Source organism: Salvia miltiorrhiza, chromosome 6, assembly GCF_028751815.1.
Source record: "Salvia miltiorrhiza cultivar Shanhuang (shh) chromosome 6, IMPLAD_Smil_shh, whole genome shotgun sequence".
Classification (NCBI taxonomy): Eukaryota; Viridiplantae; Streptophyta; class Magnoliopsida; order Lamiales; family Lamiaceae; genus Salvia; species Salvia miltiorrhiza.
Genome location: NC_080392.1, coordinates 33882698 through 33954786, shown reverse-complemented (window position 1 = coordinate 33954786; position 72089 = coordinate 33882698). Strand labels below are relative to the sequence as shown.

The window sequence follows — 72089 nt, the reverse complement described above, 5'->3', positions numbered from 1 at the left end:
CACTTCATCCGTGATCATGTCGAAAAGAAGAATATCTCTGTGGAATGGATTCCCACTACTGTTCAGAGAGCGAATCTACTGACCAAGGCTCTTCCAGAAGAGAGGTTCAACGATCTGTGTGGAAAGATCGGTCTCATCAACCCTGAAGAGTGATGCTGTGTTTGAAGACTTTCTCAAACAGTCATGCTGACTGGTGGTCAACCAACTGCTGATTCTACGATCGCCAACGTGGAAAGCAATGAAGTCAGAACGCTCATCTGAAGAAGAAGTCATCCTGATGTTTCAACCAGGATCAAGTGGTATCGACTGACTACAATGTTCAGTCGATCAGTAAGTATTTAAAAAGCTTACTTTTAAAATCAGTTATTTCAGTTCAGAGTTTTGAGTTTTTGTTCAAAATCTTTCTCTAACTGATCAGTTTCTTCCAAAAACTTTAACTGATTGTTGGAAAATGGAATATCCGAGAAGGACATGAGTTTTAAAAGGGAAAATCTGTTTTGATTGAACTTGTCCTGATCTTTTGCCAAAAATCTTTCCAACCCTTTGCCTCTGTGATAAAATTTCTTGAGAAGCTTATTGACATGACAGAATGCAATGATAACTCTCAACTTTTTGAAGTCTCAGTCCCCTGCAGTGACGGCGGACGTGAATTTTTTCTTCAAAAACATTTTAGGCACAGTTTTCGAAAAACTTTTCATCTTCTTACGTGTTACACATCTTGTCTATTTATACCATGTTGTCTTCACTATTTTTCTGCATCAACTAACAACTCTCCACAGCCTTCACTGTGAGAAAAACTTTCAATCTTTCCAAAAGTTGCAGAGAAAAATTGTTCCGACTAAAGGAGAAATCTATGACTGCAAAGTCATGGAGTGGAAGAATGACACTCACATACTTGGTCTTAACCGGACCCTTCCACTGGATCTCAACGTCTCTCCGACGTCAAAGTTTGCTCTACCCTTACTTGTATCCAGCGAAGCGAGTGTCTTCCATTCTCATGCCTGGCGCCAAGAAGCTTCACAGCTTCTGGAGGAGATCTTCCTTATCGCATATATTGCACTCCTCCCTGGCTCGCAACAAACAACGAGACCTCTCTCGTTGTTGGCCAGCATCTTCAGCCGCACCAGGTCTATTCTTCAAAGACCCAGTGCCGGCGAATCGACGGTGTTAGTCTTCTCAGCTGCCACCGGTTCGATTCTTCCTTCTCACGCCCATCTTTCCTTCTCTCTTTCTTTCCAATTCACCAACTCTTCCTTCTCCTCATAAGGCAGCCCTCTCCTTTTTCCAAGGCAGCCTTCTTCTATCTTTCGTCTTCTACATTTTCTTATCCTCCTTCGCCTTCTCCGTCTCCCTCCTCTCCTCACCTCATCACTGGCATCCTCCTCTTCTGCATATCTGGACTCACCCTGTTCTCGAATCTTCTCACGAGCTTCTGAGACTAGGAGTTGGGTACCGTCTGATCATTGCCTCCATCGTCAGCTCTGTTTTTTATGTTGCCAAAAAGGGGGAAGGTCAGAAGTCAGAGAGAAACCTTCCTTAAGGTTGCTCCTGTCCTCTAACTCTTGACTGTAGATGGGACAGCAAAGGATCACCAGAAGTTGTAAGGATGACGTTCCAGTAAAGACCTCAAATCAACGGAAAACAAGTGAGAGTGGAACAAGCTTAGGAACATGAAGACACGAAGACAGAAGATGAAGATCAAGAAGTTCAAGGCGCAGCCAAGCAGACTGCTGGAGTCCATGGGTTTCCCATGTTGTTTTTGTTTTTCTTTTTTACTCCAATGTAAGTCTTGCTCTGTACCTCCACTGATGGCTTATCAATCTTTTATTAATGAAAAGAACATCTTTTTTATCTCAACCTGAAGACAATGACTCTTTGTCCAGGCTCAGATTATGTTTTTCTGTCTTCTCCTTGTTCTGTTTTTAGAACTGGTTCGTTCTTAACTCTAAGTACAAGTTTTTAGGTTCTACTGTTAAGGGGGAACTGTTTTCACCCCAGGTTTAGAACTTGTACTGTGAGTTCAGTCTTTTTGTTGTCTAGAACTGCTGTGTGGTTTTGGCATCATCAAAAAGGGGGAAATTGTTGGGAACCTTGTAGAATATCCTAACCCTTGTTTTGATGATACCAAAATTCATTGGACTTAATTGTAATAGACTAGAATTGCTTTGAACTCAAGTGTTAGAGTTCGGTTCTAGTTTAGCTTGCGGTGTCGAAGACTTAAGACTGAAGACTGAAGAACGAAGGACTCAAGACTGAAGACTGCAGATACCAACTGAAGTATCAGTTGAAGACTGATTACTTAATGCGCGCAATGGACTGATACTAAAGTCAAGTATCAGTTGAACATTCCTCCTAGGACTGATCTTCTAACGTTCAGAGGAAGCCACGTACTCACAAAGTACAGCCGCATTAAATGCAGAGATCTCAGGATATCCTTATCTCTGCAGAGGTCATTCCTATCTGGTGGTTACTTTTCAGAGACGTCACATCTCTTGTCCATCAAGAGAGCCGTTTCCACCCAGACAAGGAACCTCGAAGATTGAAGCCTCAGCCCAAATTCGAATTGCTCTCCAACGGATCTATTCAAGAGTTTTCCTACAAATAGCGCTTGAGGATCGCTTCAACCTTCACCGATTCAACGACATAAGCTAAAGCTCTGCCGAAATTGATACTCAGCCTAAAGCTTAATCTCCCCAAAGCTTGAATCGAAGAAGGGAATTCCAAAGCCAAAATCAGTCACTGCTGATTACACATATTCTCTTAGACCTTAGGCAAACCTCTGTTTACCCAGAAGCCAAAGGTCAAACTTGTTTCAAAGAACTTGTTCTTTGTAGTGAAGTTGGCACTCGTTCAAACCTCCCCCCAAAAGAATGTTTGAGTGATTCGGAGTTCAGGAAGGTACTCTGACTCTGAGTGAGAAGTCTTAGCACGGGTTGTGCTAAGCAGAGAAATCCGACGCGAGTGAAGCGTGGGTCCTGAAGAAGGGTTTTCTTCAGTGGTACAGTTGTGTGCACCCGACAAGCACACGGTTTGGTTTGCAGTGCACCTGTTAAGCACTTGCGGAGTGGATTGTTGGTCTGATCAACCAACCGTGGATGTAGGAAAGGGTTTTTCCGAACCACGTAAAAGTCTCTGTGTTGTTTACAGTTTTCAGTTTTACAATCTTACTTGTGTTATTTCAATTGATAAACTGAACACTGATTAACTGCAAAGAGTAACCTAACAACCAACAACGTGCTCCACCAAGGCAATTGCGAAACTAAGTTTAATTTCCGCTGCGTATGATATCAGTCTGACTGATCTATCTTTTGATAGTCAGGAAGAGTGTTATCATCTCTGTCTTAGCAAACACGACTGAAGCCCTTACGTGCATCAGTTAAGTTCCAATAACTTAACTGATAACTCTTTACTGAAGAGCTTTCAGTATCAGTCGTCAATCCTGTTTGGTTAAAACTGTTTTCAGTAAAACAGGAGTCTATGTTTGCATGCAAAGTTTCGTTTTGATCTCGGACTGAGATCCCTCTGATTGAGGATTTGAAAAATAGCCCATAGGCTATGTTGCACAGGTGCGGGGGGGAGGGTGCGGGAGCGATATGATTCGGGTGCGGGGATACGGATTTTCAAAAATTATAGGGTGCGATTCGTGAAGGATACGTCTATTATATTTATATATTTTATTACATATAAGTATAACCAATCAAATATATATATATATATATATATATATATATATATAAAGACAATAAAATTTATAGGGTGCGATTCGAGAATTTAGAAGAGTTAGATTAGAGAGTATAATGTATTAGTTTAAATATTTAATACTACATTTAAGTAAAAATATATAAATTGAGCCCAACAAAATAAAAGAAATCGGCCCATGACCCATGAAATTAAAAGAAATTGGCCCATGACATTTAATTGAAAGAAATCGGTCCATTTTCTCACAAATCTATCTCTTCTTCCTCACAACCCACCGCCCTCTCTCTCTATAATCACGCGGCGCCGCCCTTCATTTTCTCTCTCTCGAGCAGCAGCACCTCCACTACCACCAATGGCCTCTGCCACTCTCTTTCCTCCATTCCCATCACAAGATCCGGCTCCACTGACGCTGCCGCCCCCGCCCGGCCCACTGCCTCCTATCTGTCGTCCCTCTCTCTCTCCCATGCGTTTTTGACAGCAGATGGCCAAGAAGGGCCGCCATTGCTACTGCTCCTTTCTCGGCTGCATCAGCGGCGCCTGGCCTTCGGCCCCGCCGCCCTGCTCAACCGTCTCGGATCATGCCGCCTCGCCTCCTGCCAGCCAACAACTCCTGATTCGCGAATCCGATTTTTTTTTTTTATTATTTTTGGGGGGATTCGAATCCCACGCGAATCGCGCCCGCACCTGCCCCCGCGCGAATCGGATACTGCACGGGGTTGATTTCCGGCGAATCCGTGCATTATAGCCCATAGGTGTATCCCCCCCCATACACCTATTCGAGACCCTCTGGACCTAACATTTCCTTTTCCTGTTTTCTTCATTTTTTGCATTTTTTATATATTTACTTTTTTTTTAGTATTTTCTGTTTTTTTTCTTGTTTTTTTTTACTGTTTTTCTTTTGCATTTTTTTTTTATATTTTGGTTTTTTTTATCCTTTATGGTATTTTCTTTGTTTTTCGTTTGTTTTTTATTTATTATTTTTCTTTTGCATTTTTTTATATATTTTTGTGAAAGATGTAATACTTTTAAAATATTACATTTCTTCATAACAACAATTACTTTTTATGACGACAATAATTACGTGAGCAAATAACTGTTACTTTTATTCATGAGAATTTGTACTTTTAGTTATTTGATCAAATAATTATTCGTGTAAGAAAAAATAATAATTGATATGAATAAAAGTAATAATTTTCTCAAATTAAATTTAAAAGTTCTTTTAGTATTTTTCACTTTTTAATTAATAGTATGAAAAGTAATACTTATTTCCAATGAAAGTAATTTTTATTACAATGGAATATAATGTTTCTAAATTATTACATTTGTTCATTGTAATTGTTAATTTTATTTATGAGAATTTGTACTTTTAGTTATTTAATCAAATAATTATATATTTTGTCAAGTAATCATTATCGTACGAAAAAGTAATTGTTGATGTGATGAAAAGTAATGTTTGAAAACTCTTACATTTGTCCATGAGAATTCTTACTTTTATTGATGAGAATTTGTACTTTTAGTTATTTGCTCAAATAATTATTCTTATAAAAAAAAATATTTTGTATGTTTATTTATTTGATGAAGTAAATATTATCATAATAAAAAGTAATTATTGATATGCACAAATGTAATTTTTAAAAATTATTACATTTGTAATTATTATTGTGATTAAAAGTAATTATTGTTGTGATAAATAGTAATTATTATTATGAAGAAATGTAATGTTTTGAAACATTACATTTGTGGGAACAAATGTATACAATTGTGGGACATATGTCTACCTTATAATAATTAAAAGTAAATATTCCTATTAGGATTCATGATTTAGTATTCAGGGTCTAGTGTTCAGGATTTTAGGGTTTAGTGTTCAGGGTTTAGTGTTTAGTTTTCAGGGTTTAGAGTTTAGAACATATGATACTTTATATTGAATGAAAGGCAAATATTATATTAACATAAATATACATTTGTGCTAACAAACGTATATTTTATACTTATTAAAAGTAAATATTCCTATTAAAGTTTAGGATTTAGTGTTTAGAGTTTAGTGTTCAGGGTTTAGGGTTTAGTTTTCAAGGTTTAGGATTTAGTTTATATAATACTTTATATTGAACGAAGGTGAATAGTTATATTAACATATGTATACATTTGTGCTAACAAATATACATTTTATACTTATTAAAAGTAACTATAATCTTAATAAAAAATACTAATTATTCATATGAAGAAATGTAATATCTCAAAATTGTTACTTTTTTCACGAAAATTTATATTTTAATTATTTGATTAAATAATTATAGTTGTAAGAAAAAATAACCATTTATATGAATAAAGGTAATATTAAAAAAGAATGAAAAAAATAGAAAAAGTTAAAAAAAAGTGTTAAAAATAAAAAATTAAATAAAAAAAATACATAAAAAATAATCAAGTAATCATTGTTGTAAGAAAAAATAACTATTAAAATGATGAAAAGTAATATTTCACAAACATTACCTTTTTATGTCAATATTTATTATTTGTCATAATAATAATTACTTTGCACTTTTTAATTAATAATATGTAAAGTATTTTCAATGAAAGTAAACATTACGTCTGAAAAATGTAATACCTATAATATATGAAAATAGTCATTTATATGATATTCTAAACTCAATCAATCAAGTGTTTAGGGTTTAGAGTTTAATGTTTAGGGTTTAGAATTTAGTGTTTAGGGTTTAGAAGATATAATACTTTATATTAAATGAAATTAAATCTCCTGATATAATACTTGTGTTTAGGGTTTAGAATTTTGTGCATGCAAATGTATATGTTAGGCTTTATAAAAGTAAATATTACCATTAGGGTTCAGTATTCAGTGTTTAGGGTTTAGTATTTATTATTTAGGGTTTAGTATTCGATGTTTCGGGTTTACAAAATATTGAATGATAGGAAATACTTATATTGACATAAGTATATATTTGTATGTTAGGCTTTATAAATGTAAATATTACTATTAGGGTTTAGTATTCAAGGTTTAGGGTTTAGTATTCAGTGTTTAGGGTTCAGTCTTCAGGATTTAGGTTGTAGAAAATATTGAATGATAAGAAATACTTATTGTTAGGTCTGGGGGGTCTCGAATAGGTGTATGGGGGGGGGAAATACACCTATAGGCTATTTTTCTTAAAATCAGAGGGATCTCAAGATAGACATCAAAACGAAACTTTACACGCAAACTTAGACGCCTGTTAACTGAAAGAAGTTTTGACCAAACAAGGTTGACGACTGATACTGAAATACTCTTCAGTAAAGAGTTATCAGTTAAGTCACTAGAACTTAACTGATGCACGTTAAGGCTTCAGTCGAGTTTGCTAAAACAGAGATGTTACAAATCTTCCTGACTATCAGAGGATAGATCAGTTAGACTGATAACATACGCAACAGAAATAACTTTGTTTCGTAATAGCCTTTGTTGAGCACGTTGTTAGTCTTAGGTTTCTCTTTGCATTTAATCGGTATTCAGTTTATCAATTGAAAGAGCACAAGTAAGAATGTAAAATTGAAAGCTGTAAACAACACAAATATTTTTACGTGGTTCAGAAAATACTTCCTACATCCACGGTCGGTTGATCAGACCAATAACTTTACTCCGCAAGTGTTTAACTGGTGCACTGCAAGCCTATCTGCATGCTTAGCCGGGTGCACACAACCGAATCAACTAAAGATCCAATCTTCAGTACCAACACTTCACTCGCGTTGGATTTCTCACTCCTAGCACGAACCTGCACTAGGATCTCACGGAGTCAGAGTACCTTCCTGAACTCCTTTTCAACTCAAACACTCGATTCTATCTCTCGAAGGGAGGTTTGAAATCTTGCCAACTAAACTTCAAAGAACAAGTTCTTTGGAGTTAGTTTTGACCTAGGCTTTGGGTAAACAAGGGTTTGCCTAAGGTCTAAGAGAATATATGTAATTAGCAGTGACTGATTTTTGGCTTTGGTATTCTCTTCTTCGATTTAAGCGTTGGAGAGGTTAAGCTTTGGCTGAGAAATAATTTTGGTAGAGTTTCAGCTTATGTCGTTGAATCGGTGAAGATTGAAGTGATCCTCGAGCGCTATTTAGGAGAGGTCTTGAATAGATCCGTTGGCGGAGAACGTCTTCAAGATTTCTTCCGTTGGAGACCTTTTCAAATTTGGGCTGAGGCTTCAATCTTCGAGGTTCCTTGTTTGGTGAGAACGGCTATGTTGAAGAGCAGGAGATGTGACATCTCTGATAAAGTAGCCACCAAATAGGAATGAACTCTGCAGAGAGGGATGGTCCTGAGATCTCTGCATTTAATGCGGCTGTACTTTTGGAGTACGTGGCTTCCTTTGAACGTTGGAGGTTCAGTCCGATGAAGAATGTTTAACTGATACTTGACTTTAGTATCAGTCCGCTGAATCCACGTGGCACGCATGCATTAAGTAATCAGTTCTGAACTGATTCTTCAACTGATACTTCAGTTGGTAACTTCAGTCTTCAGTCCTTCGTCCTTCAGTCTTCATTCTTCAGAACAGCAAACTAAACTAGAAAAGAACTCTAACACATGAGTTCGAACTGTTCTAGTCTATTACAATTAAGGCCTATGAATTTTGGTATCATCAAAACAAGGATTATGATATTTCAATAAGTTCCCAACAAGTTCCCCCTTTTTGATGATGCCAAAACCACACAACAGTTCTAGACAAACAAAAGACTGAACTCAGAGCACAAGTTCTAAAACGGGGTGAATATTATTCCCCCTTAACAATAGAACCTAAAAACTTGTACTAAGAGAAAGAACGCAACAGTTCAAACACAGAACGAGGAGAAGACATAAAAACATTAATCAGAGCCTGGACGAAGAGTCATTATCTTCAGGTTGAGATCAAAAGACGTTCTTTTCATTAAAAGGTGAAACTAATGAGACATCAGTTTGAGTTACATAGCATGTGAATCAGAATCAGAAAACTATGGTTTCTGTCCATACAGGCTGAAGACTGCATTCTTGATATTGTCGAGAGCCTCTGATTGAACATAAGTAGGTACCTTCCAAATTTTGCAGATGCTTTCGACTTCTCTTCTGATGGAATCTCTGTTTACGCCATTTCTGGTTCTTGGAGGATAGACAGTCTTCTTCAGAGTATTTGAAGTCGGAATCCTAGCGTTTCTCTGAGCAGCCTGCATCTTCTCAACCATTGCTCTTTTAGGCCAATTGACCAGGAAGTATTTCCAAGCTTCAATTTGGAATTCTCTGCTCCTGTCGAGATTTGCGAAGACAACCCATTTGGTGTAGCTTTCTTTCAGCTTTTCCCACCATTCATTCATGTCGGAAGGCATCCAACGATTTTGTCGTTCACATCTATCCAGGTGGGATGCCAAGAGTCCTTCACTGATATATTGAAGTATTCTTTGTTGATCTTGAAGCCTCTGTTGAAAGGGTTGTTTGGTTTCTTCGCCCATGGAGAGAGCTTTCTTGGCCTTCGGGTCTAAAGATGAGCTTTCTTCTCTTGGTCTCTTCCTGCTGAAGTCTCTTGAGACGGAAAGAGCTTGCGCCGAGGTGTTGGTAGTGCCGGAGAAGATGGCTTGTGCCCTGGCAAAGTCTTGTGCTAATTCTTTGGGTAAGGAAGGTTCCAAATACTCTTCACCCTTTTTGGCATCATCACGAGGGAGAGAGCTAACCTTCTTCTGAAGATCCTTTATGTCACTCAACATTGATTGCATAAGCGAAGAGTTGGATGACTCTCGAACAGAGTTCAGCTCACTTTCAACTTTGGCAAAGCGAACGAGGATCAGTCGGAGTTCTTGCGCGATCATCAGTTGAGCATCTGTAGAAGTCATAAAGTCTTTCATGAACTCGATGCGCATGTTTCTGAGCTTATCTTGAATATCAACAAGTTGCTGCTTGGATTTGATTTCAGCTTCCAAGACGAATTGATGAAGCTCCTTGAGCTCTGTCTTAATTTTTGGTAAGTCGTCTTGAAGTAGGTCTCTTTGGAAGGTGAGATGACTGATTTCAGCTCGATTAATTCTTCTTTGGAGATCAATGAGGCGAGCATCGTGATGGATCATGTCATATTTGGCTTGAGCTTCAACAGCTCTGAGATGCCTAAGGAACTTTGCGCCATAGATGTCATATCGTTCCCTTTCATGCTTGAGTGTCTCGATTGCAAATTGCTGATCGGAGATGACATTGAGCAAGGCATCAATCGGATTTTCAGTTTCTTCAGGAATCTTGAACTGAGTCCTGACTGGTTCTCTCTTTTTCCACTCAGTTAGAAATCCATTAGTGTCAACATCCGAGTCATATCGGATGACACCGGGTCGCCTAGAGATTTCGATGATTTCCTCTGGTTGCTCAGGCGGAGCATCGATGATATGTTCTGGTTGCTTAAGGGGGGCATGAGGTGCCTGTGCTGGTCCTTGGGAGGTAGAAGCCTCATCAGTGGTTGAGGGAGCATTGGCTGTGGCGTCAGCATCAGTGGGAGGAGCAGAACGGAGAACTTCTTCTTCAGTGGGCGAGGGAGCAAACATACGCCCTTGACTGATGTTGAGGCCTTCTGATGGAGTTGGCTCATCAGTGGTGAAGATGGGTGGTGACGATGATCGAGGAGTTTCTGTGATATCCTCAATTTGTCCTTCTGGAGACAAGGGATCAGTGTTGTCAGCTGTTTTCATTTCTACTGCATGCGGTGAGCAAGGAGGTGCAGTCTTATCAATGTCACTGGGTTGAATATCCTCAAGGGAGGATGGTAGAACAATTGAAGTTTCAATCAGTAACTGACTGATTGGATCCGTTATCAGTTGCTCGGGAGAAGTGATATCAGCTGCAGAGTCTGCTTGAGGAGCAGTCTTAGATGCAGGTGCTTCTCGGAGAGAGATCTCAGATATTGGATCCTGACGAAGTGGCGATGGAATTGGTAAAGCATCTACAGACTCAGGGACTGTAGGCTCTTCAAAGATTGTGGATGTGCCAGCATCATGGTTGAAAGAAATTGTGCGTCCGGGGTAGCCTAGGAATTCAAGATAATCCATGGCAAATTTGTCAAAGCCGTAGATTACATCGCAGATTCTCGTAATTTGGAAGAGGCTGATCAAGGAGGCTTCTTCCATCTCAAATGAGTCTTCAGTTTCTGTGTTTTGAAGACTGTTGACCTGAGGGCAGGGAGCCGTCTTCAGGAATGTGTAGGTGAGAAGTCTATGAAGATTCTGATAGACTTTTAGAGATGTATTAAAATCACCAAGAAGATGTCGTAGGTGATTCGTTGCATCTTGTTGAGCTTCGGACTGCAGTGCTGTGACTGCTTGGCTTTTATCAGATGAACCAGTGGGAGTTAGTTCAGAGGTAGTTTCCAAAACAACCTTGCCTTTGGATTTAGGAGAGATAGGCTTCTTTGAGGCAGTTTTAGGTTTTGATTTGGAGATTTTCTTGGATGTCATTTTTGGAAGGGTGGAACGAGATCGATGGGGCACATTTGTGGGGATGGTAAGATTTGAAGTGGAGAGTTCAGGGATTTTTGATTCAGTTGACTCAGGGGAGGAGAGTATGATTACCTTCGTTTTAGGAGAAGGTTTAGGTTCACCTTTTGCAAGTTTGAGAAGTCGGTAGCTGTCTGAAAATGGCAGTGTCTCCGGCCAATAAACAATAGGGAAATCTTTCGTCCCTTGAATGATAATTTGGGAAACCCTGTTTCTCTGTCGAAGTAGATTTGCCGGCCTTGTGTTCTGACCCTCGCTGAAGAGGTGCTTGAGATACGCCTCTTCCCAGTTGAAGGGTCCGTCCTTCAGGAGAGCAGCCAAAATGTTCTTCTGAGGCTGCGAAGCCTTGTCTGGATTTCCAGTTGCGCCTATCCAGCATTTTTGTACGATTTTGCCTAAAAGAGTGTATTCAGACTCGAGAAGGGATAGAACAAGCGTCCCTTCAGCTGTCTTGTCTGGATTCTTCAATGCCTTTTTGAGGGTGACATTTGCTTCTTCATCTGAAATAGATGAGGGTGAGGGACCACTGTTCGGAAGTTTGAACAGATTTCTGACAATTTCTGTAACATTGAGCGTTTCTTCTTGTTTGATTGAGAAGTCTGGGGTTGTGAACACAGATATTTTGGAGAAGAGTTCACCAGAATCATTGAATCTCATATTCTGATAGAATTGTCAAACAACGTCGACGAGAAAATAGTCAGCTTCCTTTGTTACGAAGGTCTTCCACTGATGTTGAATCAAGATCTCATCTACTTTAGGATATTCTGATTTCTTTTCGAGTGAAGGATAATCCACTGACTGGTCGTATCTGACTCCTTTAGTGAGGCAATCGTCCTTCTGGGCATCAGACTTCTCTCCGTCGGATTTAGACATTCTGTGAATCTGCAAAAAGTGAGTTTTTGGAAAGGAGAGAGTTCTCACAGTTGATGGCTGTGGAAGATGGTTAGCAGTAATGCGAAAGAGAAGATGAAAATGTAATGATTAGGGGAGAGTGAGAGACGTGAGTAGTGGAGACAATGTGCTGGACGTGGTGATGAAGTGTGATCGTGGAAGATGGAGTGTTACTAGGGCAATTGAAAAGACATTGGCGGTTTGAAATCCGGGTGCCAAGTCGTATTTAATGATTTTTGAGGTCTGTAATTAATGCCCGTCAGAAAAATACCTTAAAATAAGAGATTCACGATGATGAGGAATATTAAACGCAATCTCTTACTAATTGAAAATAGGCGGTGAACAATTTATGCAATGATTTGAAATGAAAAGTTCAAAAGAGGTTTTCTGAATTAACCAAGTCCAAAAGTAAAACACAGTCACCAGTTAAGAGTAAGACAAAAATTCATCTTCTTCTCTTATCAGTCAAAGTAAGTGCTAATTCAAACAAGTTCCCAACAGTCAGTTAGGAGACAAAACAATAACTGAAATAAACTAAACAGCGTTTCCCCTAGATTTGATAGTCAGTGATCATCATAACAAATGACAAAAGTGATTGGAAGGAAGAGAACCGAGGAAAAGTAAAAATGAGATAGATTCATTTCATCAACAGTTGAGAAAAGCAAGGTAAAATTGAACAAATGGAAGTAGACAAATCAATTCAAGAATATCAGTTACAGATATGAAATTTTAAAACAGTTGACATTCTTGACCTTCCTTTGTCCTTAGTTGATGCGAAGTTTCTTGCTTTGTCTTCTTTAAGGACTTTCAGTCGACTCTTCATCTTTCTTCCCTTTTCCCTTTTTGTCTTCTTCTTGCTTGTCGTTGAGGCGAGATTCGGGCACAGTGTTGGATTTGGTCTAAATTCCCAATTGCTGTTGAAGATGCATGACAGTAGATTTGAGAAAGGCTAGTTTGACTTTGAGCTCATAAGTCGCCTCTTCTTGAATGATCAGCCTTTCATCCATCATCTGAATTTCTTCATCGGTGAGAGGCCTTGCTGACTTTTGATCTTCATCAGCTGAGTCTTCATTCCTTGTGTCAGAGGGAACAGTCTGACGAGGTGGAGACTCAGGGTGAGCTTCAGCATCATTGATGTCATCTTCCTTGAGAAGGCCTTTGGAGATTAGGTACAGCTTCAAGTTGGGAGACCAGTCATGGATAGCATCCCAGAGATTTGTGACTTTGAATTTTTCAAAGACGCTGCTCTCTAGAGCATCCATTTCAGCATCAGTGAGAACTTCGTCAATTCCCTGAAATTGAGATTTTGGCAAGGTCTTGACGAAGATGAAGAAGAAGTAGCTGACGAGGTCTTAAAACTCTTCAGCATGTTCGGTTGCCATGAGTAAGGGAAAGGTGGTTGTGACACAGTGTTGAGCCAGAAGTGTCACATAATTCTTGAGAAGAGCGAGCGGAGTCACTGAAGATGAGGATGCAGCATTGAGATCAGCAGGCTCTGCAAACTTGACCTTCATGTTGAAGCTGTCAAGGCAGTAGTGGAAGAATCCTTTGAGAGGAGGAACGATTTCTTCTGTACGATCTCCATCTTTGTCAGCTGCATGTGACTCTTTTGACTGTCGTTCTTCTTGTCGTTGTGAAGGAACAGTGGATGATGGTGGTTGTTGCTGAGCGGTCTCGACGTTTGGAATTTGCATTTCCTCTGTATTCTTTTGTACAGCTTCTTCAGAATTCTCATTGAGTGGTTGTTGAGGAAAGTCAAGTAAGATCTTGACTGGGGATGAGGAACTGTCAAGGTTCCTTTTGACTGAACCTCGAGTTCTGTAGAATGCCTCTGCTGTTGAACCAGGAGTTTTACTAACCAGGTTGGAGATTCCTTTGGTTGAGCTCTTCTGTCCTTCAACGAGATAGATTGTTGAGGACACTTGAGTGGTGTTCTTCCAGAAACATTGAATTTCTTTCGTGCTGTGAAGTATCAATGATGAAACTCTTGTTCCTTGACGAAGATGTCGAAAGGAATGAGTCTCCTTCTTTTCTTCAGCCAGAATCTGAAGATAGGCCCTTTCCCAGTTAAATGGGCCTTTTTGAAGTAAAGCAATCAGTACCAATTTGTGTGGTCTTGAGAGATGACCAGGCGATCCAAGAATGCCAAACCAACATTTCTTGATCATTTTGGCAACTGGTCTGAGATAAGGATGCAGTCTTGACATGCTTAAGACGTCTGTGATGTTGAGATCGGAAGATGCATCATTCATCAGTGTATCTCTCATGAGATCGGTGGCTTCATCATCCGTGAAGAATGGAGCTGGTCCTTCTGCTGAAAAATTGAACGGTTCTTTTGCTGCTCGAGAGACATTGACGGTGAACTTCGTTGATTCTGAAAAATCTTTGTTGGTGAAGATATTGATATCCGCTGTGAAGTTACCAGTTGACTCATCAGTCTGGATGTTGTCATAGAATTCTCTGATGATCTGTTCATCGAGAAGGAATTCTGGCGAGCTTTGAAGAAACTTTGTTCATCCATGGCGTTCCAAGATCTCATTAATCTTGACATGTTCAGTGAGACTCTGAAGAGCCTCGGATGTAACGATGGGCTCGTAACATACTGCTTGTTGAGAGATGAATTTTGTGAATTTTGCCATGTGTAGATTTTGAAATGGGAGGTTTCTGCAAAAGTCTAGAAAATGTTCTCACAGAGATTGAACTGTGGAATTCACTATTAGTCTTAGAGAGAAAGCACACTCGATAGTTTTGGCATAAATGATTTCTCAGAGATTGAGTAAATCTTTTTCAGAAGATGAAACAATTTTGAAGAGAATATGGAAGTTCGTGCACAAGGCGATTTCAATAAACTTTTGAAATCCGTGCAAATGGAGACGTGGCACGTGGATCAATCCGCTTGTTAGTAAAAAGGGTGGGATCGTGCAAACGTGTGACATCCATAATTATGCGAAATTTTACGTGTCATTTATGAGAAAATGAAGATGTAAATTTTATGACACATCAGCCTAAAGACAGTTTTTAGTCGAAATAAGTAAAGGAACACAATCAAAGAAACATATGAACTTGTTGAGAGAAACTTACACATTGACCATTACTTGATTAGTCGTTGACTACAGTGGAAGTTCCCCCTTAAATAGATGACTGGTTCTCCTTCAACTACATCGTTGACGACTGTTGTTGCACTTTATTCTCTTGTTTCATCTTTCTTCTGAATTGAAGTGTTTCTTCATGAATCATTTCTTCAAATACTTCTTACGTCCTTTTGAAGTCAATCTATGTTTCTTCAAGACGTGACAGAAGTTCTTGTTTCTGAGACTGAAGGAGTTTCAGTCCGTTGATCAGTCTGCGCTCTTGAATATTTCTTCGATCAGCTTCGTCTTCGTATGAGACATAGCGCATTAGTGTCCTTCGAGCATCTTGCACATAGAGAATCTCTCTGAGGATCTGTCTGTGCTCCCTAAGGAGATTTTCAAATCTCATTCTTAGGTCTTGATACTCTTGTCGAATTTGATCATATCTGCAAGTTCCTTCTGACTGTGAGTTGGTTGGATTCTGGTTTTCTTCTGGAAAGATGAATCTGTCGTCGTGGTCAGAATCCAATGACCCAATATCAAGTCCGTTGACTCCTTGAAAGTATGTATGAACATAATCGCAGGAGAAGTCTTTCTTGATCCTGTTCATGATGAAAAGAAAAGAAGACACACTGGGTACAAGAAAGAACCACAGAACATGCAAACTCAAGAAAAATCTCGAGACGAATTTGATCAAAGAAAACTACCCTCGGAAGGATCTAGTTCAGTTAGAACCTAATCAGAAATAGAATATTCTTGCGAACAACCTGCTCTGATACCAATTGTTAGGTCCGGAGGGTCTCGAATAGGTGTATGTGGAATACACCTACAGGCAATTTTTCTTAAAATCAGAGGGATCTCAAAATAGATATCAAAATGAAACTTTACACGCAAACTTAGATGCCTGTTAACTGAAATGAGTTTTGACCAAACAGGGTTGACGACTGATACTGAAATACTCTTCAGTAAAGAGTTACCAGTTAAGTTACTGGAACTTAACTGATGCACGTTAAGGCTTCAGTCGAGTTTGCTAAAACAGAGATGTTACAAATCTTCCTGACTATCAGAGGATAGATCAGTCAGACTGATAACATACGCAGTGAAAATAACTTTGTTTCGTAATAGCCTTTGTTGATCACGTTGTTAGTCTTAGGTTTCTCTTTGCATTTAATCAGTATTCAGTTTATCAATTGAAAGAGCACAAGTAAGAATGTAAAACTGAAAGCTGTAAACAACACAGAGATTTTTACGTGGTTCGGAAAATACTTCCTACATCCACGGTCGGTTGATCAGACCAACAACTTTACTCCGCAAGTGCTTAACTGGTGCAATGCAAACCTATCCGTGTGCTTAGCCGGGTGCACACAACCGAATACTGAAGATCCAATCTTTAGTACCAACACTTCACTCGCGTTGGATTTCTCACTCCTAGCACGAACCTGCACTAGGATCTCACGGAGTCAGAGTACCTTCCTGAACTCCTTTTCAGCTCAAACACTCGATTCTATCTCTCGAAGGGAGGTTTGAAATTTTGCCAACTAAACTTCAAAGAACAAGTTCTTTGGAGTTAGTTTTGACCTAGGCTTTGGGTAAACAAGGGTTTGCCTAAGGTCTAAGAGAATATATATGTAATCAGCAGTGATTGATTTTTGGCTTTGGTATTCTCTTCTTCGATTCAAGCTTTGGAGATGTTAAGCTTTGGCTGAGAAATAATTTTGGCAGAGTTTCAGCTTATGTCGTTGAATCGGTGAAGATTGAAATGATCCTCGAGTGCAATTTATAGGAGAGGTCTTGAATAGATCCGTTGGCGGAGAACGTCTTCAAGATTTCTTCCGTTAGAGAGCTTTTCGAATTTGGGCTGAGGCTTCAATCTTCGAGGTTCCTTGTTTGGTGAGAACGGCTATGTTGAAGAGCAGGAGATGTGACGCCTCTGATAAAGTAGCCACCAAATAGGAATGAACTCTACAGAGAGGGATGATCCTGAGATCTCTGCATTTAAAGCGGTTGTACTTTTGGAGTATGTGGCTTCCTTTGAACATTGGAGGTTCAGTCCGAGGAAGAATGTTTAACTGATACTTGACTTTAGTATCAGTCCGCTGAATCCACGTGGCACGCATTAAGTAATCAGTTCTGAACTGATTCTTCAACTGATACTTCAGTTGGTAACTTCAGTCTTCAATCTTCAGTCTTCAGAACAGCAAACTAAACTAGAAAAGAACTCTAACACATGAGTTCGAACAGTTAAGGCCTATGGATTTTGGTATCATCAAAACAAGGATTATGATATTTCAATAAGTTCCCAAAACTTATATTGACATAAGTATACATTTGTACATACAAATGTATATGTTAGGCTTTATAAAAGTAAATATTACCGTTAGGGTTTAGTATTCATTATTTAGGGGTTTAGTATTCATTATTTTGGATTTAATTAGTATTCAGTATTTAGGGTTTAGTATTCAGTGTTTAGGGTTTAGTATTCATAGGAAATACTTATATTGACATAAGTATATATTTGTTCTAACAAATGTATATGTTAGGCTTTATAAATGTAAATATTACTATTAGGGTTTAGTATTCAAGGTTTAGGGTTTAGTATTCAAGGTTTAAGGTTTAGTATTCAGTGTTTAGGGGTTCAGTCTTCAGGATTTGGGTTGTAGAAAAATATTGAATGATAAGAATTACTTATATTGACATTTTTTTTTTACTTAGGGGAGCTGGGGAGAAGGGGGACCAGTAGAATTTGAACCCGAGACCAAATACTTATATTGACATAAGTATACATTTGTACATACAAATGTATATGTTAGACTTTATAAAAGTAAATATTACCATTAGGGTTTAGTATTCATTATTTAGGGGTTTAGTATTCATTATTTAGGATTTAATTAGTATTCAGTGTTTAGGGTTTCGTATTCGATGTTTCGTGTTTACAAAATATTGAATGATAGGAAATACTTATATTGACATAAGTATATATTTGTTCTAACAAATATATTTGTTAGGCTTTATAAATGTAAATATTACTATTAGGGTTTAGTATTCAAGGTTTAATGTTTAGTATTCAGTCTTCAGGATTTAGGTTGTAGAAAATATTGAATGATAAGAAATACTTATATTGACATAAGTATACATTTGTACATACAAATGTATATGTTAGGCTTTATAAAAGTAAATATTACCATTAGGGTTTACTATTCAAGGTTTAGGGTTTAATATTCAAGGTTTAAGGTTTAGTATTCAGTGTTTAGAATTTGGTATTGATTATTTAGGGTTTATTTTTACTCATTAGATCCAAATAGTTAAGAATAAAAGTATTAACGAGTGAAAATGACATTACTTTTTTTCACATCAATTACTTTCACTTACAAAAATATTTACTTGCTAACGTTACATTACATCATATCAATAGTTACTTTTCATTACGACAAAATATTGAATGATAGGAAATACTTATATTGACATAAGTATATATTTGTTCTAACAAATGTATATGTTAGGCTTTATAAATGTAAATATTACTATTAGGCTTTAGTATTCAAGGTTTAAGGTTTAGTATTCAGTGTTTAGGGTTCAGTCTTCAGGATTTAGGTTGTAGAAAAATATTGAATGATAAGAAATATTTATATTGACATAAGTATACATTTGTACATACAAATGTATATGTTAGGATTTATAAAAGTATATATTACCATTAGGGTTTTGTATTCAAGGTTTAAGGTTTAGTATTCAGTGTTTAGGATTTAATTAGTATCCAGTGTTTAGGGTTTAGTATTCATTATTTAGGGTTTAGTATTCAGTGTTTAGGGCTTAGTATTCATTATTTAAGGTTTAGTATTCGATGTTTCGGGTTTACAAAATATTGAATGACAGGAAATACTTATATTGACATAAGTATATTTTTGTTCTAACAAATGTATATGTTAGGCTTTATAAATGTAAATATTACTATTAGGGTTTAGTATTCAAGGTTAAGGGTTTAGTATTCAAGGTTTAAGGTTTAGTATTCAGTGTTTAGGGTTCAGTCTTCAGGATTTAGGGTTGTAGAAAATATTAAATGATAAGAAATACTTATATTGACATAAGTATACATTTGTAAATACAAATGTATATGTTAGGCTTTATAAAAGTAAATATTACCATTAGGGTTTACTATTCAAGGTTTAGGGTTTAGTATTCAAGGTTTAAGGTTTAGTATTAAAAGTAACTATTGTCTTAGTAAATAGTAATTATTCATATGAAGAAATGTAATATTTCAAAATTGTTACATTTTTCACGAAAATTGTTATTTTTACTCACGAAAACTTGTAATTTTAATTATTTGGTCAAGTAAATTTTAGCGTAAGAAAAAATAACCATTGATATAAATAAATGTAATATGTAAAAAAAAGCATAAATAAATGGAAAAATAGAAAAAAAAAGTTACTTTTTGTTGGGAACTTAATGAAATATCTTAATCCTTGTTTTGATGATATACCAAAATCAATAGGTTTTTTTTTGTAATAGACTAGAACTGCTCGAACTCAAGTGTTAGAGTTCTTTTTCTAGTTTAGTTGTTGTTCTGAAGACTGAAGACTGAAGAACGAAGGACGGAAGACTGAAGACTGAAGTTGCCGACTGAAACATCAGTCGAAGAATCAATTTTGACTGATTACTTAATGTGTGCCACGTGAAATCGGCGGACTGATACTAAAGTCAAATATCAGTTAAACATTCTTCCTCAGACTGAATCTCCAACATTCAAAGGAAGCCACGCACTCCAGAAGTACAGCCGCATTAAATACAGAGATCTCAGGATCGTTCTTTCTCTACAGAGGTCACTCCTATTTGGTGATTACCTTTTCAGAGATGTCGCATCTCCTGCTCTTCAAGATAGCCGTTCTCACCAAACAAGGAACCTCGAAGATTGAAGCCTCAGCCCAAGTTCAAATATACTCTCTAACGGAAGAAACCTTGAAGACCTTCTCCGCCAATGGACCTATTCAAGACTTCTCCTATAAATAGCGCTCGAGGATCACTTCAATCTTCACCGATTCAACGACATAAGCTGAAACTCTGCCAAAATTGTTTCTCAGCTAAAGCCCAGACTCTCCAAAATTTGAATCGGAGAAGAGAATCCCAAAGCCAAAAAATCAGTCACTGCTAATTACATAAATTCTCTTAGACCTTAGGCAAACCTCGTGTATCCAAAGCCTAGGTCAAAACTAACTGCAAAGAACTTAGTCTTTGAAGTTTAGTTGGCAAGTTTTCAAACCTCCCTTCAATCGACTGAATCGAGTCTTTGTGTTGTAAAGGAGTTCAGAAAGGCGTTCTGTCTCCGTGAGATCCTAGTACCCAGTGCGTGCTAGGAGTGAGAAATCCAACAAGGTGTATTGGTACTGAAGATTGGATCTTTGGTTGTTTCGGTTGTGTGCACCTGTAAGCACATGTTCAGGTTTGCAGTGCACCAGTAAGCACTAGCAGAGTGAAGTTGTTGGTCTGATCAACCGACCGTGGATGTAGGAAGTGTTTTCCGAACCACGTAAAAATCTCTGTGTTATTTACAGCTTTCAGTATTTACGTTCTTACTTGTGCTCTTCCTTTCGTAAACTGAAAACTGATTAATTGCAAAGAGAAACTTAAGACTAACAACGTGCTTAACTCACAGGCTATTGCGAAATAAAAGTTTTCCGCTGCGTGTGTTATCAGTCTGACTGATCTATCCTCTGATAGTCAGTAACATTTATAACATCTCTGTTTATCAAACTCGACTGAAGCCTTACGTGCATCAGTTAAGTTCTTTTGACTTAACTGATAACTCCTTACTGAAGAGTATTCAGTATCAGTCGTCAACCCTGTTTTGGTCAAAACTCTTTTCAGTAAACAGGTGTCAGAGTTTGTGTTTGAAGTTTCGTTTTGATCTCTTGCAAATATCAAAAATAGCCTATAGGTGTATTCCCCCCCCCCATACACCTATTCGAGATCCTCCAGACCTAACACTTTTATCTTAATAAAAAGTAATTATTCATATGAAGAAATGTAATATTTCTGAATTATTAGTTTGTTTTACGATAATTGTTACTTTTACTCGGGAAATTTGTAATTTTAGTTATTTGGTCAAATAATAATTGTCGTAAGAAAAAATAAATAAAAATTGATATGAATAAATATAATATTTTTAAAAATATTACATTTTTTCTATATTAATAATTACTTTTTTGTCATAATAACAATTACTTTGAAATAAATAAAATATAAAAAAATAAAATAAAAAAATATTGTAAATGAAAAAGAAGAAGAAAAATAAAAAAAAATTAAAATGGAAACAATAAAAAACGCAAAGAAAGAGAAAAAACAAAAGAAAAAACTGAAATAGAAAAAAATGCCAAAAACAAAAAGAAAAAAAAAAGACAACCTTAAAAAAGGGGATAAAAAACAAAAAAAAATAAAATGGAAACAATAAAAAGGCAAAGAAAGAAAAAACTGAAATAGAAAAAAAAATAAAAAAAAAAAACAGCAAAAAAATGCCAAAAAGAGAAAAGAAAATAACCAAAAACAACCGAAAAAAGGGGTTATTTGGGAGGTGGTTAAGGGGTTTCAAACCCATGATCTCTCGGATTTTATAGCACTTAAAGTCAATGTAACAACCATTACGCCAACTCTTCCTTCTTATTCTGAATTGTTATAACTGCAATATAATAGTATGGTTCAAAGTGAATTCAACCGCATCCTATGCGGTTGACCGCACCCAAGACCAACTCAAATAAAAATGACGTCGTTGAAGTTACCGGACGACATAGCCACGCTGGCTTTCAGGTTGCCAATTAGGATTTAATTTGGGGTTGTTTCATAAACGTTGGAAAATCCTGAATGATTTTTCAATTCATGGATTGTCACAAAAAATTTATAGGTCATGGGAAAAAATCAAAATTTGTGAAAGTATATGGATTTTACGACAATTAACCCTTAAAGCATTACATGTCGATTACTGAAGTTTGACCAAATTTTGATTTTGCAGAACTTAAAAATTCAACTGATTTTACTAAAAAGTTGATTTCAGCTTAATTTAATGCTGACATGGCCTCTTATAAATTGACGAATAAAACATCGTATTACTTACTGAAACGTCATTTTCTATTGAAATTGCGCGCAATTAACCGAAATCGATTTTCTTGGGAAAATTCCATGTTTTGATGATATACCGAATCCCCTATAATGATTCAACGTTGTAATTAGTTTTGAGTTTATCTATTAGGAATCCAAAGGTGAACTGGATTCTTCTGTTAAATCAGGATCGTGGATAGAGGATTAGTTTACTCTGAACCACGTTAAACATTTTGTGTGCTTTTCTTTTCAGTATCTATATCTCTTATATCAAGTGTCATACAATCGACACACTTACACTACATCATACTTAAAGTTATCAAAGTTAATTGGACTAAAGTGCATGAGATGACAAGTTTTTTATTAAGGTTTTCTGAACAAAATGAGTAACTAAAGCCACCACATTCGTTCCCGATTATTAATCTGGCCAACTGATAAGCTCTTCAACTGTCAGTAGGTTTACTAACCGATCAACATCTGAAATTTGTTTAACGTTTTTCTAATATAATACTATCTGGACTAAGTTAGATCACGACTAGTGTAGAGATCTCGTGTCACCTGACTTTGCAGTTGTTCTACTGAACTTGTTTTGTCTTTCTCAAGTAGAAAAAAAAGTTTTAATTGGTGTATCCCCCTCCCCCAGACACTGGTATACACTCCATCAAGTGGTATCAGAGTAGTGGATCTAACAGACCATTGTTTCTATTTCACGATATATTTGAACACTTCTTTCGAAAACCTTACATTTCAAGAGCATCTTATTGTATACTGTCATGGATTCTAACTCTCACAGGTCACTTGCAATGTACTCAGTGGAGAACCGTGAGCTTTGGAAAATCAGAATCCAGGTAAACTTTCAGTGGATCATAGTTTGATGTGGAAAGTCATTCAAACTAGGCCCATCATTATCAAAGAAAAGATTACGCGTGTTGTTCCATTGAATGAGGAGAACCTTTTTACGAATATGCCGAGAAGAAAGTAGAAGAGTTCACTCCTGATGAAAAGAAAATCCACAACCTCTAAAACCATGCCAAAAAAGCATCATCATGAACACTCTGAATGATGCTCATGCTCTGAAAGTCTCAAAATCCACAACTGCACGAGAAATGTGGAACATGATTGAATGCATGAGTACAAAATCTGAAGAGATCCATGAAAACAAGTTGACGATAGCAGCTCACTTCGACCTTGAGATTTGGCAAATAAATGTCGAGATTGCGTTCTTTAAACGACTACCTTGACGACGATAGGGTTAACTATATGCAGAAACCCAAGGGTTATGTGAAGAAATATGAAGATCATCTTGTATAGAAGCCTTAGAAGTGAATTTATGGCCTTAAGCAAGCTTGACGGTCCTGGAACATACGTTTCAACGAGGCGGTAAAATTCTATGAATTTAGCCAGTGTCTTAACGATACTTTTGTGTACCAATACAATATTGATTGACTTAGATGATTTTCTGCTTATTGGTGACAATGAGAAGGTATTATTAGATGTAAAGAAATAGTAATCCGAGCAGTTTTAGATGAATGATTTGGGAGACGCCCCTTACATTCTTGGGATCAAAATTACAAGGGATCGCAAGAAGAGAACTATAACCCACTCCCAAGCAACCTACATTGTTACTATCATTGCTCATTTTAGCATGCAGACCGCCAAGGAAGACTTGCTATCTTGTAGACATGGCGATCCTCTGTTTAAGGACATGTCTCCTATGACATAGCGTTTCCACCGTAGGTAGTCCTATGTGCGTGATGCTATGCACGTGATCTGATATCAACTATGCAGTAGGTATGGTAGCAAGATATTAGTCTAACATCAGATATGTGCATTAGACAGCAGTAAAACACATAATCAAGTACTTAAAGCGTACTAGGGATTATATGTTGATTTACCAAGCTGACAGTTTGCACCATGTAGGTTACTTGGACTCATATTTCCAACCTGACTGGGATAAGAGCAAATCCACATCATGTGAAGGAACACTAACTAATGATAAAGGACCCAAACATTGATTGGGTACCAAAAGTAACTCTTCCTTGCAGGGCAAAACCAGGAAACATAAGAAGAAGGAAGAAGTTAAAGCTTCAAACAAAACATGGTATATAGACAGTGGCTGTTCGAAGCACATGATAGGCTACAAAGAATATCTAACGCAATATGTTGAGAAGGATCAAAAGTTGCATTCGGAGACAACTCACTAGGAGAAACTAAAGGTTGTGGTGTACTCAACATGGGTAACGCCAGTATCAGTAATGTTAGCTATGTTTCTGGACTAAAACATAACCTGTTGTCTGTGAGTCAATTTTATGACAGCGGATTCGCAGTGAAGATCAAGAAGGATGAGTTCACTGTGAGAAACAACAAGAAGAAGGTGGTGTTGAGAGGAATCAGGCAAGAAAATATCTACGTCGTATCATGGGAAGATAGCTCACCTGAAACATGCCTCATCAGCAAAAGCAACTCAGAGCTCAACTAGCTATGGCACAGAAGGCTCAACCACCTCAATTTCAAAATAATCAACAACTTGCTAAACATCAACTGGTAGAAGGATTGTCTTCTATTGTGTTTCAGAAGAAGCAAGAATGTGAAGCATGTCAAAGAGGAAAGCAAATCAGAACTTCATTCAAGTCAAAAACAGGACACTCCTCTGAAAGGATTCTTTAACTGCTTCACATGGATCTTTTCGGTCCAGTGTCTCCCAAAAGTTATAACGGTAGAAAATACACCCTAGTAGTAGTAGATGATTATTCACGATATACCTGGGTTATTTTTCTATACAGGAAAAGTGAGACACTAAAGGAACTACCAAAACTGATGAAAAGACTTAGTGTTGAAAATGAGATTAACATCACCAGTATCAGATCAGACAGAGGGACTGAATTCCTCAATTCAGTTATTCGAAAATACTGCGAGGAAAGAGGAATCAGTCACCAAACCTCCGCAGCAAGAACTCCACAGCAAAATGGAGTAGCTGATGAAGGAACCATATTTTGACATACGATTCACGTGCCTGTGATCCATTTCGGATATCAAACGAATACATATAAAAACCATGTGTCTATAGCAAGAGAATAGAATCTTACTTGCAAATCCGGCAATGATTGACTCTAGTGTTGATCTTTCAACTTGTTCCCACGGTAAGACTTGACGTTGGATGGCAACGATCTTCAAGTCCTCTTATTTTCCTAGGGAAACGCGCTGCCTCACTTTCTGTGCTCTCACATATTTTTCTCTTTTTGGTTTTACGTAATGTCACAAGTAATTAGAATTAGGGTTGTACCTATTATTTATACTGGGTATTAAAATCCTATTTAATAAGCACATCATCTAATTAAACTAAGACAAAGCCCAAAGACTTAAGTGAGAAATAAAGTGGCGAACGCCCTATAAGAAGCTAAGTCTTTATTGGGCCAAGCGGGGATCTACTAGCTTGAATAAAGTTCGGCCTCCCAGTGCTCGATTTTCTTATTCAGTCCAGAATAAAATCGAGACACAAGTATTAATTTATTCCACTAGAAAATTAATACTGAATTACCTCATTATTCTTTAGGTGAGTCAGGGCTAGTATTAGACTTAATTAATCCCCGTGTTTAAGATATCCAATATCCATTAATTAATTAATTCCTCTGAAGATCAATTAATTAATTAATCAGTCGTTTAATTATAAACGACATCTCGAGTGCTACCACTTAAACTTATTATCGTATCGGAACTAATTCCACCTGCAGGGTTTAATACGATAAACTTATTAAGTTTCTCGAGAGGATATTATCATCCTGTTATTAGTAGGACACGGATCCTTATTGCAATATAATCGTATGTCAAATAATAATTGCTAGCACCCAAAGTATCGAGTATATTGAGCTTCAAGAGAACTCTCACCCATGATAAATCAAAGCAATAGTCAATATATTATTCACACCGATTAATCCAACTAAGGTTAAGACTATTTAAGTTGCCGAGATCTTGTTTCTTAATTAGTCAGAATATAATAATTCATCTTACTGTGATCCTGTTCAATACACGAAGGTACTAGCATAAATAAATAGCCAAGGCAAACTATTTATCCATTTATGCTACAATCCAAACCAGCAACTCGTCTATAGTTTCCTCGATTGTAAATTCAATTTATATCTCAACTTTTTCCATTATATGATCTTGTGTGATCAACAACACACCATATAATCTATAGTATGAGATAAATTGGACTATAATAGGATTATGCAATAACAATATTTCAGATAGAAGAATCATAGTGAACTAAGGAATCAATGTATACAAGCATAAAGTCTTGCTTTCAGTATACAACCCTTCAGCTGAAAGAAGATATAGGTCTTTGAATGAAGCAGCAAGGACGATGCTAGCTGAATCAAAACTACCATTGAAGTTTTGGGCTGAAGCCGTCAACAATGCTTGCTATACCCAGAATCGCTCCTTCCTTACTCAAAGACATGGGAAAAATTCATACGAGCTATGGAAGAACATGAAGCCAACAATTTCATACTTTAATGCTTTCGGTTCTAGGTGTTTCATTCATAATAATGACAAAAGAAAGTTAAACATGTTTGATAGCAAGGCTGATACGGGAATTTTCCTTGGTTATTCTGGAACTGAAGAATCCAGCAAAGCCTATCGAGTATTTAACTCTCAAATTCTAGTTGTGGAAGAAACTCCTCATGTTATTTTTGATGAGTCTTTTGATGATTTCAGAAAACAGGAAACTGAAGAAAATGCTAGGAACATTGGGGTTTCCAATATTGAAATAAAAATCACCGAACCTACTTAAGTGTTGGTGTGGGGACTAGGAAGAGATGAAGATACTGAAAAGCTCCAGTATTAGAAGATCAATCAAAGAACTGAAGGTCCAACTGAAGATGCTACTGCAGGTATCAGTCAAGGGGGAACTCCAACATCTGGAGAAACCGAAAAGGCTGCAACTGAAGAGCGTGAAGGACCTACTTCACCACCAGTTCAACACTCCCCTGCTCGAAAAGCAACTGAAGGCATCACGGAACAACAGTCATTTGAAGGACCGCGATCTATCCTGACTGAAGAACCTCCACCTTCACCAGAAGAAATTAAGAAGTATAGAAGATGGTTTGAGCTACATTCTAAGGACAACATTATTGGAGAACCATCAGACGGTGTGAAGACTCGAAGATCAATGTGCAACCTCGTCTACAACATCAACCAAAACTGCATCAATGAAAATGAAAATTTCAGCTGTTTCTTGTCAGAAGTAGAACCCAAAGATGTTGAAGAAGCACTGAAGTCCACTCAATGGGTTATCGCAATGCAAGAAGAACTAAATGAATTCAACAGGAATTCAGTTTGGGAACTTGTGGATCGCCCAGATTATGCAAAAGTTATAGGACTGAAATGGATTTTCAAGAATAAAAAGGATGAGAAAGGAAACGTGGTTAGAAACAAAGCAAGGCTAGTGGCCAAAGGATACAGTCAAGAAAAAGGAATCGACTACGATGAAACCTTTGCCCCTATTGCTAGACTGGAAGCAGTCAGACTTTTCTTAGCCTATACCGCTCATAAGAGATTCAAAGTACACCAGATGGATGTGAATTGTGCATTTCTCAATGGAGTGCTCACTGATGAAGTTTACGTAGAACAACCTCCAAGATTTAAGGTTGTTGGACCAGATAAGGTGTACAAGCTGAAGAAAGCGCTCTATGGTTTGAAGCAAGCACCAAGAGCATGGTATGATACTCTCTCTGAGTATCTAATTGAACAAGGATTCAAGAAGGGCTCAGTGGACAGAGCTTTGTTCACACTAAAAGAATGAGAGAATCTCCTACTTGTTCAGATTTATGTTGATGACATCATCTTCGGATCCAAATCCGAACGGATGTGCAAGAAGTTTGCTGAAATTATGACGAATAAATTCCAGATGTCAATGATGGGAGAAATGAATTTCTTTCTGGGATTACAAGTATTAGGTCCGGAGGGTCTCGAATAGGTGTATGGGGGGGAATACACCTATAGGCTATTTTTCGAAAATGGAACTTTAAATACAAACTAACTCAACCTTTTTAATGAAAAAAGTTTTGTCAAAACTAGGTTGCCGACTGATACTGATACTCTTCAGTAAAGAGTTATCAGTTAAGTCAAAGACCTCAACTGATACACGTAAGGCTTCAGTCGAGTTTGTTAAACAGAGAGATGTTATGAATCTTACTGACTATCAGAAGATAGACCAGTTAGACTGATAACACACGCAGCGAAAAACTATTGTTTCAAAATAGCCTGTGATATTAATCAAGTTGTCAGTAGTTAATTTCTCTTTGTAATTAATTAGTTTTCAGTTTAGGAAAGTAAGAGCACAAGTAAGAAGGTAAATATTGAAAGCTGTAAATAACACAGAGATTTTTACGTGGTTCAGAAAATACTTCCTACATCCACGGTCGGTTGATTAGACCAACAACTTCACTGAGCATGTGCTTACGGGTGCACAGCAAACCGATGCATGTGCTTACGGGTGCACAGCAAACCTGAACGTGTGCTTGCGGGTGCACAACAAACAGAAACAACTGAAGAGCCTATCTTCAGTACCAACACACTGGGTTGGATTTCTCACTCCTAGCGCACACTGGGCACTACGATCTCACGGAGACAGAACACTAGTCTGAACTCCTTTTTGACACAAACTCTCAATTCGGTCCGTTGAAAAGAGGTTTGAAAACTTGTCAACTAAACCACAAAGAACAAGTTCTTTGCAGTCAGTTTTACTTAGGCTTGGGATATTCAATATATACCTAAGTTCTAAGAGAATATATGTAATCAATAGTGACTGCTTTTTGGCTTTGTGATTCTCTTCTTCGATTCAAACTTTGGGAAGGCTTGGTTTTGCTGAGTAACGAATTCGGCTGGGTTTCAGCTTATGTTGTTGAATCGGTGAAGATTGAAGTGATCCTTAAGCGCTATTTATAGGAGACGTCTTGAATAGATCCGTTGGCGGAGATGGTCTTCAAGATTTCTTCCGTTATAGAGTAATTTGAACTTGTGTTGAGGCTTCAATCTTCGAGGTTCCTTATTTGATGAGAACGGCTACTTTGAAGAGCAGGAGATGGGACATCTCTGAAAAGGTAATCACCAAAATGAATGGCCTCTGTAGAGAAATGACGATCCTGAGATCTCTGCATTTAATGCGGCTGTACTTCTAGAGTGTGTGGCTTCCTTTGAACTCTAAAGGTTCAGTCCGAGGAAGAATGTTTAACTGATACTTGACTTTAGTATCAGTCCGCTGAACTCACGTAGCGCACATTAAGTAATCAATCGAAACTGATCCTTCGACTGATAAGTCAAATATCAGTATTTGACTTTGCCTTAATCGTTACATCAGTCGGCATCTTCAGTCTTTAGTCTTCAGTCCTTCGTTCTTCAGTCTTCAGTCTTCAGAACAGCAACTAAACTAGGAAAAAGAACTCTAACACTTGAGTTCAAACAGTTCTAGTCTATTACAAGAGAAACCTATTGATTTTGGTATCATCAAAACTAGGATTAGGATATTTAATTATGTTCCCAACAATTTTCCCCTTTTTGATGATGCCAAAACCACACAACAGTTCTAAGCAAGAAAAAGACTGAACTCAAAGCACAAGCTATTAAACAGGGTGAATACTATTCCCCCTTAACAATAGAACCTAAAACTTGCACTTTGAAAGAAGAACACAACAGTTCAAAGAAACTGAACGAATACAAAACTGAAAGACAGTAATTAGAGACTGGACAAAAAGTTATTGTCTTCAGGTTGAGATAAAAAACGAAGTTCTTTTCATTAAAGTAACTGATGAGAAATCAATTGGGGTACAGAGCAAAACATACAAATGAGTAAAAACAACAAAGAAAAAATACATGGAAATCCATGAACTCCAGCAGTCTGCTTGTCTGCGCCTTGAACTTCTTTGATCTTCATCTTCATCTTCATATTCCTAAGCTTGTTCTTTTCACACTTATTTTTCATTGACTTGAGGTCTTACTGGAACGTCATCCTAAAACTTCTGGTGATCATTTTGCTTTACCATCTTCAGTCTTTCGAGAAGATGCAGAGAACCATCTTTGAGAAGGTTTTTCTCTGACTTCTACTTTCCCCCTTTTTGGGAACATCAAAAAGAGAGCTGATGATGGAATCTATGATCAGATGGTACCCAACTCCTAGTCTCAGACACTTGTGAGAGGATTTGAGAAGAGGGTGAGTCCAGAGATGCAGAAGAGGAAGACGCCAGTGGGGAGGGAGATGAGGAGGGAGACGGAGAAGAGAAGGAGGCTGGGAGGTGGAGAATATGAGGGTTGAAGGAAAGGAGAGTATGCATAGCGTTTTGAAGATATTCATGTAACGCGGCTATGCATACGGACCTACGAGGGGTAAGAAGAGGTGAGGAAGATGAGTGTTTGAGGTGAGGAGGGAGATGATAGAAATGCATGGCGAGCCTTTGGTGAAAGAAGTAGTGCAAAAGAGCGGCTCGTCATGCAAACGGAGAAGAGATGTGAAAAGGAAAAATCGACTCAGCGATAGTCGTGAAGACTAACACTGTCGATGACCCAGCACTAGGTCTATCGTGAGACGACCATGTGCGGTGGGTTGCGCCGGCTGACAACGAGCTACTGCTCATTGTTGTTGCACACCATGTGTTAGGTCCGGAGGGTCTCGAATAGGTGTATGGGGGGGAGTACACCTATAGGTTATTTTTGTTCGAATGAATCAAAACGAAACTTCAAACACAAACTGACTCAACCTGTTTACTGAAAAGAGTTTTGACCAAAACAGGGTTGACGACTGATACTGAATACTCTTCAGTAAAGAGTTATCAGTTAAGTCAAAGACCTTAACTGATACACGTAAAGCTTCAGTCGAGTTTGATAAACAGAGATATGTTATGAATCTTACTGACTATCAGAGGATAGATCAGTTAGACTGATAACACACGCAGCGGAAAACTTTTGTTTCTTAATAGCCTGTGTAATTAAGCACGTTGTCAGTCTTTAGGTTTCTCTTTGCAATTAATCAGTTTTCAGTTTAAGAATGTAAGAACACAAGTAAGAATGTAAGTACTGAAAGCTGTAAATAACACAGAGATTTTTACGTGGTTCGGAAAACACTTCCTACATTCACGGTCGGTTGATCAGACCAACAACTTCACTGGAAAAGTGTTTACGGGTGCACTGCAAACCGATGCTCGTGCTTACGGGTGCACAGCAAACCTGAATGTGTGCTTGCGAGTGCACACAACCGAGACGATTGAAGATCCAATCTTCAGTATCAACACACCTTGTTGGATTTCTCACTCCTAGCACACACTGGGCACTAAGACCTCACGGAGACAGAACACCTTTCTGAACTCCTTTTCGACACAAACACTCAATTCAGTTGGTTGAATAGAGGTTTGAAAACTTGCCAACTAAACCACAAAGAACAAGTTCTTTGCAGTCAGTTTAACCTAGGCTTTAGATATACAATGTTTGCCTAAGGTCTAAGAGAATGTATGTAATCAGCAGTGACTGATTTTTGGCTTTGTGATTCTCTTATTCGATTCAAACTTTGGAGAGGCTTGGTTTAGCTGAGTAACAAATTTGGCAGTGTTTCAGCTTATGTTGTTGAATCGGTGAATATTGAAGTGATTCTCGAGCGCTATTTATTGGAGACGTATTGAATAGATCCGTTGGCGGAGCTGGTCTTCAAGATTTCTTCCGTTAGAGAGTAATTTGAACTTGGGCTGAGGCTTCAATTTTCGAGGTTCCTTGTTTGGTAAGAACGGCTTCTTTGAAGAGCAGGAGATGCGTCATCTCTGAAAAGGTAATCACCAAAAGGAATGACCTCTGCAAATAAAGGACGATCCTGAGATCTCTGCATTTAATGTGGCTGTACTTCTGGAGTGCATGGCTTCCTTTGAACGTTGGAGGTTCAGTCCGAGGAAGAATGTTTAACTGATACTTGACTTTAGTATCAGTCCGTTGAATCCACGTGGCTCGCATTAAGTAATCAGTTGAAACTGATCCTTCGACTGATGCTTCAATCGGCAACTTCAGTCTTCAGTCCTTCATTCTTCAGTCTTCAGTCTTCAGAACAGCAACTAAACTAGAAAAAGAACTCTTACACTTAAGTTCAAGCAGTTCTAGTCTATTACAATTGAGACCTATTGATTTTGGTATCATCAAAACTAGGATTATGATATTTCATTAAGTTCCCAACAAATATCTTTATTTATCTTCCCTACTTTTTATTTTATAACAAATATGCTCTAAAAATGTTATTTTCTCGCTTATTTTATTATAAAGTTTTCATTTTTAATATCCATACTCAAGCCTTATGGTCATATTGAATTTTAATGAATGAAGTATAATTATAAATAACATTATTACATTTATATATAGAGAGTGCTTTTGAAATAGCCATTTATATATGAATAAAGTTTTCATATATATATATATATATATATATATAGAAGGGATCAATAGAGAAGCTAAATATTTGAGAGAAGAGAGAAGAGATCATAGGCGTTGATTTGAAGCAATCTAACGGTTCTGCAATTTTTGGAATTATACACCTTAATAAATTCGAAAAGGCTAAGGTTGTCATTATACTCTAAATTGTAACCGAAAATATCTATAATTTTTATGGTAAGATATGGTGCATCCCATAATTTTAGTTTATTATTTCACACGGTTGATAGCATATTTGGTAAGATTTGATAAGATTTAAAATCATCATATCTTTCCTATTTTTCTTTTCGTTGCCTTTTCTCAGTACATTTTGTATATTAAATTTTCACAATCCTTCATATACTCGAATTCATGCCAATTTATATAATGTTCGTCCAAATTTTTTATTTGTGCAAATAATTTTAATGTGTATTCACAACTTATTATTATCTGAATAAATAATAGAATCTTCACCTAATTTATATTTTTATTAATCCAGTAATTAATTATGTAGAATTTAAGTCTTAATCGCTTAAATAAAATTAGTAATCCATGTAGCATTTTATTTTTTTCAATTACTACGTTTGTGTATCAAGAGCTATTTCAAAACCTGTACACATTAATCTTCGTTCTTTGTGCTATAAACACTAATTATAATGTATTTGAATATTGTTCAAAATGTACGTAAATAAGATTTATATTTGTTCGAATAAGGATATTAATTTGTTGAATAACTTTCTTTGTACGATAAACATAATTATATTGTATTTTAATATTGTTAAAAATGTACCCAAATAAGAATTATATTTGTTCGAATAAGGATATTAATTTGTTGAATAACTTTCTTTGTACGATAAACATAATTATATTGTATTTTAATATTGTTAAAAACGTACCCAAATAAGAATTATATTTTTGTGAATAAGGATTATAATTTGTTGAATAACATAACTGTTACTCATAGATTGTAAATAAGGAAAATATTTTGTTGAATAAAGTAGCATTGTTCATGAATATATCGTATTCGAATATTGTTCAAGATGTACCGAATAAAAATCACATTTATGCGAATAAGGAAAATAGTTTGCTGAATAAAGTAGGATTATTCATGATTATATCGTAATCGAATATTGTTGAAGACGTACCAAATACAAATCATATTTATGTGAATAACGAAAATATTATATTTTTTGTTTAGTATAATAAATTTTTAATATGTTTTGTACGAACAAATAGTTATATCCTTTGAACTTTCATTAACAACTCTCATTTTCTAAATGAACATAACTCAATTTTTGCAATAAATAATTTATTAATTATGATGAACTTATCATACTTTGTTTATTTTTTTGAACATAATGACAAATATGAGTAATTATTGGATGTTCATTACAGTATTATTTAAATTCAACAAAACATGAGTTATGTTCGACGAAACAAATATGAGTAATTATTGGGTGTTCATTATAATATTATAAGTTCAACAGATTATAGTATAAGTTCGACGTATTGTTTTGAATCATTTAAACCCCTATCTATGTATTATAAGTTCAGAATCTGAAACAAATATGATTAATTATTGGGTGTTCATTACAGTATTATTTAAAGTCATCAAAACATGAGTTATGTTCGACGAAACAAATATCAGTAATTATTGGGTGTTCATTATAGTATTATAAGTTCAGCAGATTATATTATAAGTTCGACAGTATTATTTAAATTTAAAAAAACATGAGTTATGTTCGACGAAACATATAACCATAGATGCAAAATTAAATAAAAAAAATTTAAAACAAATATATAATTTGTGCCTCAAACAAATCATAGTTTCTGACCTAGATTGCAACATACGATATTTAATTTTTAGGTGCAACATAAAAAATGAAAAAAATGCAGAAGTTCAACAAAACATTCATAACGATGGTATCCAAAACTTCCAATTGTATAATCAAAATTAATGATTAATCGTTGATCTAATATCATTGTATTGTAAAAGAAGAGGGCGATGTTCGGCGGAACGCAGAGATGATCGGAGAGAAGCTCTGGTGCAAAACATCGATCTACACCGGAGAGAGCACGACATCGCCAGATTTCGGAGGAGGAGCTGCTGTTTCAACAAATAGAATCCCATATATTCAACAAATTTAACATCAACATTCACAAATATATAATGCAAAATATATTTGCAAATATTAAGAGAATTCTTACCAAAAAAAATTGGAGAAAGCGAGAGGAAGACGATGACTTTCTGAGGTGAAAATACATTTACAAATATATTCCACAATATTCAATGAATTTGCAGAAGGAAAGTCGAAAAGGATGGGATTAGTTTAGATTCGCATTGAATTAACATTTTTTCAGTTGACCGTAATACCCTTTTTAATTCATTAAAAATTGTTCAGCTAATTTTCGATGTAGTATATAATATATCTACCATTTAATTTTGACCGTTGGATTGAAGCAATTGAACGGTACTGATTACTTCTCTATTCTTTATCTTAAGGGATTTTTCTATAGATACTAACCCTATATATATATATATATATATATATATATATATATATATATATATAGGGAGAGGATCATGTGCGAACTGATGAACAACGATGTTCATGTGCGAACCAATGAACAAATACATAATATACATGAACAAAAACGCATGAACAACGATATTCATATGAAGAACCATGAACAAATACATAAAATACATGAACATAAGCACATGAACAACGATGTTCATGACAGTAAGTCATGAACACCATTGTTCATGTGACGCATGAACATCGATGTTCATGACTGATTTATGCTTAATTTACTCTATTTTTAAGGGTTTGTATGTGCATGTTTTAAGATAATCTTCTGGAAATTGGTGCGTTTATGGTGTATTTTATGCTTTGCAGGAGATTTAGGCTTTCGAGATAGAAGAATGCAGTTTTGGAGAATTTTGGATGAATTTGGCGTATTCTAGGTGTTCTGGTCTCCAGAGCAGAGGAACCGAAGTCTCCAGAGCAGAGAAATCATCATTCCTCTGGAGTCAGAGAAATCAAAGACCTCAAGTCTCCAGTGCAGCGGAATCAATCGCCAAAGAAATCACCATTTCTCTAGAGTCAGCGAAATCAAGAAGCCAGTGTAGCGAAGTCATCACTAGAGGAGTTAATAATCAGAGCAGAGGGGAGAGAAGCCATTACAGCGGAATCGCAATGTCCATTACAGCGGAATCGCAATGTCCGTTCCTCTGGAGATTGCAGAGAAATCACCCATTCCGCTGGCGATCCATTCATCTGGCGCGATAGCCGTTCCTCTGGCGAGACCAGAGAAATCACAATTCCTCTGGCGAGAGCTGCAAATTGGGCGAGAGTAGGAGTATTTTCCGAAGCGCGCATCCAGCTGGAGAGTTGCCTTATTTCACACGATTCTATTACATTTAGAATTCTACTTTGCATGGCAACTTCCATGGTGATCCGAAGGAAATCTGAAATCTATAAATAGGTCTTCTTTTGACCTATTGAGGGAACCCCCCCGAACCTTAGCATTCATATTTCAGTTTTCTAGCTTTAGAATTTTATTGTTTTCTAGTTTTCAAGGCTTGGATCAAGATTGAAGATTCAAGCCGCTACAACCTTTCTTATTCAGTTTTTATATAATTCGTTTTTACAATTGCGTTCTTTTTAATTATGTTTATGTTTTATTTTACTATGTCTAGCTAGTTTCCTTTAGCTGATTCTAGGGTTTGTAAATAGTTGATGGAATTTATGTAATTTATTTGTTAATACCTTTGTGCCTTCCAGTTTATGATTCATAATTCCTGGTGCTTGATTTCTTGTGAATTATCTGATCAATAGTTTGCATGTTTAGCTATTCGGTTTGAGACCTAGCGGAGATAACTGTTTAGCGGATTCACGAATGTATGATATGATTTTAACCTTGAGACCTAGCGGAGATAAGTGGATCATAGGGAGCTATTCTTAGGAGCTATTGGGAGTTAGTATATTTTCTTGAGACCTAACGGAGATAGAGAATTTACTAATCTACGATCGTTGCTGCTCTAGCGAGAGTAATTGATTAATTAAGTGATCTCTCATCATAACTGAATTAAATTGGTACATAAGATTAATAGATTAATTACGTAGATTTAGTTAATGAATTTACTACCCTAGGATCAGTTGTCTTTTATATTTGATATTTCTTACGTGATTTTTATTATTGTTATTTGTGTTTTAATTTAAGCCAACCAATCTCTACGTTCTGTTGCCTGTCTACTACTTAAGTTTGTTTAGGAGATAGCTAAAGTAGTTTCGTTGTGTCAGTCCCTGTGGATACGATACTCTGCTTGCTGTTTATGTACTACAATTATACTGTTTAGTTGCAGTTTTTGTCGCTAATAAAATAGTGATCAATGACTTAATGTTGAACAATCGTTGTTCATGTCCAAATAAAGGGCTGTGATTGGTTTCCCATTCTCACAAAAAGATTAATTCTCACTTGATCTCATCCCTATATATATATATATATATATATATATATATATATATTATAGAGAGTGCTTTTGAAATAGCCATTTTTAAGAAGAAAACATAATATTTGGCCACTAATGAAAAAACACAAAATCTGGCAATTTATTACGTGTAAAGACTGTTTTACCCTTAATTAGGCGGACCAAATTCGAATCAAATTCGGGTTTGCGCGCGGATTAGGCACATATGACACTATTAGTGCCAACCGAAAAAGGAAAAAAAATCTAAGTATATGACACTAATAGCACTAATATGGCCATAAGTATCATTCGTGCAACATTACATAAGAGAGCATATGGCACTAATATGGCCATAAGTATCATTCGTGTAGTACACTAAATGGAGAATCTAAACTCTAAATGGATAATCTAAACCCTACGGGGAACTGTTCAAAATGATCATATAACTGTATTCATTTAAATAATATCAGCATGCAGGTATATGGCACTAATATGACCATAAGTACCATTCGTATAGCACTAATAAGGCCATAAGTACCATTCGTATGGCACTAATGACACTAATATAGCCATAAGTACCATTCGTATGGCACTAACGACACTAATATGGTCATAAGTACCACTCGTGCAGCACTGAGTATATGGCACTAATGACACTAACAGTTCCATATATGTCTAACTCGCGCACAAACCCGAATTCGACCCGAATTTGATCCGCCCTAATTAAGGGCAAAACCAAGGGCGAAGCTAGGCCCCCGACAATAGGGGGCAAAAAAGTTTGCCCCTACATTTTTTATTTTTAGTGGGGCAAGATTTAAATATTTTTGTAATTTTATATATAATACGTGTTTAGAGGTGTCATCCATGTAGCTCCGTCAGTGGGCATAACAATCATAAAACATAAAAAAAATGGCCAGATTTTATATTTTTTCAATTAATGGTCAAATATTATATTTCATTATTTAAAATAGTCATGTGAGTATATTGTTTCTATATTATATGGATAACATCTTCACACATTTAGTAGATTGGCACTGAAGAAATATGAGTAGAGCATGAGCTAATATAAAGCATCAGATAGTAGAATAAATTATTCTCTTCGCCCCTCAAACAAGTATTTAAATTTTCTTTTTAATCTGTCCCCAAATGAGTATTCATTTTCTTTTTTGATAGGGGTCCTTCACTCAACTCACTCACGATAAAAATGAATAAATTATTCCATTCACTCAATTAATTTTTTAAAACTCAAATCATTCTCAGATTGATACTCATTTGAGGGACAAAGGGAGTACAACGCAGTAAAAATGCTTAAGATGTCTACTGCCAAACAATTGGATTCACCAATAAATAGTCAAAACCTGAGAGATGGTATAAGATATGGTCTAAACCTCATTTTGTATAAACAAAAATATGCATAATTCACAAGTCGGGTGCATGACCGCAGCAACTGATACTAAAGCAAGACTTTGAAGGTCTACCTACCGCGATTTGGACAAGCGTTTGCAAAGTGCGATGGATCTCCACAAACAAAACACCTTCCTGATATCGGCTCGCCAGTAGCAGACACGAATGATACATCATTTTCCCTTCCTCCACTCCGGTTACTCCTACCACGGCCGCCACCTCTCCTGCTGTGATTGAACGCTGATCTGCTATTGCTTCCTTGTGTTACAGTAACTCCACCATTTGTGCTATCTTCCCAACTGCATTGTAGACACATGTTAACAATCAAACCAATGCTTTATTTAATAAGTTTGTTTACCCCACAACAGAATTATTAGTTCTCTCAGCAAACACCATTTTCTGTCACAGTTTACAGCATCTCGACCACCTTAGCCCCACTTACAAAGTTTAAGATCCTAGAAAAGCTAGTTTGAACACTCTGAGGTGCCAGATCATGAAAAAGTTAACCCTACACAGTTAACTATTAAACAAAGTGAAGTAACCAAACTGTCTAGGCCCTCTTTACAATCAACTACAAGTCTTCGATGCTAAAATTACCCCAATATGAGATAATTTCTGCCCAATGATGATATTAAACCAAAAATAAGATTATGCAACCATAAAAATACTGACACAGCAGTAGAATACCATCACCAGAATATATAGGTTCTACGTGTGTGTAACTCCTACCAAAACCCCACCAAATGTTTAGGAGATAACACTTTTTATTGATAATGTATCTACCACATAATAAAAGTACATGGATAAACCATATGTTTCACATACACGAAGAAGTTACACCCCTGAGCTCGACATGAGTAGAACTTTCTCCCTCTATTAGCTGGTGTATTAGCTGTTCGCAGATTGCAAGGTGCACCGCAAGAGGTGCATGGAACTGTAGATTCTCCTGTACCATGACATGGAAAAAGTAGGGGAAAGGAAAGAAAGCTTAAGAATCTCAATTAGCTATAGTGGAAAGGTCATATAAATCACAACATATCTATAAAGTCATATGACAGAATTTTAAGATTAATGTAGGCCTCAGGAATTAAATTTCCAGTCACCAAGGGATATTTAGTGTTGGTACCAGCATGTGGAGAAATTAAAGAATTTGATCAACCAAAAAAGGTGAGAGCAATGTGTATGCTGAAAATTGAGCAATTTAGATAGTAACTGATATCAACATGTAATGAAGCCGAGGATGAGGAACAAATATGATAACATAAGGTGCAGTGGAGGCAGTAAAGCCCATAAGATTAGGAAAAAAACTTAGCAAACATAAAACAAGACAGAATCATCAAACCATCTTCCGCACCAGCTTCCTGCGGTCGTGCATTATGACCTCGTGCATTCTCAGAAGGATATGAACCAGAAGTGTGCATTGTTTGCCGAGATGCCTGATTTCTAAAATCACTTTGTTGGACAGTGCTGGATGTTGATGTATGCCTTCGTCCTCTTCCTGGAATCACAGTAACATGAAATCTCAAGTAGTAATTTGGTACCAATATACTTCAATCTCTGCTTTCAAAGGAAAACCATTAAGTATATAAAAACTCAGCTTTTCAATTTATTTAAATAACTTGATAGCAAGGCATAAAATATCTCGCATAAGGAGCATATGTATTCTTGTATGGTATATACAGATTTAAGAAAAATTCAGACGTCTAATCACACGCATCTTCGACATACCAGGGACGTTGGTGTTGTTGCGAGACCCAGTTCCACATATTTCCACTAGCTGCCTTAAAGTATCATCACAACCACCTATGCAGCCTGACAAATCAATACTCAGTTTAGCTTACTTAAGAGAATTCTACATTCTGAGACATACAAAGAATGAGCATCATTACTTAACTCCAACAGCACTTCAAGTTCTCTTACCCAATATATTTGCAAAAGAAAACAAGAAAAGCACCGACACAGTGGCCCAGAATTTCCTGAAGGCCAAAGCTTACCCAGATAATCAACATTGTAGTTAGGAGGTATCTCCAGTCGACGAAATTTAAACTGAATCATAAGAACTGGTCCTGCACAAAATGTTTGCATGTTAGCTAATATATCATTTGTTTTTTTTTTTTCAAATAAAAGATTATACATATAAAATATCATATGGGAAGAAATCTTAGGTCATATATGTTAAGATCACAGCCAAAAAGAATTGAATATCAGATACCTGGAGAGCAAGTACTGCAAATGTTTGTGGTAACAACAGCTTCTGATACTGATCCTGGTAGCCAAACTACGTTTCTACACTGTAAGGTTAAAATAATACTAGAATTAGCACAGAGATGAATATAAGTTAATGCTAAGCTTCTTTATATATATATATATATATATATATATATATATATATATATTTATCTTTTTATATTTTCCTGCATTTTAGAGAAGCATTAAAGCAATACTTATGGCTCTGATGTTACCATTGTTTCTTCATAATTATGCATATATAAACTCCAAAAGCCACGAATATAGATACAGGAGTAGTAAAAGGATGGTGGAAAAGAAGTAAACTGTAGCCAACAATTGGAAATGCACAAGATTGATCCTTCAATGCCACACTTTTAGATGTCATTGCACAATATGAATAGCATATTGTGGTTTTATATATAATCGTTCTTTTAAGTAACATAGTACTCCATTCTATATAGTCCATGTCCTTTTTAATTTGGTTAAAATGTAGTGCTACTTTTAATCATATATAGTGTAACCAGATTTTACAAACATACTAGTGGGATGCAAATAAGTAATTACACGATATATGGACTGCAAGCCACAATGCTACTCATCTTCAAACAGGTTAGCTAGAGCCATAAGTTAGCTATTCAAGTTAATCAAAAGAATTTTGAATGAGCACTTTTTTAAAAAGTCAAGAAGACTGATATCTTTCGGGAAAGGAAAGTCGTGAAGAGAAACCTACTTGAGGGTAACCTAAACACCCAACCATGAAGTTTCCATCCTGCAAAGGAGAAAATAAATCATCAAATGTAGAATAAAAAGAGTACAAACTTTATCATTGTATTCCATTTTACATAGTATATCCATATTATACAGATTCTATAAGGACCTAAAGATTACTAATACACCTTTCAACAGGTGTGAAGAGAAAGGTGAGTTATTGATATAAAGTTCTTAAGCTAATGTGGATAAAGATACGATGAATACTTTCAAGACACCACATTCATGATGTAATTGGTCCATTAACCTTATCCTTCTTGAAGATTTGAAGGGCACCAGAGAAAAAAAAGAAACAAGTCTATGGCTTGTGCCATATTGCAGTAGAGATCCAGATTATTTGACATGCTAATGACCTAGAACCATGAATTTTATATGGAAGGATATTGGACAGTTTAAAATTCGAAGTGCAATCCCATACCGGGATGCATCCAAGAAAAAGATAAGTTGTTTGAAAGTTAAAAACTGTTAGAAATATAATTTTATATACGATATATTGTGTAGGGCTTTACTTGTATAGACAGGACTCTAAAATATGATTAGTAGATGAATCATATGCAGAAAATTATCCCAAACGGTGCACCAGAGCAAATCCTACAAGCGGCACATGCTCACCGGATTTCTCTTCGGTCAGTTCTGTTCAACTCATCTTGACGTTTCCTATCGATTCGTATCCGTGCTTGGGTCATGATAAGATTGAGTGTTTCTCAAATGCTAATTGGGTGGGGTCAAAAGAAGATTGGAGGTCTACTACAGGATATTGTGTGTTCTTTGGAGGGAATTCGATTTCGTGGAAAGTAAGAAATAAAACATGGTTTCACGCTCAAGTGCAAAGTCAGAGTATAGAGCTATAGCTCAGTCCGGATGTGAGATTATGTGGGTAATTCAATTTCTGAATGAAGAAGACTTGAAAGTCTCAATACCAGCTAAGTTGTGGTGTGAATGTGTGATAATCAGGCTGCACTTCACATTGCATCCAATCCAGTTTTTCATGAGCGAACCAAGCACATTGAGATTGATTGTCACATTGTTCGTGAGAAGATTCAATGAGGAATGATTCCATTGGATATATAAGAACTAAAGAACAGTTAGGAGATAACTTCAAGGCTCTTAATGGAGTTAGAGTTGATTATCTTTGTAGCAAGCTAGGCATGATTAATATCTATGCTACAGCTTGAGGAGGGGGGGAGGGGGGGTTGTAGAAATTTGGTTTTCCTAATATAGATAGGACTCTTATGTATAGATGTGTGATGATTAGTAGATGAATCATACGTATAAAATTATCCCAAACTATGTCTCACATTACGCTTGAACAATAATGAAAACCAATAATAGAAGAAAAAAAAGGACTTCATGCATGCAATTGATAGAATGGATTCGCAAGAAACCATCAGCCTGGGTTACTTGTATTGTAACTCATTAGCCTATAATATGTTAGCATAAAATAATGCTTAGAAGACATAAAAGGTGTGATGTCCTTAGGAACAATCTGATAGAGAGGGATTTTATCGTCGACAAAAGAAGAGAAAGGGTGTGCATAGCACGGCTGGCTGCAACAGATTTATAGTTCTAATTTAGTTAATCCTTATTAAGTTATTTCCTTGTTTTATCATTATTAATTATAGTTATGGGCTTAGTCTTTTATGGGCTTGTTCTGGCCTTGTTAATAAAAGGGTTTCCTTTTCCTTAAGGGAAGGGTATCTAGAATTTGACCTTGATCAGGAACGGCGCTTGAGCTTGGAAGCAAAAGGTTCCTCTTCTGTGGGATTCTTGTTGAACTCAGTTTTGATTACTAATCTACATTCCTGATTAGATTCCAATATAGTTATTTCCATCCTTTTTACTCTAACAAAATCTAGATAACTCCCATGTGACACATAGTAATAGCATTATTCTAAAAAGGAGTATCACCAAATACCGGCTTTTTCCGGAGGACCATATCTGATTCCTGACAAAGACCACATTTCCGAACAACATCCCCAATTGTATGGTGCTCACTGCCATTAGATCTATTTGATCTGCATATACACCTGCGTGTCATTTAATGTACAGTATTCTTCGTTACAAATAAAAGTACCATATTTACCTCTCAAAAAAAATGGCCATGGCTTCAAACAGCTTTCCTTTGTTTAATCTAGCCTGCAAATAAAGCTTAAAAACTAAAAGGGATGGAGATAAAGGATGAATAAAGAGTAGTAGAGCACAACTACACAAGGGTGAAAGAAGGTATATCAAAATACTCATACATTAACTCCACACACATAGATAAACATAGACATACATAGAGTCAAGGAATCGGCTTTGACATGCGACATGCCTAAACAAAAATAATTTAGATCCAATGCTTATATGCTAATGCATCCATAGGTGTGGCAGCATGCTTCTTTACAAGTTATACATGCTTTAATAACCTTCCAACATTTTGGAATGTGTATTTGTTACAATATCCCACGTTGGTTCACATGAAAGTGTGGAATGATATATAAGAGGGGGTCAACCCTTTACCCTTGACCATGGTTTTGGGTTAAGTTAGGGCTCCCTAACTTATATGTCTAACAACTCTTATATATCATTCCACACTTTCATGTGAAACCGATGTTGGATATCGTAACAATCTATCCCCCATTAAGACCGGACAGCTCTCACTCTGGGGAGGAGCCTTCGATCGACCCAGGCAGATCGCCTTCGAGCCCCTGGAGTCGTGCGGCACTCTCCCCAGGTAGCCCTCTCCCGTAAACTTCCGGATCCGGCAGGTCGGACCAAATTGTTAGACATATAAGTTAGGGAGCCCTAACTTAACCCAAAACCATAGTCAAGGGTAAAGGGTTGACCCCCTTTTATATATCATTCCACACTTTCATGTGGAACCGATGTGGGATATCATAACAGTATTCTTACTGCTGTATGAAAACTAGTGCTTATTTTAATGTAAACCCAACTTAGCCATATAACAAGATAACAGAGGATAAGGCATTGACAGTAGAAGTAGATATTGGAGACAGTATCTTCATTGAAGAAAAAAAAGATAAGAAAGATCATAGTAGCACATAATGCCTTACATCCAGAAAGCAGGCTTTCATCCGCTGTAGGCAAGTTTCCAGAACTTCATCTTTTCTTTTTCTACCCTCACTAACTGCTGTCATATCACTCTCCATCTCAGCACGGAGTCGTGGTTTCCACAATTCATGACTGTTCCAATCATTAATTGAAAAATATGTTTGTAAGTAAGCATGTGTTTGTTTTTATCATGATACAGTTTCCTCATCAAAAGGAAACATGTAATTTCATTAGATGAAAAGTAAATGCACAAAAATAATGAATGAACCATCGAAGTTAATGACATTCCAACAACATACAACGCCATTGTATAGCTACTTCTGATGCAGTACTAAAGGATTTGAACTCCTTATGATTTGAAACCCAACATGCAACTCTAAGCATAAGCTCTTCTAAAACATCCTTACTATCCTCAACAAACCTTCTAGTGTTTCAAGCCAGAGGGGCCAACATTAAGCTGGGAGAAAAAAACCATGACATTTCGCCCGTTTGTTGATAAAAAGCTCCAAGTTAGACAAAAATGGTTACATACGTCATGATATGCTATTACTTCTTGTTCCTTTGTAGACAAAAAACATGTTGGGGAAGATTTTCTCTATATTAATCTACTGATCAAAGCACCTATATATACACAAGAGTCCTAATTAAATTAGGAAAGCACATAAGTAACCTATTTATTTCTATCATATATATAATTCTAACACTTCTTATTTGTCAACATTAGAGTTCAATTGTCAGATTAGCAACAGTTCATACAGTCTGGGACCTCTGGGTTTAGTCTAATGCTTATAGAAACTGAAATCTCATTTATTTACCAGACAATCTTGCATCTGCCTAATACTCGTCATGGCTTAAATAGTTAACTCAACTTTACCACCCACCCACCTCTTGAGAGAGAGAGACCAGGAGAAACCCATGGACAGAGGAAATAAAAGAAAGAAAAAATGACATGAAGGTTGGGTAAAAGAGATCCAAAGTAATCTTCTTTAATTTGCAGATAAATATTTTATCAATATGGGATCATGATGCTCCATTTTATAAAATCATTTTGCATGCTGCAGTACTTAATAGGAATTGATTGCACAATGCATGCAAAAGTGTCATGCTCCTCAGACATGATAATAGCACAATTAACTCACCCCATGTCATCATATCCCATGACTAGCGCTTCACCCTGCAATTAGGAAAGCTAACATTAGAAGTATGTGGCATGTGATTAATGTGTAACAGTAGCATTATTCCTGGTTTAAGCTAACAAATTGTGTGAGACAAGTAAATGGATAACTGTATTAACACATTTACAGCTTCAATAAGAATGTAAATCAATCATTTTAATTTTTAAGTTAAACCAGATGCAGATGATGGGCAGTGGAACCTCTGAAGTTCTGATACTTACACATACTTTGGATAAGAGACCAAAATATAACCAGAGCAGAAACTCTTCAAGCAAACTATATATATCCAGTAGTCTGGCTTTATCTTACAAAGTAACATTTTAAGATGCTTGATCAAACAAAGATTCATATTTCAACCACACTACCTTTATTGGAGCATCAAAAGTAAAATAGACTGCTGGTAGTGGTAAGTGACCATCTAAACTGAAATTTGGGAAGCAGAGTTTTTAAACGGATTTCTAAACAACAGAAAATCAGTTTTGGCATTCACGACGGAAACAATCTAAATAAGTGAGTGACATATGTGAAAAAACATTGTTCTGAAATGAGACTAAAAGACATCAGATGCACTTAAATCTTTGTAGTTATTAACCGCACATGTGAGAAATACTACATAACTGGAAAAATCTATTGCAATCATTAATATACTTAATAAAATCCCTTCTTCCCCCCAACCTATCCTGTAACAAGGAACAAACTTGCTCCAGTTGAATCATTTTAGCCCACTAGTTGACAGGCCACCACATTTGGAAAGTAATGAATTCTTCAGCTCAACTTCTCCATGGGGGACCTAGACGGAACTGGTGATGGGTACTATGATTGCCTGAATCATAAGAATTTCCATATCTTTAGTTCTCCATCTAAATCATCTGGATGATCACTTAACTCACAAAATTCTGACCCGATAGACAAACTTCATTCCGTTCCTAAGTTTTACCCTTATTGTGTTTCTTTTGGTCTGCGCATGCATGTGAATTAGCTTATACAAAATGAAGTCCTATGTCATTTAGCAATATTGCTACAGCACATAGTTCCATAAGCAACCTTATCAACCTTATTCCTAAAGTACGCATTTCACAAATTATACATAGCGCTTGACTAACGCATTGAACAAAATAACCTTTTCCTTGAGATATAGGAAAAAGTGATGCAATTTCAAGATATAAAACAATCTCTGATAGTAGGACTGTAGGAGATTACAAGTTTTGTAGGTGAGAAATGCATGCTAGAGTCTTTAGTGGCATAAAATCGATCAATAAGCTTTTTTATGTGATCATGCATAGTCGCATCAGTTCCAATCTGTGCCTGTAAAAATTAATGAACTATATGTTAATACTAATAGAATTTACAATAGATTTCCACGAGTCTTCCAGAAATTACAACAAAAGGAGAAAGGAAATATCTTCCACCTCAACTTACACATTCCTTACCTTGTCCATACAACTTAGTAAATCAGCCTCACTTAGAAGAGGAGGAGGTCTGGTAACTCCAGAATCAAGAGTCAATGCAGTTGGTATAAACTGCAATAAGTTATCCAGTATTACATACAACTCATCGATTACTAAAAATGCATCAGCCACTTTGCAGGGGGGATTCCCCATTAGGATTAGAAGTGCCATCCCACCCCACCCTGCCCCGCTCCATACAGAATGCATCAAATCTGACATTATTGAACATAAAGTTAAAGACGAAGGATGGAATTGACCAAGATAGTTGAAGAACAGATTTGACCACTTCACATATTACTACTCTACCAAATGAGTCAAAAGTTAGGATTAATGTTTAAGTAGTGCCTAAGTAGCAAATAAATTTGATAGGCCAAAAAAACCTGTTGCCCATACTGGTATGTCGGGATCACAGAGCCTCCCCATGATTCAAATCGATATACATCCAAGTAATTTTTCTGGAAATATACATCACCAAAAGATACATTTAGCAACCACCAGTTGAAAAGAAGAAGAAAACAATTAATTATGCATGATAGCACCAAATGAGGGGGGAAAGTAGCAAGCATAATGGTGGAATGTGTACTGGATCCATCTTGCAATGTTAGTCTTTGTTAGATCTGGGAAGTGCATTACCCTAAAACCTAAATGCATTATATAGTAGTTCATAATGCATTATTTCGAATTATGCAATTTCAGTGTTTGTTAGTATTTTTTTTTTTTTTGGTGCATTATTTGGAAGTGCATCATCCTAAAACAGTAAATGAATTATATAATAAGTCATTGGGCAGTGCATTACCCTAAAACCTAAATGCATTATATAGTGGTTCATAGTGCATTATTTCGAATTATGCAATTTCAGTGTTTGTTAGTATTTTTTTTTTTTTGGTGCATTATTTGGAAGTGCATCATCCTAAAACCGTAAATGAATTATATAATAAATCATTGGGCATTTATGAAATTAGATAATATCAATGTTTGTTAGTATTTTTTAGTGCATTATCAGACACTCCCTCCATCTTAGCTTTTAGTATCCAATTGAGAGTGGAACGGGTTTTAATAAAATGGTTGGATGAATTGTGAGTGGAGTAAGGGTCCCACCTTTAATATGAGTGTTTAAATAATTAAAGTGGAATAAGGGTCCCACCTACGTTTACTAAAAAAAATAGAGATGGATACAAAAATGTGGGACATCCAAAAAAGGAAATATGGATACTAAAAGTTGGGACGGAGGGAGTACTTTTAAGGGGTAATTGCTAAATACACAAACTTTCATCCGGTCCTAGTTTTGCACATGAACTAAATATTATGTCTCATAATACAAACTTTTAATTGTTCTGATATTTCACACAATTGTCGATTTCCACCAAATTAATGCTGAGATGGGTGTGTGAAATGTCTATATAGCTTTAATAGTCATGTACTTAACAGCGTAGTTGGACGTCTACGCCACTTCAGCTAGTGATGACGGCATTAATTTGCCACTCCAACTAGCCTCAACAACATTAATTTGGGGGCAATTGACAACGGCGCGAAAAAGCAGAACATTTGAAAGTTGGTGTATTTAGGCGCAATTATCCCTACTTTTAAATGCACATTGAAATTTAAAATGCATTGGTAAAATTAAAAATGCAATCATATACATATTTTGGGAGTATTTTCTCAAATATGTCAATCATTTGTGTGTTTGGAGTTTTGTATAACGAGAAGTGCACTAGAATACTACAATGAATGCATTAAAACATACTCCCTCCGTCCGCGAAAATAAGACCTAAGAGAGGGTGGCAGGAGTTTTAAGAAAACTTGTGATGTTTATTTAGTGAGTGGAGAAAGGGGAAATCAAATTAAGAAAAGTGGAAGAAGTTAATTAAGTAAGTTAGTGAGTGGAGAAGGGGACCATAAATTAGTCAAATCATTACTGAAAATAGGTTAGGACATATTTTCGAGGACAGGCGAAAAAAAAAAATCTTATTTTTCATGGATGGAGGGAGTGCAATCAATGCATTACAAATGCATTTCTATAATATAACTTATATTTATATTCGTCACGCACAACATTTCTTCAATTATATAAGAGTCAAATGCATTACATTACAAATTGACACAGTGCGCTATGAATTTTGGAAATGCTGAATAATTGTGGGATACGATTTATTTTGATTTCGAGAAGACCTTTTTGGATTTGATTTTGGAGTTGACTTTTTTAATTTGATAATTTTAATTTTAGAAGGTTTGGTTTTTTATTTGGGTGGTTTCCTCCCAAATCCCATTATTCTCACTTAAGGACCTGTGGTAGAATATTTTGTATATAGGTTTCCTATATAATTGTAACCCTTGTTCTCACTAAATATGTGGGAGCCTCTTGTATTTTTTGATAGCAACATAATACTATTCTTCTTCTCTACATGTCTCAATATTTTACTACTCTACAGAACCATTAAGGGAAGAAAAAAAATGATCATTAGTAGTCACTGACTCCTCAAGACTTTTATGTCATCTAAACCTAAAAGGATAACCTCAGCATCTTATACTATCAATGGTATGAGATGGACTTAATGAAATAATTTCAAAACATCTACTTAAGGGAATAAAAATATACTCATTAGTAGTACTAGTAATTGACTATATTGTGAAGTGTGAACTGATAATTATCTTAATAGCATCAAGGTTAATGAAAAAAATGCAGATGATGCAAAAATACAATCAATGGTTAATGATACCACTGAAAATCACATTTCTCAGGAACATAAAAATTAGGAACCTCACCGCAATTATCACTCTTCCAGATGCAGAAAATTGTTCGCCCGCAATGTCAATTTCAACGGTAGTTTCAGCGCCAATGGCTGGTTGAGAAACACAAGCCAGGAAATGTCGGACAACCAATTCATATACCTTCTGTTGCACATTAATATTTTTACTGAAAATTCAGAAATGTCTGTAATCTCAATTCTCAATCATCAAAGACAATGATAAAAGAATTTGTCAAAAACTGATACAAACATGGTGATCCGGACTCCATCCAGACTCTCCGGCTGAAAATTTTGTTGGGTGAATGGGAGGGTGGGCTTTGTCATCGTGTCCACCACTACTAGGGTTTCTCCAAAGACGTGCTTCAGGATCCAGTAACCGCTGAGCATAAGAGCCCCATACCGGGTGTCCTTGCTGCTCTTGCACCATACTCTGCACCAGACAAGAAGTTAGAGAAACCCAGAGAACAAACAAATAAACAAAACAAAATAGAATAAAAAAGAAAAGAAACATGCTTAAGTTTTAACTGGGCATGGTCATTAAGAGACAATTTCTGCAAACTATTAGTTTTTGCCATAGTAAATTATTGGTATAGCATGCCTTGAGCATATTTTATGTATATTACAGGAAAATGATAAAGTTGCATTTCCACACTATAATATAAAGTGGGTCATTCTGTTCAATTTGCTAGTATTTTAACCATGTAAGGCAACAATTATAGAAGTCGTCCAGAGAATTCTGGGCATGACTTTGTTTATTTGTGTTAATGTAGTTGAATTGCTCACTGAATAAATTACTCAAAGAAAAAGGTAAAATCCATTTACGCACTAGCAAATCTGTTGTTGCTGAAAAGCTGTCAGTCTCCGTACGAGGATAACTGATGAAACCAGCTTGATATAGATCTTCGGCCACCTATTCATAAAAATAGATGTGCAAAAATGAGCTTGTGTTTATTCACCTGGAAAACTATAAAAGATTATAATATAATTAAAGAATTTAAGAGACAATTATGAACTAAAGCCTGTTACATAACCTTAACAAATAATTCTCAAGAACCGATAAAATAATTTCATTATTTACAACAAATTTACCACATAGATCCTGGTGCTACCTCCACAAGTTACAAATTAAAAACATAACATATTTAAGGACATGGAACATGTTGGAATAAATTTTTGCATTATGCCCCTGAAAATGTGAATGTATCTTACTATATCAAAGAAACTTTTTGATGACCTAAGAGAGGCCCAAAAATAGTCTTCGGTGAGAGCATGACCTGAAATTAGATATTCAGGAGATAGCCTATAAGCCAAGGAGCAAACTGAAATCCAATTCAGTTGAACTTTTGATTGTCCACCAATTGACCAAAGCCAGGGTCCATCAAAGTTGTGCTAGAATTATATTTACCAATTTGTTAAATTAATATTTGTGAAAGCTTCCCAAGATTTACACATGGAAAAGGCCTCTTTGTCAGTAGAATTTCAAACTAACGGATAATAGATAAAAAACCATTTACTAGATGCAATTCGAGCCTTACACGCTAGTGGAATCAACAAAAATGGTTACATGAGATGAGAGTAACGCAGCACATTTCTGTCAATCAGGAACTCACTTTCATGGTCTTTTCTGAACTCATTCTGAAGTAACGTGAAGCACGCTTTTCCAGTTCTATTGTGCTCAAAGGATAAGGAGGATACTTAGGCTTCTCCTGGTGTCTAACATTTGTTACCTGAGGTAAAAAAATCACAAGTAAACAAACCCATATATTTGTAGGAAGTAGTATTTCTTCAAAGAGACTCACAGTTGCAGTGGGTTCTTGGACACACATTTCATATATTATTGTTGCACAAGTGTAATCAAACAAATGACCTCGCCTGCCAAGTGAAAGAACCATAAGGCATTGTATTAAATAATTTGATTTCAATATGATTGCAAGTTGGATGAAAATTACATCCAATTAAATGTAGCAGTGCCTTCTTCTGAATTATGAGTACAGTTAATAGTCCAGAACTCTTCAGCTTGATGAGATTGGATTTCCCAGAATCTTTCCACAACAAAACCAAGGGTAGGGAACTGCAGAAAACATAGAAGCACAAAGTGTAAGCATGGTAAACAGCAAAACTTCCTGCAGGTAAAAGGAGATGAAAGATGTAGACATAAATTATAGTAATAATCAACTGATAAAAAGGAACTTCTCATTTATCTTCTCTTGCTAGACATAGGAACAAGTGTTGTGAGTCACCTGGCAAGGACCATAACTTAAAACAACATTGGTCTCATCTGTAGTGGAATCGAGGATGAATGCATCTTTCAATAGCATAGTCTGAAACCGGGTGAAAGAAGCTCCAATTCGCAGATCAATTTCCTACACGACATCATCAATTTCATGAATTGCTTTTGAGTTTCTGACATAGTAATTATCACTTTGAAGTTTTCCAGCAGGCTCCATTCACAGGTAATAAATTAGAGTAAGATGATAAGAATTCCAGGATAATTGAGCAGTATAGACTTAAAGAAGTTCAAGTAGAAGGTTGAAGAAAGCTTTCATTAATATTAGTTAATAATCAGACTCAAACATATGAACTATCAATGACTCACTTGTCGAAGATCAACAGCTTCTGCCTGCAATTGATTAGGCGGAGAAAGCCTTGTAATTGCATCATAGATGTCCCTGACCATCTCAAAAGAAAAAAAAAAATCAATTTGAGATAGCATGTATATATGAAAAAGGAAACAGAATAAACAACTGTAGAATATATAAAGCGATCAGAACCTATCAGTCAGGGCAGAAAAACGAGCTCTCCAGATATTCAGATTTCGATTTGCTCTCATGCAAATATCAACCACCTCAAATGCTATATTTTCTCCTTCTCTGTCACAATCAAGCCACAAGATAAGCCACTGACACTTTCTAGCTTCTTCCTCAAGTGTTTTCTGGATGTCCAGTTTATCCTAGATCGACCAAGAGACAGTCAGCATATCTTTTTGTTCAATCATCATCAGGTGAAAGTAATAAACTCATTGCACCAATTTTAGCCATATTCTCCTTCGCCAAAATGATAATTATAATGGGTGTCAAAAGAACATGAACGTCATACACATTATTCTACGTAAACGAGTCTACAGTTTCATTTCTTATTCCTCCAAAATCAACTTTTGAAAATTTTGTGAGAAAAATCATTTGGGAGAAGCCCTTGAAAAATTATCAATGGTACAGACAAAGAGTAAAGCATGCATTCAACTTAGACAATTACATTTAAAATCTTGATCCCCAACATTATTTATGAAGAAAGGAATTTAGGAATTAATACATAATTATGCTATTGAGAATTTGAGATATCATAGCCCATACTCAGCATAAATTATGCATCTCTTCTAGACTATTGGATAATGATATCAACATTTATAAATCTATATATCATAAAATATCAGAGGTCATGAATCATTAATCAATGGAATTATACACCAAATCCACTGCTGAACTCAATGTCTAATTTCTTTTATTCCCAATTAAAAAAAATTGATTTAATACATTTCTACTTCAACACACCTATTCCATTCAATCTCCGTTCAAAACCCTTCATATTCTTGGAACCAATAATATCCTACCCCTTATTTTATATGTTCATTTTCTACTTGTCTCACTTCAAACAAAATTGTGTAAGCTGCAAATCACTACACAGAAGGTAAGATGTTTAGCAAATTACCTGAGGTACATATTTCCTAACTGGGGCATGGTAGAGATCGGCGGGGTCACAGGAGTGCCACTTGCGATACCTATCGTCAAAATCGAGCTCCATGAGGTGGCCTGTGACGGAGGTGAAGGACATTTGAATTTGCTGGTTCCTAACCACGCAGTTGAATTCGAATATCCTATTGTATCTGGACCGGCCGTCTCTTACTCTTAGTCCGCCGCTCGAAGGATTCTTCGAGAGTATACCTGCCACCTGCTTAGCCACCGAAGGCTTCTCCGCCACGTTCAGCGCCCTTATTGACCGCCCGCCTCCGCCGCCTGCCATCGGAAAATGCTCAATTGTTCTAATTGCCGGTTTCTGAGAGTTTTGTTTTTTACACTCAAATGGGTACCGATACTGGGTTTTCCCGCTTTTATTTTTTCGATGGAATTGTGATATGACCGGAATACCCTTAGCCCCTGTCTAAGGCCATCTCCAACCATTTACACCAAACCTAAACCCATTTTACAGTATATGTCACATTCAACAATAATTCTTCTCCAATCATTTAGACTACCCACAGTCGTGACACTCATCCAACCCAATCATTAAAGTTGGCCACATTTCTTTTTTGAGTTGTCTCACTATTGTTGGCTCTTTCTAAAAATGGCAAAATTTACTTTAATTAACTTTAATTAATTAATTTAATTAAGGTTTCTAACTAAACCTAAACATTCATAAATAAACACACACACTCAGCCCCCCTCCCCCTACCACCACCGCCCCTCCCCAGTACGGCCGCATCGCCGTCGTCTGGCTCGCCGGCGTCGAGCTCCTCCGCGGCAGCACCTCCGCCGACGTCGAGCTCCTCCGCGGCGGCACCATCCCTCTCCCTCATTATTTCTCGCTCTTCTTCTCTCTCTCATTGCGCACACACAGACGCACAGAGCACCACCTCCGTCGCCCCCTTTTTCCTCTCTAAAGGCTCCACCGCCCACCTCGTTGGCAGCGCGAGCTTGCTCTGGTTTGGGGATAGGGCTTTTCCGCCGATTTGGGGCTAGGGCTTTGCCTCCGCCGCCGATTTGGAGGCCTAGGGCTTTTGATGGGTGCCGCGGCTAAAAATCGAAGCCTGGGTCCGCGCCACCTACCTCTGCTTCTCTCTCCCTTCCTCGGCGATGACAACTCTCCTTTCCTTCGAAAATCGAAGGGCTTTTGGAGGCCTAGGGCTTTTGATGGGCTTCTCTCTCTGAAAATCGAAGGCTAAGTTGTTCTGCGATTTGCGATCGGAAGAAATTGGGTGATTCTTTACGATGGGTGTTTGGTGGCGATAGACATAGAGGCCAAGGTGGCTGATGGCGGCGACTTCGCCGGAGGAGGGAGGCGGTGGATGAGAGGTGGTGGTTTGCGATTTTTGTGGTTTGCTGTTTTTGTGGTCTGCAATTTTTGTGGTTTGGTTTGCGGTTTGGGGACGGTGGTGATTTGGGGACGCCAGCGACGGTGGTCGCCTATGGAGAATGGGTCACCGGAGATGAAGGAGAATCCGCCGGCAGATGGTGGTGTAAGAAGAAATCTTAATTAAGTCAATAATTTTGGTGGGTCACACTCAATTAAAACATAACACTCAATTTCTTAATCTCCGTGCCGAAAAGAATGTGGCCAACTTTAATGGGACGGAGGGAGTAATTGATATTTAACTCAATCACAAAGGAAGATTACAAGAATTAAACACACAATTGAAATTAAATATATCAAAGTACAATACGTGAAATTTAAAATACAATTAGAAAATGTAAATTACATATTTAATTGCAGTGCCAAATTTTTTCCATATGTGCTCAATCAAATCATCTTGAAGAGTCATATGAGCTTCTCTATTGCGAAGTTGATCTCTATTAGTCATATAAGCAGACAAGCTCGCAATACGTTCAGTAGAATAGCGGAAATATTCGTCGTCTTCTGTTTATACTCTTGTAGGTGTATCCATAAAAAATTCTGTTGGATCATAATAATTTTGGTAGGTATCTCGTTCATCCTCGACTATCATATTATGCATGATGATATAAGTCATCATAATTTTTCCCATCAAAACTTTGTCCCAAACAAGACATGGGCGTCGTAGAAATGCAAATCGAGCTTGTAGAACTCCAAATGCTCGCTCAACATCTTTTCGAACAGACTCTTGGTGTTGAGCGAACAACTTGTGCTTGTGTATCTGTGGGGAAGTAATTGACTTGACAAATAAAGCCCATGAAGGGTATATACCATCAGTTAAATAATATGCCCTATCATAATGAAGACCGTTCACTACGTAATTAATCTTTGGTGCTCGACCTTCTAAGACATCATTAAAAATAGGAGATCGATGGAGTACATTAATATCATTGCACGAACTTGGTGTTCTAAAGAACGCATGCCATATCCACAAGTCGTATGAAGCAACAGCTTCCAAAATGATCGTTGGTTTTCCACTTCTCCCAATATATTGGCCGGCCCATGCATTAGGACAATTTTTCCACTCCCAATGCATGCAATCAATACTGTCAATCATGCCTGGAAAACCAAGTTGTTCTCTAACATAGAGCAGCCTTGCCAAATCTTCTTCATTAGGCCTTCTTAGATACGTACCACCGAAGCAAGAAATAACACCTTCCACAAAATGGACTAAAGCATCTCTTGTCGAAGATGAACTCATTCGTAGATACTCATCGACAACATCGGAAGATGTCCCATACGTCAACACCCTCATGGCTCCAGTACATTTCTGCAATGATGCAAGACCTACTCTGCCGGTGGCATCTCGTCTCTATTGAAAAAACTCATCAGTAGCAATAACAGCTTCCACTATTCGAATGAATAGCGATTTCTACATGCGAAATCTTCGCCGGAAGAGCTCTGGAGTATATGTTGGGTTGTCGCTGAAGTAGTCATTGATCAAACGCTCTGCACCAAACTCGCGTTCTCTATCACAATATCTCTTGTTGGCTGTTGGAATTTGATGTCCTACAATCAGATTATGATTGTTTAGGATCATATTCTGGATGATGTTATCAAATTGACGATTTTGTTGATAAACTCGTTCTTCCTATTCATCAAGTTCGTTGGAATGGGAAACATCAGAACTTGAGTCTGAATCAACTGAAAAGTTTTCATTGACATACATATTTGTATGAGAAATGGGCAAATAATAGGATATAGGTGTACTTGAGCAAAGAGTGAGATTTTTGTGTTTTATTGAGATGTGTTTCAACTGGCATTTATAGAATACATACTGAAATATGGGATAAGATAGCTAGATTTGAATTGATATGGTTGCATGTGATGTAGTCTGTCAAAAATGACATATGCATGTGAATTGGAAATAATGTAGTGTCAGTATGCATGTGAATTGGAAATAATGTAGTGTCAGTATGCATGTGACTTGGAAATAATGTTGTGTCAGTATGCATGTGAATTGGAAATAATGTAGTGTCAGTATGCATGTGACTTGGAAATAATGTTGTGTCAGTATGCATGTGAATTGGACAAATGCATGTGAATTGGACAAATGCTTTGTCAGAATTGACTAAATGCTTTGGGAAGCTAAACGGATCCAATGCTATTCAACTTTAGATGAAATACACTTCTTCATTAATTAAACATAAAACAAGTACATAACACAATTCCACTTGACTAAAACCACACAAATAGAAAGCACACAAATAAAAAGTACATAAACTAAAATTACATAGAAAGCACATGATTAAAATACATTCACTCTCCAAACACAATTTTAATTAGTTGACGTTTCATCTCTTCGTCTTTTAGAGATAAGTGCTTTTTCGACAACAATTGAGGCAGCATTTTTTCTTTCATCTTCATTGCGTTTCTTTGCAACTTCTCGCGCTCTAGATCGATTCGAGTTTTTATCAACTCAACTTCGGCATTTCTAGTGAGTCTCATTGCACGAATTTCTGCAGCAACAGCAGATTCATGAGTAGATTCAGATTGTGAGACCTTACCTTTTTCTTTCATTTTTGCCTTATCTCTTCCAATGGGACGAGTCGCAGTTGACTATTCAGATGTTGGAGTTTCTGGATTAGAAGGGATAGAAAATCCCCCATCTTCCGAAGTCTTTATTCTTATCGAACTGCCACCACTTTGTTGGTCATCAACATCTTCACTTTGACGGCGAAAAACAAGGGTGGTATCATGAACATTCCACTTGGGATGTTTACTCATAACTTCATTAAATACAACCAAGTCTAGAAACTTGCTTCCACCTGCTTCGTAAATAGAATGAGCTTCTTTCTCAACATCGTTGTCGCTCATCCCACTCCTTCTTCGAGCGTTTGCTTCCCTGCAAGCAGCAACCCATTTGTTTACATTTTCGTTAAGACATTTTCATCGATTCAATGTTCCATTCGTTGAGCTCATTCAGATTTTCTGCTTGAGTGTTGTGATACAATTTATGAACACGTGACCAAAGCGATTTCCCCTTTTGATTTTTTCCTCGAACGCTATCTTCACTAGCATAGATCCAAGATGACATAAGGGCTACATCTTCTTTCACACACCAAGCTACATTTTTTGCCCCTTTCTGATTTTTATTTGGGCGTCGAACACCCATAAATAAATTACGGGAGACATTTTCAGATGTGGAAATTCTTTGAGATGTAGGACTCTGACATAGATTTGGAGAAAATTGAGATTGATAAAATTGAGAATTTGGTGGATTTTTGAAATTTTGGAAAAAATGAGGAGTCGGATAAGATGAAAAATTTGCAGAATCTTGAGGGTTGGGATAATTTTGGGAATTTTGATCATTTTGATCATTTTGAGAATTTGGATAAAAATAATTGGGATTATTTGGATCCATAATTTAAAATAGAAACAAATTTGTGAGGAAAAAATTAAACGAAATGTGAAATGAAGAAAGAGAGAGATTTGATTTGTGTGTGAAAATATGCTGAATTTGGGTTCTATTTATAGAGCTAAAAATAATAAAAATTTTAATATAATTTTTATACAGAAAAATCATTATTAAATTTTACCTATCATAATATTTAATACACCAATTAGACTTTGACATGTGGCAACATTTGATAAAAAGAGAGAAGAGTGACCTTGGGGCGGCTGACATTCCAGGTTGGGCAATTTACATGACTTTCCATTTATTTTTTATTGCCAATTGATTTGTCCTATTAAGGTGACCCTCAGCGAGGGTCACCGTTGGGAATGGTCTTACACCAAACTCAAACTTAAAAGAATATTCTTTAAATATTCTCTTTACACTTACTTTTTATACTTCTTCAATCATACCTATGTATTTCTTTTAAATTATACATTTGCCCCAATTTTTAATTAATAATTTCATATTAAAATAAATATTATACGGAAATAAATTTTATTATTATTATTATTAAATAAGCAAAAAAATTGAACTTTAAAATAAAATTCATTAAATATTACATAACTTGAAAAATAAAATACAACAAATAAACAATGGATTAGAATTATTCGATTAATTTCGTATTTCTCGTGTAGTTTATTTATTTGCGTCTGCTTGATTTTTGAATTATGTTGTGTAATTTTAATTATGTTGTTTTTATGCCATGTGGTATTTATATTGTTAATATTATTTTAAATATTCTTGTATTATGCATTTTAATATGTCATGTAATTAAAAATTAATCTATTTTATTGTTGCAAATTAAAACTCTATTTTCAACCAAATTATTATTATTATTTTTATAACTTTCATTCTAATCATTTAAAGCTACGAAATTAACAAAACAAAATAAATTAACTTTCATTACTCAAAACAAAAAGCTACGAAATTAACAAAACAAAAGAATTATTGAGAGCCCATTGTAGGAGCCCAATAAATTCAGATACACAGCCCTAAATTATAATTAAATGCATAGCACTACAAAATTGAAAAAGTCGTCTTCTTCGTTTTGAGAAAACACAAAGCGTCTTCGTCAGAACGTCTTCTTCAACACTAGCCTGCAACACTCAATTTGACGGATTCTCAATATCTAGCAAGAAGAGGAGTTAGTTTGCAGTTCCTGAAAGTCTATAAAGTGTTTTGGTATAGTGAATAGTGTCACACCAAATTTGATGTAATACTACTATTCATGTTTGAGTTTAGTGTACCATTGGAGAGGTTTTGGTACACCAAAATGGGATTTGGTGTACCATTGGAGATAGTCTAAGAACATTTAGGGCATGTTTGCTATTAAAGGTGTGTTTGATAGTAATATAGATATTAATTAGTTTTAGATACTCCCTCCGTCCACCAATTAAAGTCTCATTTGAGGGTGGGCACGAAGACTAAGAAAACTGAAAAATGTGTTGTGGGTGAAATATAAGGGCAGTTGTTACTTTTACTAATCTTTAATTAAGAGAATGCTTTTACTTTTTTGTCTTTAACTATTCCATTTAATTTTCAATTTATTAATCTTTGATTATTTAATTTTATTTGTGGCTATTTCATTTTAATTGGTGCACCCAATATCTTCGAATTAAATAGGGCCTGTCGAACACAGAATATTTTCATTTTAATTGGAGAACCCATCTGGCAGTTTTTTTTTAATCTTTATTCAAAGATTACCAAAATTTAACACAACAATTCTGAAACCCACTGTATCCATTCTTGAACACAGAATATTCCAAAGTAAAAAACTGAATTTTTTGGAGGCAAAACAAAAGTTCATTTAACAAAAGTCCAGAGAGAGGCAAGCCGGCCGCTTCGGTTTCCGGCAGCAACCACTGCGATTCAGTGAGGTCGAAGCCCGACGTTTCGGATTCCGGCAACATCGGCTCCCGTTCAGAGAGAGGCAAGCCGACCGCTTCGGTTTTCACCAGCAACCACGACGATTCAGTGAGGTCGAAGTCCGGCGCTTCGGATTCCGGCATCGTCGACACCGATTGAGAAGGATCGAAGTCTGGGAACTCAGTTTTCGGCACGAACGTCTCTTGATTTATAAATCGAGACACATAATCGACAACAATACCCTCCATAGAAGAGGATAGAGGAATTTTCATCGAGGAATTCATGGGATATAAAGCCAGTAGAGAGAAGTGGAGGCGGCTGAGGAAGATTTTAGGGTTTCAGAAATCTTTAGAACACAATATTGAAGAACACGGTAGAGAGAAGAAGTGAGGCAGCCGAGAGTAGTTTTTTTAGGGTTTGGAATTCTCTAGAACACAAGAGAATTAATGTGCGTTACTTTTTTGTTTGGTTTCTATTCAAAATAAAAGAATTATGTTTGGTTTATTAAGTTTTGAAAAGGGCTGAAAATTAGAAATGATTAGGCATTTAATTAGGTTTTTAATTAAATGAGTTAAATGTGGGGTGGGATAATTAATGGCAAAGGGTAGTAATTTTAAATAAAGGAGGAGGGTAAAAGGGTACAAAAAGCAGAATGGGGCTTTAATTGGTGGACAAATATTTAAAGGCAAATGGGGCTTTAATTGGTGGACGGAAGGAGTATCTAATACTCCCTCTGTCCCACCGAGCTTGAGTCATTTCTATATATAGTCAAAATAAGGAATATTAAACTAATAATTAGAGTTAATTAATTGACCCCTTATTTTTTCACTAAATCTAATTAAGCCTTAGTCTGATTTAATTCTTTCCTAAAATCGACCCTTTATTTCCTAAAATTCGCTGCCACCAAGCCCAGACGACACATCTTTTCTGACCGACGATTTTGCCTATGGAGGAGGCTCACCGGAAGTTGTCGTGGTTGGGGATGTCTGTAGGTAGCGCATTGTTTGATTGGAAAATGAGCAGAGGCGGCGCCGCTCTAAGGAAATGAAACCCTAGGCGGCACGACTTTTTTCTTGAATTGATGTTGTTTGAATCTAGTTGCCGTTGTTGAAAATCGAAGAAGAATATGGAGGCTGGAAATTGGGGATCTACGTGTTAGAGATACAAAGCTTGCGGGTGTGTTACACTTTAAACAGAAATGTAGGAGATGAGATTACAAAGAACAAATTGTATTGAAATTACAAATAAAATGAAACCGGGAAAGACAAAGGCCAAGTCGAGGAGGGTCCTCTATCCGCAAGACGAGATACGCCCCGGTAGTGCTCTCAATTTTGGTGTGTCGTCTCCAAAGATGAAACGGCTTCGTCTCGTGGGTAGCAGCACCGCAGACCAACGAGCTCCGGCGAACTGGAACGAGGCGAGAACAAAACTCCGGCTGCTCTTGGATTTCATAAGTGTTAGGTCGATGTGGCCCCCACATCTCATTTACATAGGTGATTATTTTCCAAGTATCCAGCTATAATCAACCTCCTTGAGGTATTTAGGAACCATTAAAAGTCAAAGACTTAACCTCACCACTAAGCAGGTTTCAACACTCACTTGCTCTTCTAGGGAATGCAAGTAGTCGAGTGCTCTTACTCGGACTCTTATAGCTTAGTTTTCCCATTGAACTAAGTTCTTGCGATCTCCAGTCATCATGGTTGGGTTACCACTATAATTTTCCTTATTATGTGGATTTTACACCCATTCCCTCTAGCAGTTTATACATTTGATCTCGATTAAAGCTTTAAGGAGCGGATCGGCCAAATTATCCGTTGTCCTTATATAGTCAATCGAGACAACTCCACTTTCGATCAAATATCTTACGGTATTATGTCGTCGATGTATGTGTCGAGACTTACCATTGTACAACCCACTTTTTGCCCTTCCAATAGCTGCTTGGCTATCGCAGTTTATCATAACTGGCGGCACGGGTTTGGACCAACATGGAATATCTTCTAGGAAGTTTCACAGCCATGCATTTAGCTTCTTCACCAGCTTTGTCCAAAGCGATGAATTCTGATTCTATGGTGGATCTAGCAATGCATGTCTGTTTTGTAGATCTTCACGAGATGGCTCATCCCCCTATAGTGAATACGTACCCATTCGTTGATAACCAGTTCTGAAGCAGATCTGGGTTCCAAAATGAACAAAGACTAATGTTGAAGGACCCAAACATTGATTGGGTACCTAAAATAACTCTTCCTTGCAGGACAAAACCAGGAAACATAAGAAGAAGAAAGAAGTTAAAGCTTCAATCAAGACATGCTACCTGGACAGCGGTTGCTCGAAGCACATGACAGGCTATAAAGAATATCTCACGCAATATGTTGAGAAAGCTGGATCAAAAGTTATATTCAGAGACAACTCACTAGGCGAAACTAAAGGCTATGGTGTGCTCAGCATGGCGGATTCGCAGTGAAGATCAAGAAGAATGAATTCACTGTAAGAAACAACCAGAAGAAGGTGATACTGAGAGGTATCAGGCAAAACCTCTATGTCATATCATGGAAAGATAGCCCACCTAAAACGTGTATCATCAGCAAAAGCAGCTTAGAACTCAACTGGTTATGGCACAGAAGGCTCAACCACCTCAACTTCAAAACAATCAACTGGTAGAAGGATTACCTTCTATTGTGTTCCAGAAGAAGCAAGAGTGTGAAGCATGTCAAAGAGGAAAGCAAATCAAAGCTTCATTCAAGTAAAAAACAGGACACTCATCTGAAAGAATTCTTCAACTGCTTCACATGGATCTTTTTGGTCCTGTGTCTCCCAGAAGCTATAACGGTAGAAAGTATACCTTAGTTGTTGTAGATGATTATTCTCGATACACTTGGGTTGTTTTTCTATACAGGAAAAGTGAGACACTGCAGGAACTACCAATTCTGATGAAAAGATTAAGTGTTGAAAAGGGTGTCAACATCATCAGTATCAGATCAGCTAGAGGGACTGAACTACTGCTAGGAAAGAGGGATCAGTCATCAAACCTCTGCAGCAAGAACTCCACAGCAAAATGGAGTTGCTGAAAGAATAAATAGATCGTTGAAGGAAGCAGCAAGGACGATGCTAGCTGAATCAAAACTAACACTGAAGTTTTGGGCTGAAGCCGTCAACAATGCTTGCTACACTCAGAATCGCTTCTTCCTCACACAAAGACATGGAAAAACTCCATACGAGCTATGGAAGAACAGGAAGCCAAGAATTTCATACTTTAATGCTTTCGGTTCTAAGTGTTTCATTCATAACAATGATAAGAGAAAGCTAAACACATTTGATAGCGAGGCTGATCCAGGAATTTTCCTTGGATATTCTGGAACTGGAAGATCTAGCAAAGCCTATCGAGTATTTAACTCTCAAACTCTTTGTGTGGAAGAAACACCTCATGTTATTTTTGACGAGTCTATTAATAATTTCAGGAAATGGGAAAATAAAGAAAATACTGAGAACAGTGGGGTTTCCAATACTGAAATGGATTACACCGAACCCACTGAAGTGTTGGTGTGGGGACCAGGAAGAGAAGAAGATACTGAAAAGCTTTAGTATCAGAAGATCAGTCAAAGAACTGAAGGTCCAACTGAAAATGCTGCTAAAGGCATCAGTCAAGAGGGAACTCCATCAACTGGAGATACAGGAAAAGTTGTGACTGGAGAACATGTTGAACCAACCACAACACCAGTTCAACACTCCCCTGCTCGAGAGGCAAATGAAGGACCAAGATCTATCCTAACAGAAGAACCTCCACCTTCACCAAAAGAAATCAAGAAGTATCGAAGATGGTTTGAACTACACTCTAAAGACAACATCATTGGAGAACCATCAGACAATGTGAAGACTCGAAGATCAATGTGCAACCTCGTCTACGACATTAACCAGAACTGTATCAACGAAGATGAACATTTCAGCTGTTTCTTGTCGGACATTGAGCCCAAAGACATTGAAGAAACACTGAAGTCCACTCAATGGGTTATCGCCATGCAAGAAGAACTAAATGAATTCAATAGAAATTCAGTATGGGAACTTGTGGATCGCCCAGATGATGCAAAGGTGATTGGATTGAAATGAATTTTCAAGAATAAAAAGGACAAATGAGGAAATGTGGTGAGAAACAAAGCTAGGCTAGTGGCCAAAGGATACAGTCAAGAAGAAGGAATTGACTACGATGAAACCTTTGCCCCTATTGCAAAGAAGCAGCCAGACTTTTCTTAGCCTACGCCGCTCATAAGAGATTCAAAGTACACCAAATGGATGTGAAGTGTGCATTTCTCAACGGAGTGCTCACTGATGAAGTTTATGTGGAACATCCTCCAGGATTTGAAGTTGCTGGACCAGATAAGGTGTACAAGCTGAAGAAAGCTCTTTATGGTTTGAAGCAAGCACCAAGAGCATGGTATGATACTCTCTCTGAGTATCTGATTGAACAGGGATTCAAGAAGGGGTCAGTGGACAGAACTCTGTTCACACTGAAAAAATGAGAGGACCTCCTACTTGTTCAAATCTATGTGGATGACATCATCTTCGGATCCAAATCCGAACGGATGTGCAAAAAGTTTGCTGACATTATGACAAACAAATTCCAGATGTCAATGATGGGAGAAATGAATTTCTTTATGGGATTACAAGTGAAGCAAACTAATGAAGAAATCCTGATAAATCAGTCAAAGTATGCCGAGGAACTGATCAACAAGTTTGAGATTCAACACATGAAGTCAGTGAAGATTCCAATAAACACCAACTGGAAAGTGGATCCAGAAAATGAAGGAAAATCTGTATCTTCAACTAAATACAGAGAAATCATTGGTTCACTATTTTATTCGACTGCTAGCAGACCAAACATTGCATTTGCAGTCGGAGTTTGTGCGAGATATCAGTCAGATCCAAAGGAAGCTCATATGGATGCTGCAAAGCACATCATAAGATATCTCAAAGGCACACCCAATATAGGTCTTTGGTATCCAGCTGACGACAACTTCAAGCTTTCTGGATACTCAGACTCAGATTTTGCGGGATGCAAAATTGATCGAAAATCAACTTCCGGCACCTGTCAATTCTTAGGCAACAAGCTTATCTCTTGGTTTTCAAAGAAGCAGACTTCAGTCGCCACATCTACAACTGAAGCTGAATATGTTGCTGCGGGAAGTTGCTGCTCACAAATTCTTATGGCTAGTCCAATAACTGAAGGACTACGGGATCGAAGAAAGAGAAGTTCCAATATATTGCAACAGCTCCAGTGCTATTGCAATCTCTCATAATCCAGTTCACCACACCAGAGTCAAGCATATCACAATTCGTCATCACTTCATTCGTGATCATGTGGAAAAGAAGGATATATCAGTTGTGAAGATTCATACAAGCATTCAACGAGCCGACTTGCTGACAAAAGCACTTCCAGAAGTTAGATTCAACGATCTATGTGGAAGGATTAGACTACTCAACCCGGAAGAATGATGTTGAAATCAAGATTTCAATTGAAATCTCAACAACTGATGTTCAGTCAACTAAACTCCCCCAACTGTCGACGTGATATCGACTGACTACAACGATCAGTCGACCAGTAAGCAATTTAAACCTTTGTTTATCTATCTGTTAGATCAGCTATGAGTTCCTAATTGTTATAAAATCTTTTCTCTAACTGATCAGTTATTTTCAATTGCTTTAACTGATTGTTGGAAACTGTAAAATGATTTATCCGATCTGGACAAGTTTCTTTTAATAATATCTAAAATTGTTTTCACTTGTCCTCACTTCCAACTCTTTTGCCTCTGCAATAAAATCTTGAAAATCTCACTGATTTGACAAAATGAAATGATTTTACTCTGTAGTGACGGCGGACGTGAAAATTTTCTTCAAACTATTTTAAGGCACAAAAATCGAACAACTTTTCATCTTCTCATACTTAGTATTTTAAATACTTTCACTTGCAACTCTTCTTCACAACTCACAATTTTCCACAGACTCCTCTGTGAGAATTTCATATAGTTGCAGAAAACTTTTGTTCCGACAATGGAGAAATCAATGACAACGAAGTCATGGAGTGGGAAAAATGATGCTCGCACACTTGGTCTATGCCGGACCATTCCACTGGATCACAACACTTCTCCGAAGTCAAGTTTCTTTCTTCTCTCACTTGTATCCAGCGACGAAAGTGTCTTCCATCCTAATGCCAGGCGCCAAGAAGCTTCTGAGCTTCAGGAGGATACAAGTTGAAGTTACAATCTCCAAAAGTTACTTCAACTGGTTATCAAGCTCATCTCACGTATCTTGTATACCTCCATGGCATGCAACAACAACGAGCCTTCACTCGTTGTCTGCCGACATCTTCAACCGCACATGGTCTTCTCAACATAGACCTAGTACCGGCAAATCGACAGTGTTAGTCCTCACGACTGTCACTGATTCGATTTTTTCTTCTCACACCCCTCTCCCGTACTCTCCCACTTTCTCCATCCCAAACCCTCCTCTTTCTCTTTAGGTCTGTATGCATAACCGCTCTTCTTTGTCTTTTCACAAGAGCTATGCATACCCACCTATATCCCCCACCTTCATCTCCACAAACACTCCTCTTCCCCTCATCTCTCACTCTCACCCTCCCCTACTGGTGTTTTCTTCTTCTGAGTCACCTCTGCTCAAACTCCTCTCGAACCATCTCACGGGCTTCTGAGAAATGGAGTTGGGTATCGTCCGATCATAGATTCTATCATCAGTCATCCTGCCTTTTTGATGTTGCCAAAAAGGGGAAAAAGAAGGAAAAGAAAAACCATCTGAGACTGAAGCTGGTAAAGCAAAAGGATCACCAGAAGCTCAAAAGAGAGACGAACCAGAAAGACCTCGAGTCAATAGAAAACAAGTGTTGAAAAAGAAACGAACAAAGGAACAAGAAGAAGAATAAAAAGATGAAGATCAAGGTGAAGATCAAGCTGGAGTCCAACACTTTTCAGTGTTGTGTTTTCTTTGTATTTTCTTTTCTTATGTTCTGCTATGTATCTTAACTGATTTCTCATCAGTTATTTTGAAATGAAAATACAACTTCTTTTGATCTCAACCTGTCTTCAGTAACTTGTTGTCTAGGCTCTGATTACCGATTTCAATTATGTCCTTGCTCTGTTTTTCTCTGTTCTGTTTCTCCTTTGTATGCAAGTTTATAGGTTATCTTGTTATGGGGGAATAGTATTCACCCTGTGTAGCAACTTGCCTTTTGGTTTCAGTCGTTGTTTGTCTTAGAACTGTTGTATGGTTTTGCTATCATCAAAAGGAGGGAAATTGTTGGGAACTTAATGAAATATCCTAGCCCTAGTTTCGATGATACCAAAATCCTTAAGTGTTCTTTGTAATAGACTAGAACTTTTCGAACTCAAGTGTTGGAGTTCCTTTTCTAGTTTAGCTTGTGTTCTGAAGACTGAAGACCGGAGGAATGAAGAATGAAGAACAGAGAACTGAAGACCGAAGACTGAAGAGCTCGACTGATATTGTGAATAAAGGCTGAGTCAAGCACTGATATTTGACTGATCGCGTTTCTCAACTAAATGATCAGTTACGAACTGATCCATTAATGCAGGCCACATGGATTCAGCGGACTGATACTAAAGTCAAGTATCAGTTAACATTTTTCCTCAGACTGAGCCTCCAAAGTTAAAAGGAAGCCTCGCACTCCCAAGTACAGTCGCATTAAATGCAGAGATTTCAAGGATCGTCATTTCTCTGCAGAGCATTCCTACCGAAGCCCGTCGTGAGACTTCGGGCAAATGATATTTGTATTTTTCTATGCCCTGTAATTAAGGTTAGTATTAATGGCAAGTAATAGGGTCGAACCCCACAGGGAATCGGTGTATCACAGTACTCGTATCACAAGCTTTATATTTGGTTTCCCGTCTATGGGCGAAGGTGTTACTTGCCAACCTGTGGCCAAAACAGAATTAAAATCTATCTATGGGCAATATGTAAATGCTGAAATAGAAAACACAAGAAAATAGTCAGTAATAAAAGGAACCCGATGTGGGCATAGTTTTGGTATGACATGGGATAATTCTTTCGGTCATAGGTTCAAGGATTTTTATAGTGCGGTCGCATCTTTGGTTATGGATAGTAGTCAATAGGCTGGGCCCCTTTTTTACTCGTTGATCACTAATTTACTTAGCAACTAAACTGCAACTAAAACGGTGTAATTGTAGCACAAATGTAGCAATCGAGTATCGTATCCACAGAGACTGTAAAACGAAATTACTCTATCTATTTCCTAAACAGACACTCACAGTAAACAGGCAAAACAAAGATGAAGGTGAATTACGAACTAAATTTAACCAAATAAAAACTAAAGAGCATATAAATACTGATAACTAACTCAAATATAAGAAAAACTCTGACCCTAGGGATGTACTTTTACTAATCAACTACATACATTTAATATATTGATTCAATTACCAATTTAATCCAACCCTGATGAGAGATCACAGAACTATTCACAAGCTTCTCTAACGAACACCTATGAAAGTAGATTAATTTACCCCCCTTCACATTCAAGATTCCAAGGGATAAATTAACTCCCAAGCGTACATAAAGAATAGCTCCCTACAGTTTCACCTATCCCATTCAAGTGTCAAAGCTACTACTATAACATGCATTCCTGAATCGGCTGAACAATTATCGCATTCAAGACTCAAACTGAACAGCTAGACATGCAAAATTATTGGCCAAATAATTCACAAGAAATTAAGCACCAGGAATCATGAATCACAAGTTGGAAGGCAAATTGATATCAATAAATCAAAAACACATAATTACTCAGCTATGTACAAACCCTAGGTTCAGATTTAAATAACTAGCCAGACATCATAAAATAAAACATAAACATAATTAAAAATAACGCAATTGTAAAAACCGAATTGTATAAAAACCGAATAATAATGATTGTAGCGGCTTGAATCTTCAATCTTGATCCAAGCCTTAAAAACTGGAAAGCAAAAATATTCTAAAGCTATAAAACTGAAATAATAAGTCTGGGAACCCTAGATAGGTCAAAAGAGGACCTATTTATAGTCTTAGGGTCAAAAACCAAGTTCTAAATCGAAAATAACTTGGAAAAACGTAAAAACGCGGAAGAATTAAAAACACGCGATCAAATCGGCGACCCGTTCGGCGATCGCCGTTTTTGGCCTGAAAACTGCTCAAATTCGGCGATCGCCGTTTTTTTCTCCGTAGGCCAAATTTCGATCAGGGATTTCGGCGACCTACTCGGCGATCGCCGTGTTGGTCGCTGATTTTGCTCATAAAATCGCCCAAATTCGGCGGTCAACTCCTTTGACCGCCGAAATTGCCCTTTTTCCGTCCCGACTTCAGAATCTTCGTCTTTTCTCGATTTTTGGGCTCGATTCTCTCATAACTCTTCTCTTCAACATGTTCCTTACGCTCCATGCTTCAATGTCACTCATTTCTGCATCCAAACAGTCAAAACTACACCCGACCGTGAAATCATGAAATAATAATCAATAAACTCCAAACGATAATAAAACGAGTGTAAAATCGACTTAAACTACAGAATATAACCCTTAAAACCATGCAAAATGAGTGTTTATCACTCGTCACGTGCGCAGCCTACCCCATCCTCGTATGTGCCCTCAATGTGGCTGTAGGACCCAAATGACCCATAAGCATGTCCAAAGACATACGATCACCTTTTGTACATTTGCCGCACTATGTGGAACCGAATTTCTCCATTAATGGTTCCACTTGTTGCTTGTAACTTGGTTATGCCCAGAGCGCCACCATCCACTTGAAACTCTAGGTTTCCCCAAGTTGTATTGGCATCAAACCCAATGCTTCGGGAATGTGACTGCATAACTCCTGTGCCTATTTCGACCTCACGAATTATTATTACCCCATATCACCCTTAACTAGCCCATACCGGGCAAATGAACTTAGCTACTCATAAACGTAAAAATAAATGCAATGTAAGTAAAGAAAAACATACTTGAATTGGAAATTGTCTAGGCGTAAATTAAACAAAGTACTTGCCGGCACCAACTCCGGTCACAGACAAACAAAACATAAAACTGAAAAGTAAAGTGGCATGTGGCCGTGTATCTGCCTCACAGTCACTCAACACATGAACAAAAACTAGGGAAAGCTATTAAAGGGAAGTGGCCGCGTAGGGGGTCGGCCTGGAACAGTGCACCGCCGGAGCTCTTCGAGAAGCTTGATGTTGCCTAACTTCCGAATTTTTATCGAACTCCTTCCTCTGGGCAGGTGCATCCATATTTATAGAGAAGGCATGGGCTAGGGCTTGGCCCAGAACAGGCGGCGGCTGGGCTAGGGTTTGCATGGTTGGTTCTTTCCTTCCATGGTATGCCCTAGGATGTGCACTGCCTCTGGTATGGCAATGAATCTCGGCCGTGGAAGGTAAGTGGATTTCCTTTCTTTTCTGGACCCGAGGGGCAGATTCTCCCGCCTGTGCCTATTCACTCTAGTTGTGCCCAACTTCAACTTCTCTCTTGGCCTCCTTTCCTTTGCCTTCAATCCCTTGTTTTCTGCTCATGTGGCTTCTTCCAGGCCTCATTCCCAAACACGACCCGATCCCGCGCGATACTCGATGTGGGCATAGAATGGTCTGTGCCCTTGCTTGCAGTCGGGTACTTGCCTCTTTCGCGGAATGGAGCCGATTTTCTCTTATGGGTGTATTCCCCCCCATACACCTATTCCAGACCTTCCGAGACGCAACATATACTTTCATATTTAATTTATAATTTCCACATGACATAATTTAATAGACTATAAATTTAATTGCCTACAGCATGCAAAGCTTTCGGACCGGCACACATAAGCAACATCCTACCACGACCGCAGTTGCACGAAGGGGCGAGTCTCATTTCCATGACCTGAACATATGTTAGGTCAAAATGAATTAGATTAGGAAATTGCAAGAGCAATGGTGATAAAACATGAACTATACCCAAAAACATATTATGTAAAACAACAACTAATCTCAAATAGCAAGAAAGATCACCAACACCAACTACTCCAACATAAAATTAGCAAAGTCAATTGATTTATGCCTAATTGTTCTTATTTTGGGGGTTTGAGTGTGCTAAATTTTGAGTTAAATATTCTGGAAGTTGGTGTGTTTATTGGTTTGTTTAATGCTTTGTAGGAGATTTTGATATAATAGGAGGAAGAATGTTTTGTTTGAGTTTTTGGATCAGAAATGGCTATTTTGGGCTCAAAGTGGTGTCCAGAGCTGACGGTGCATACTATGTTGCCTCGCCAGAGCTGACAGAGCTGAAGTCCATTCGTCAGAGTGGATTTCCCGTGCCAGAGCCAGAGCTAACAATCCCAAGCCAGAGCTGACTGAACTTGACAGAGCTGACCAATCTCGACAGAGCGGACCTTCCAGACTTCATTTGCCAGAGCTGGCATTCATGTGTGCAAAGCTAAATCTACAGAGCTGGCATTTATTCGTCCAGAGCTAATACATCTCCAAAGCTGACAAACTCCAGAGCTACCTACGCCAACACTGTTCCAGAGCTGACTACTTCTACAGAGCTGACTTCCAGTTCTACCATGACTCGCCAGAGCTACCAAACTTTCCAGAGCTGACTACTTCTACAGAGCTGACTTTCCAGCGCTGCCACGACTCGCCAGAGCTGCCAAGACTTGCCGAGCAAGTTATCCCTTGCACTCTCCTGTGCGCGCA

At 37.1% G+C, this 72089-nt stretch overlaps 2 protein-coding genes and 1 long non-coding RNA gene across 4 annotated transcripts; all 3 read right to left on the bottom strand.

Annotated features, from left to right (window-relative positions):
• Positions 1-34424: 34424 nt before the first annotated feature.
• Positions 34425-35017, bottom strand: LOC130989161 (uncharacterized). The gene is made up of 2 exons (XR_009090513.1): positions 34854-35017; positions 34425-34752 (listed from the first exon to the last, which is right to left on the bottom strand). It is a non-coding gene; the product is annotated as an uncharacterized LOC130989161 (long non-coding RNA).
• Positions 35018-38424: 3407 nt separating this feature from the next.
• Positions 38425-54024, bottom strand: LOC130989160 (DNA topoisomerase 3-alpha). 2 transcript variants are annotated; one of them, XM_057913099.1, is made up of 24 exons: positions 53650-54024; positions 52716-52894; positions 52541-52613; positions 52185-52307; positions 51894-52015; positions 51744-51816; positions 51555-51671; positions 50771-50854; positions 50195-50374; positions 49961-50089; positions 47578-47652; positions 47180-47269; positions 46950-47054; positions 45714-45748; positions 44577-44706; positions 43604-43656; positions 43436-43535; positions 41483-41521; positions 40736-40814; positions 40518-40589; positions 40252-40335; positions 39866-40021; positions 39349-39469; positions 38425-38822 (listed from the first exon to the last, which is right to left on the bottom strand). In XM_057913099.1, exons 1-24 carry the CDS (start codon positions 53959-53961, stop codon positions 38594-38596), a joined length of 2760 nt encoding a protein of 919 aa, XP_057769082.1. In that variant the 5' UTR covers positions 53962-54024; the 3' UTR covers positions 38425-38593. The 2 variants fall into 2 exon arrangements, with proteins under 2 accessions (XP_057769082.1, XP_057769083.1); XM_057913100.1 differs by having other exon boundaries at positions 39878-40021.
• A 1674-nt stretch (positions 54025-55698) lies between these two features.
• On the bottom strand, positions 55699-57627 carry LOC130990792 (uncharacterized). Its single transcript, XM_057915026.1, has 3 exons — positions 57382-57627; positions 56025-56419; positions 55699-55828 (listed from the first exon to the last, which is right to left on the bottom strand). The coding sequence occupies exons 1-3, from the start codon at positions 57625-57627 to the stop codon at positions 55699-55701; spliced, it is 771 nt and encodes a 256-aa protein (XP_057771009.1).
• Positions 57628-72089: the final 14462 nt, after the last annotated feature.

Excerpts from the sequence above, each read along its gene's own strand:
- LOC130989160 (XM_057913099.1), bottom strand. The coding sequence starts at position 53,961 with ATGGCAGGCGGCGGAGGCGGGCGGTCAATAAGGGCGCTGAACGTGGCG. Across the intron at positions 52,016-52,184 it reads TAAGTTATGGTCCTTGCCAG|TTCCCTACCCTTGGTTTTGT; the intron begins GTGACTCACAAC and ends TGTTTTCTGCAG. Across the intron at positions 47,055-47,179 it reads TACTAAGTTGTATGGACAAG|GCACAGATTGGAACTGATGC; the intron begins GTAAGGAATGTG and ends TAATTTTTACAG.
- LOC130990792 (XM_057915026.1), bottom strand. The coding sequence starts at position 57,627 with ATGAAAGAAAAAGGTAAGGTCTCACAATCTGAATCTACTCATGAATCT. Across the intron at positions 56,420-57,381 it reads AACGTCAACTAATTAAAATT|AGACGAGATGCCACCGGCAG; the intron begins GTGTTTGGAGAG and ends TTTTTTCAATAG. Across the intron at positions 55,829-56,024 it reads GACTTGTGGATATGGCATGC|ATACACAAGCACAAGTTGTT; the intron begins GTTCTTTAGAAC and ends ACTTCCCCACAG.